Genomic DNA, 72,089 nt, shown 5'->3' with positions numbered 1-72,089 from the left:
TTTCCCATATATCCACTGTTTTGTTTCCAAAATTCCACATATTAATGAAATTATATGGTATTTGTCTTTCTCTGACTGAATTATTGCACTTAACATAATGCATTCTAGCTTCATCCATGTCATTGCAAATGGCAAGATGTCATTTTTTTTGATAGCTGAGTAATATTCTACTCTGTGTAGGTGTATCTCTTTATCCATTCTTCAGTGTATGTATCCTTGGGTTCTTCCCACATTTTGGCTATTGTTGATATGCTACTGGCTAGTGTTGATAATGCTGCTATAAACATTGGGATGCATGTACCCCTTCAAATCTGTATTTTTGTAGCCTGTAGTAGTGCAATTGCTGGACTGTAGGGAAGTTGTATTTGTAACTTTTTGAGGAACCTCCGTACTGTTCTCCAGAGTGGCTGCACCAGTTTACATTCCCACCAACAGTGCAGGAGGGTTCCTCTATCTCCGCATCCTTACCAATAACTGTTGTTTCTTGAGTTGTTCATTTTAGCCATTCTGACAGGTATGAGGTGATATCCCATTGCAGTTCTGATTTGTATTTCCCTGATGATGAGTGATGTTGTGCATCTTTTCATGAGTCTGTTAGCCATCTGGATGTCTTCTTTGGAAAAATGTCTATTCATATCTTCTGCCCATTTCTTAACTGAATTATTTTTTTGGTATTGAGTTTAATAAATTCTTTACAGATTTTGCATGCTAATCCTTTATCCGATTTGTCATTTGCAAATATCTTCTCCCATTCAATTGGCTGTCTTTTAGTTTTGTTGATTGTTTCCTTTACGGTGCAGAAGCTTTTTATCTTGATGAGGTCCCAATAGTTCATTTTTGCTTTTTGTTTCCTTTGCCTCTGGCAACATGTCTTGTAAGAAGTTGTTACAGCCAAAGTCAAAGAGGTTGCTGCCTGTGTTCTCCTCTAGGATTTTAATGGTTTCCTATCTCACACTTAGGTCTTTCATCCATTTTGAAATTGCTTTTGTATATGGTGTAAGAAAGTGGTCCAGCTTCATTATTATGTATGTTGCTGTCCAGTTTTCCCAATGCCATTTATTGAAGAGACTGTCTTTTCTCCATTAGATATTCTTTCCTGCTTTGTTAAAGATTAGTTGACCATATAGTTGTGGGCCCATTTCTGGGTTTTCTATTCCTTTCCATTGTGTCTGTTTTTGTACCAGTACCAAATTGCCTTGATGACTACAGCTTTGTAATATATCCTCTTATTTCTCCCGTGTAAGCCCCCCACCTAGCCTCACCACCGTTTTTCTCTTCTAATTCTTCCCACTGGCTCAGTATCTCTCCCAGGATAACTCCCATTCTTTGTAACATGGTGTACTGATTTCCTAGGGCTACCACAGCAAAGTACCCCTAATTGAGTGGTTTGAACAACATAAATTAATTTTCTCACAATTTGGAAGCCAGACAGACACTCAAGATATTGGTAAAGTGGCCATGCTATCCTCTGAAACCTATAAAAGAATACTCCTTTGCCCCCTTCCTAGATCTGGTGACTCTTCAGCAATCATTGGCGATCTTTGGCTTGTAGATGCATCACTCCAATCCCCCATCATCACATGGTATTCTTGCTGTGTCTCTGTATTCGCATAGCTGTCTTTTTATAAGGATAAGATATATTGGTTTAGGAACCCACCTTACTCTACTCCGTATGATTTCTTCTTAACTAATTACATCTGCAATAATCCTCCTTCCATATAAGGTCACATTCTGAGGTACTGGAAGTTAAGACTTCAGCACAAATATAGTTATAGATATATAGATATTTTAGAGGAGGTAGATAAAATTCAACCTATAAAACATGGCTCTTCAGAATCTGCCTCAATTTATGTCTCCATCCCTATTTCTTACCACTTTCCATACTACCCTCTCTGGCCCTGGGAAAAAAAAAATTAATGAGTTGATTATACAGTGTCTTCTCTGTCTCACAGCCTTCCATGGGCTGTGCACTCTGGCAGGAACACTCCCAGTGCCCTCCCCACTTGTTTTCTAGCTAAGGTTTACTTACTCTTAAAATCTCAACTTAGTCATCACCTATTATAAGAAGCTTCAACTGAAGCTTACTTCACACCCATTAGAATGACTATTATCCAAAAAAGAAAAAGAAAGTAAGCATTGGTGAGGGTGTTCATGAGAAGAAATTGGAACCCTTGTTCAGTGCTATGCAGCCACTGTGGAGGACAGTGAGACAGTTTCTCAAAAAAATTAAACATAGAATTATCTTATGATCAATGATTCCACTTTAGGTGTATGCCAAAAATAACTGAAAGCAGGGACTCAAACAGACGTTTGTACAACAACATGCACGATAGAATTATGTACAATTGCCAAAAGGTGGAAATAATACAGGTGTCTATTGATGGGTGAAGGGATAAACAAAATGTGGTATGTATACATAGTGGAATAGTATTCAGACTTTTAAAGGAATGGAATTCCGATACATGCTACAACATGGGTGAGCCTTGAAACATTATGCTAAGTGAAGTAAGACAGACACAAAAGGATAGATCCTATATGATTCCACTTATAAGACGTACTTGGAATATTTAAATTCATAGAGGAAAAAAAGTAGAATAGAGGCTACCAAGGACTGGGGTTGGGGCGTAAAAAGAAGAGCTATTGCTCAATATGTACATAGTTTTACTTTGTAACAATGAAAAAGTTCTTCAAATGCATAGTAGTGACGGTTGAGAACAATGCCCGTACACTTGGTACCACTGAATCATAGACTTAAAATGGTTAAAATAAATTGTATGCTGGGGCGCTTAGGTGGCTCAGCCAGTTGAGCATCTGAGTCTTGATTTTGGCTCAGGTCATGATCCCAGGGTTGTGCGATCAAGCTCCGTGTTGGGGTCCACACTGAGCATGGAGCCTGCTTGATATTCCCTTTGTGTTTCTGTCTCTCTGTCTCTCTCTCTCTCTCTCTCCCCACTCTGCCCTTCTCCCCTGCTTGTGCTCTCTCTCTCTAAAATAATAAAAATAAAAAATAATTTAAAAATAAGTTGTATTTTATATATATATATACATATACATACATATATATATATATACACATATACATACATATATACACACACACATATATATATATTTACCACAATAAAAAAATAAAACTACATAATGCATAAGGGGCATTAAGGAATCTACTCCTGAAATCATTGTTGCGCTATATGCTAACTAACTTGGATGTAAATTAAAAAAAATAATAAGTTAAAAAAATTTTTTTAATAAAAAACAAAAAAACTACCTGTATTTAACATGCTACCAAAGAACAAAACAAAATAGAAGCAGGTGAATGGATCCTACCTTTACATCCAAAGGTAACTGCACAATTTTTTTTAATTTAACCAACACATAGATAATGCATCTATATGCTGGTCACTGCCTTCAGCACTATGTAAATATTAACTCATTTAATCGTTATGATACCTTATGACCTAGGTAATACTGTTATACTTATTTTATAGGTGATTACACTGAAATAGGAAGCAATTTTCCGGAGGTCAGTAGTTTCCATGTGGCAGAGCAGGATTAGAGAGGAGGTATCTGGCTCTAGACTCTGGACTCTTTTTAACTCTCATAGCTGAGATCATGCTCATCACTTCTACAAGCAAGATCTTCAAAGGATCTAGGTTATGTGGACAGTAAAGCCAATGCCACTTTGTTTTTCATGACCACTCTCAAATCAACCCCATCCTATATTTATTCCTATAACATTATTTATTCCTATAATGTTTTTTCATCTTCCTAACTAAAATGAAAGGACCTCTCTGTTATATTCTGAACATTTTCTGAAATTCCCTGTTTATGTGATTTTTTTTTGCCTACATTATTTGCCTTGGTTATCTATTTCTATTAACAAACTACTTTCTAACTTTCTGGACTACAAGGCAGTCATATGGTTTTTCCTCACAAGTCTGTGGATCTGAAACGTGGAAGGGCTTGGTTAGGCGGTTTGTTCCTGGATCTCTGTGGTCTCAACTGGGACAGCTGAGGCTACAAGTACACATTCAAGATGATGGCTTCTTAACACACATGTGTGGCACATGTCTGACACCTTGGTGCTATGTGGCACTCTCTCTCTCTCTCTCCCTTACTCCTTCCCTCTCGTCTTCCTTCCCTTTACATGGCATCTCAGTATTCTAACATAAGAGGACTCCACTGACTTGGGCTACCCAAAGCAAAGTGATCTCAGGGTAGTCACACTTTTTACCTGGTGACTGACTTCCAAGTGGCAGGAAGAGGAAGCTGCATAAAAATTTCAAGGCTTTGGGGCGCCTGGGTGGCTTGGTCGGTTAAGCGTCCGACTTCGGCTCAGGTCACAATCTCGTGGCCCGTGAGTTCGAGCCCCACGTCAGGCTCTGTGCTGACCGCTCAGAGCCTGGAGCCTGTTTCAGATTCTGTGTCTCCCTCTCTCTCTGCCCCTCCCCTGTTCATGCTCTGTCTCTCTGTGTCTCAAAAATAAATAAACATTAAAAAAAAAATTTAAAAATTTCAAGGCTTTGCTTATAACTGGCACAGCATGATTTCCACCGAATTCTACTTGTAAAAACAATCACCAATGTTCAATAGGTGAAGACATAAGCCCCACCTCTTGATGGAGTAATTACAAAGTTACACTGCATAAAAGCCTGTGGAATAAGAGATATTGTGACCACATTGGTATAGTGGAAATCCTTATTATCTATCAGTATGTCTAGGTGGAATCAGATAGATACATAGATACATGATTTTATGTATATTTTTTTAATGTTTACTTTGTTTTTGAGAGAGAGAGAACATGAGCATGAGCAGGAGAGGGGCAAAGAGAGAGGGAGACACAGAATCCGAAGCAGGCTCCAGGTTCTGAGCTGGCAGTACAGAGCCTGATGCGAGGCTCGAACTCACGAACTGTGAGATCATGACCTGAGCCAAAGTCAGACGCTTAACTGACTGAGCCACCCAGGCACCCCAGTTTTATGTTTGTTTTAGATAATACTCTACCACAGTCAGCCATGTAAGTAGTAGAAACCCAACTTGAATTAACGGTACAAATAGTGGGGTGCCTGGGTGGCTCAGTGCGTTAGGCATCTGAGTGTTGATTTTGGCCCACGTCATGATCTTAGGGTTCATGGGATCAAGCTGTTCATTGGGCTCTGTGCTGACAGTGTGGAGCCTGCTTGGGATTCTCTCTTTCCCTCTCTCTCTGCCTGTTCCCAGCTCTCTCTCAAAAATAAATAAACATTTAAAAAAGAAAATAAAGATAAAAATAGTATGTAGCAATTCAGTTACCAAATTACAGAACATGAAGGGGAAGATCTTGCTTGTTTCAAGTAAATCCAGAAAATCTGATATCTTAGAACTCTCTTTCCTTCTCTGTTTTTCTCTCTCTTGGCTTCAGTATTTCTCCAGAACTGGAGAGAAGTATTAAGACTATTGGAAGCACATAACTAAAGCTTAAGGAAAGATACTAGAGACGGAGGTGAATAATTGGATATTATCTACATACAAATAGATAATTGTTGAAGGTATGGAAGTGGGTGGGGTCTTTAAAGATGATAACAGGGCTAGATGGGAGAAAAAACAACCTCAGATCACAAAGTGAGAACTTGAGTTTTAGAATGCAATTTTGTTTGTTTTGTGGTGGATGCATGAGTGTGTATGTATTTGTATCTCTCTAGTCAGGGAAATGTTTAATAAGCCTTTTAGCTACAGTAACTAGCAATTACGAGTGGCAACTATTAATAAACACTCTCTGCTTTACCTATGTCAAAGTAAAGCTGTAACCCTAAAAACAAATGAAGTAACACATTGTTTAGTAGGAAAAGATGGTGGAATTGGAGATAGGGACATCTCTCTAATTCTACATTTTGCACAGATGGGAAAGCTGGCCTGGGACAAGTTTTCTAACTCCTTCAGGTTATTTCTTAAAGATATAAAACAAAGAGATTGAACTATAGGAGTGTCAGAGGCCCTTCTAATTCCAAAAGTCTGTACACTACGAAAATGTTTTTCCCAAGTACATAAAATGTTACACAACACAAGATTTTATGAGTTTTAAAGGTTGATTTATTCAGAGTGTCTGTGTGTGTTGATTAATTTCACCAGATAAATGTCAACCATCCCATTTTATTTGCAGCGATGGACCCAAGTATCAGCATTGCCACTGTACTCTGACCAGGTCCACGGGACCACAGCCTAACGGAAACCCACATTACGCGTGGACAGGGAAACTAAAGGTGTGTCCCTCTTCATGCAGCGTCCATGGTCATGACAAGCTTAGGTTAGTGAAAGTTCTGTAAATGTAGTTGCTTCTTAACTGCATTAGAAACACTTGCTATTTAAAAGAACCCCAGGGTCACTCTTTTCCTAAACAGCAAGTGCCTTTTGTAATATGAATCCAAATGGCTTAATTAATGTTTTGCAAACTCAGATTTGATATCTCCAGCATTCTTAACACTCAGCCTATCCTTACTGCATAGTCAAATATTTCTATTTTATTTCCTCCAGAGAATAATTTGATATGCAGATTGATATCTGCCAAACAGATCAGCCAGACATATTTTTTTTCAAGTGAAATTTTTACCTCAATTGTCTAAACTGGTGTTTCTACTTTTCAAGTTCATTAGATAATTGCTTCAATGTCAGCTGGACTTTGACAGCCATGTTTTTTCCTACTTCTTTTCCTGCTTTTTTTCCAGTCAGTCATGTTACTGGTTTCTGCCTGGTTTACTTATTCTTTAATAATTTCCTTTCTTTTAGCTACATTTACATGTGCATGTTTTATTGATTATAAATGAAATGAATTCTTGCTATGAAATATTCAAAATTCCCCACCATGCATGAAGTAAAATAAAAATTATTTCATTCGCTCACTCCTCAAGCCTTAAGACAGTCCTGCTTCATAGTTTGGCATGCATTCTTTCAAACTTTAATTCTGAGTTTTAAAATTCAATATATCATATTAATCATGGTATAAAATGCATGTATAGCCACATTATTTTCCAATATGATGTAACATTCATGATTTTCACATAATTTATTAAATTAATAACCCAATTTTAAATATATTACCTGTTTCTAATTTTTTTTTTCTTATTTCAGACAATGTTGTCTGGAATATACTTATCCGTTGACCAACCAAGCATTTTCTTAATATATCTCTTAGAATTAAAATTCTTGATTTGAATAATATGCACATTTAATATTAGTCTTTATTGCTCTATTTTCCTCTAGGAAACTACACTCAGAAAAAAAGTGCATGAGGTGAGGATGTTTGCTTGACCATACCCTTGGCTAAACCTGACCTTACAAATCTTATGATAAATACATCTTTTTCTTTCTTTCTTTTTTCCTCCCCCAGCCCTCCTTTCTTAATAGCATGTCTAAATATTTTTTTCATATTTTTGTAGCTATTTATAATCTGTTGAATATGTAATAACTCATCTTGATGCATTGTAACTTCTAAACATCATACTTTTTTTTTTCAATTCAAAGGTATTGGGATCACATCTGTTTTTAATTATTTTTTAAGTTTATCTATTTATTTTGAGAGATCAGACACAGCATGAGCAGTGGAAGGGTAGAGAGAGGGAGAGAGAGAGAGAATCCCAAGCAGGCTCCACGCTATCAGCACAGAGCCCAACTGTGGGGCTTGAACCCACAAAACTGCGAGATCATGACCTGAGAAGAAAGCTTAACCAAACTGAGCCACCCAGGGGTCCCTGGGATCAAATCTTTTGAAGGCATCTCATAATAAAAAAGAATCAAGTTCAGGGTCCTGGGTTTCACATTTAAGGCTCTCTTATGATGGGTTCTACTCAATTTTCCAAAGTCACCTTCTCCTTTTTCTTACTTTTCCAGCTTTATAGTCATACCCTACCCCCCATATTTATCAAATACTATGCTCATCAGTGCCATTAGATATTCACTTATTTATACTTCAAAGCTCATCTCACCCAGAACACTTTCCTGCCTGTCCCCAGCCCAAGCTGAGCTCCTCCATCACTGCCTCTCACAGTATTTAGAGATGACATCATTCCCTTTAGGATCCAAATTTGTAGCACTTGCTTTCCCACTCTTGTTACCTCCCAAAGCAAGTAATTCCTTCTGAGTTAGTATGACATTTAGTTCATTTTCATATTATTTCCATTCATACAATGGAGTTTAGAACACATTAAGGAGTCAAGCATCTGTTGAATGGTCTACCCATTTCTAATCCTCTGCATTCACCTACCCCCTCAAACACTAACTCATTCAGTTCTGAGCTATCTGTAGCAGCCAGTATTTTCAGATGCCAGCAGGCCTCTCTCTCTTTTCCCTTTCATGGATTACACAGTCTCAGGTCACAAGAATGATCATATGACACAGGTCTAATGAAAACAAGTGAATAAACGAATGAATGAATGTTCTATCTTTCTGACCACCATAATTATTTTGGGAATGCTTACATGAACCAAACATAGTCTTGGTTCCCTGGGACTTTTCTGCCTAGAAACACCATCTCTTTCCTTGGTTGTCATGGTACCAGAAGAATGTAAATCAGGCTGGCAGTTGCATTCTCCAGGTCTCCATGGATGGAACCCATTTAAAAGAGTCAAAACTTAGAGAAAGAACAAGTGTGAAAATGAGCATATTGGACAGATCATTTGAGCCCTAGATCAAGACATGCTTGCCCTCCAGTTTCCTCTGTATTTCCATTTATAATGATCTTAGGAACTGGTTTAATACGTTTGAATTGCTCTACATGCTATGGAACTTTTCCTAATAAGAAACGCCATTCCTTTATACTTCTTCGCCTGCTGCCAATCTGAAATATTCTTTTTGGCTTTTCCTTCTTAATTTATGAATTTCTGAAACCTAGATTAAGATCCCCCACTCTTAGCATGAAACTTCCCTAAGCGTGCCTACTCACTGTTTCTCTAAGTGCTTGGGGAGGGGGATGTTTCCGTGAAGCACTGTACATTTGATTGGAAGAGAGACTAGAATGGAAGACAGTATAGATGAGCAAGAAAAGTTTAGGAAATGTTCAGGGAAAAAAGACAAATGGTTACAAAAATTACAGCACATTTCTTCTTAGGGTATTATCTATGTATTTAATAATGATGAAGACTATATAATAACAAAATAAATGCTTATGATACATTTTAGCAAAACAGGACACAGCGTTGCATTTATACCATAACTGTAATATCAAATAATGAGTATTGACTTAAAGCTAGCAAGAAAAATAGAAAAACAATCTCTTGGTTTTAGTGTGGTAGGATTACAGTGAGGGTTTTTGGGTTTTTTTTCTTCTGTATTTACATTACTTTTTCAGTTTAAATAAATAAAAAGGTTTCCTCCCTACTTTCCAATTTTTCTATAATATGTGTGTCTGCACATGCATGTGCCTGTGCATAAGTGTGAGCATGTATCACAGGTGAGAGTGGGAGGCAGAAGATATGGGCCCACTGTCTCAGCTCCTGTCCTTATCCTGGCATCTTACCAGGATTCTATCATCTACAGTCTTGGTTTCACCATCTGTAAAATGATGGTGAATGAAATTGATCTGAGACTCCAAATGTAAAAGCCTGCTTTTCTTAATCTAAATAAATTATGTGCATTGAGTGTTCACTTACTAAACTTTCAGGATTACTTTACTTTCCCAAAGAACATATCTGTTTCCATGTTCTTGATACGCATGAACCACCCATTCCGCCCTAACCCTTTTTCATAGAGAAACATATTTCCGCCAAAACAGGGCAAATATAGTGAATTCTGATTAGATTGTGCTTCAGTGTTTAGGAGACAATTTAGAATAGTTGAGAATATGGTGAACTGGAGCATGTGACTTTGGTTAAAGGAGAAAGCAAGTACTGATCTCTGGCTGATAAACTGCCAAACCAGAATGTTGGCTCAGAGATGTTTCATCTTCCAATTTCTCAGGAATAATTGCAAAAATCTGATTTTTTTTCTTTTTTTACTTTTTAGATGTTATATATTAACTCAAATTACAATATAAAGTATTTATCTGAAGAAAACGAAAACAGTAATTTGAAGAGATAAATGCACCCCTGTGTTCACTGCAGTGTTATTTACAACAGCCAAAATATGGGAGCAACTCAAGTGTCACCAAAAGATGAACAGATAAAGAAAATGTGGTATATATGCAAAGGAATATTACTAGGCCATAAAAAAGAATGAGATCTTGCCAACTGCAGTAACATGGATGGACCTAGAGGGTATTATTCTGACTGAAATATGTCAGAGAAAGACAAATTCTATATGGTTTCACTTATGTGTGGAATCTAAGAAATCAAATGAGCAAACAAAACAGAAACAGATTCATAGATACAGTAAACAAACTGTTGATTCCTGGGAGTAGGGGAGGGGGGTGGATGATGAACAAAATAGGTAAAGGGAATTATGACTTCCAGTTACAAAATAAATAATTCATGGGATGTAATATACAGTATGGGGAATATAGTCCATAAAATTGTAATAACTTTGTATGGTGACAGATGGTAACTATACCTATCATGGGGATCATTTTGTAATCTATAAAAAAATATTGAATTACTATGATGTACACCTGAAACTGACAGGATACTGTATGTCAATTACACTTCAATAAAAAGCAATTACAATACAAAACAACCTTTGGAAGTCTTAGAAAACACATCTTTGGGATAAATTTTTTCCTTGGACCATAAATTTACAGTCTCTCGGTTAGAGGAAACATCAATATTCTTTTAGTTCTGTGATTGGTTTTAAATTAATTAGTCTTTATTTCTTTGAGATCTATTAGAAGTATAGGCGCATTGGTCACAGTTTATTACCCAGCATCCATTCATTTTCTTTTTGTAAAAAACTCCTAGATGGGAAACAAACACCTTTCTTCCACTCTGAGTCTATCTGTTCCATTAAAGTGGAGGCCATCTATAGCTCTAAGGGTAACTTAGGGAAATCAAACGTTGTATTCCTGTAGCAAGACTATTTCAGGCATAGATACTTGGTGCAAGCCAAGTCAGAGACAAAGCAATCTGGGACTTTTTCTGGGAATTTTTCTTGAGCTATTGGGAAAAGACACCTACTCCTCTCTTTGCTAGACAGGAACTAAAAAAAAAAGACCAAAAAAAAACAACAACAAAAAAAAAACAGTAGTTCCAGATGATATTGAAACCATAGGGGAACAAAAACTCTAAGAGAAGAGATTCCAAACAGAAGATGCAGAGACAGCACAATTGGGTGGGAAATAATGGATCCTCATTTCATTATTCGTGGTTCTATATCCAGCATTGTCTGAAGCTAGTGACCCTGGATTTTCTATCACGGGATCCATTAAATCCTTTTAACCTAAGCTGATTTACATCTGGGTTTCCGCTAATGGAAACGAAAGTCCAACCTGCTACAGAGAGGGGATGAGGTGGGATGGGAGAACTCCATAGTCCCAAATTACCTCATTGCATACAGTGAAAGTAAAACCAAAACAAAGAAAAACAAAACATACTGTTTCTTCACCCTCTAAGAGGCTAGATGTCTTTACTGAAGCATGGCGAGGCATAATGTCACCATGTCCCAGCACCGTTTCCAGATGTTACTCTTTTGAATAAACATTGTCAGCACCTTCTCTTTGTACAGTGGAAAAAGGAATGTTATTTTTCTTTCATCCCTGTTTCCATATTCCCCTGCGGAACCATTTCAATTTAGTGAAGTAGAGAGGGACCCAGCAGTTTGCATCTTCTGTTATGAATGTGGTGCTTGAAATGCCAGAGTCAATGACATGAGACGCAGGGCTTCATTACTCGTCAGCTCACCCAGACTCAGGCTTCCCAGGACCCAGTGATAGTTTGCTGCCAGAAAGATACATTTGAATTTCAATATGCCAAGTCTCTCTTGCTGTATTTTCCATGTTGCAGGCTACAAATGGGTTTTGGAAATCTTTTGAACATCCCAGTGACTCGGCTCTTTACCTTCTATCCCTGCCTAACACTAAATTGGATACATTTATTTCCAAGTTGTAATAAATGAAGGAATAAGTGGTCTAAAGAAGAGCGTGCACCCACAATGACAAAACTTTCAGTAAATAAGAACCTTTCAACAAGACCATTCACACTTCAGATGAGGCAACACGGAGAAGGTGAGGAGTAGAGAACATTTGGCTTCTGAAGGCCAAATTGCAGTCTCTACCTTTTCCTAAATAAGGAAATTTGGTGGCACTGACAAAATTTTTCCACCCTTAGCATCCTCATAAAATCAGAATAACAATGCCTATCTTCGTAAAATTGTGATCTGTATATTTCATTAAATTGGGAACTATTATTAATCACAACTATTCTGCAATGAAGAATGAGGATTAAGAAAGGGAAAATTTATTCATTCATTCAACAAGCATTTACAACGGACCTAAACAGGTGAAAAAATATAGCATCAGGAGTCAGAAAGCCTGGGTTCAAATTCTTGTCCTAGTCATTACTAACCAAATGACCTAGGGCTTAATTTCCTGTGCATCTCTTCTTTTTCTACAGGGAATCTACCCCATACGGTTAGAGCATAGATTCATCAGACTGAAACCATTACGTTTTCAGGACTGTAGCAGCACATAGTAAGCACTTAACAAGGGTTTATGTTATTACCGTTACTGATATTGATGCTGTTTTGGAGCTGGGCACTTTGCATTGTCTCAGACACAGTCATGAAGAAGATAGCAGAATGGGGCTGCTTTGAGTTGTGGTTCTGAATTTATATTGGACAACCCGATTTTTCCACTCTTTAACTCTGGGTCTTTGGGAAAATCACTTTGATTTTCCATGTCTTGGCCTTCTCACTTCTAAAACTGGAATATTAATGGTACCTGATTTATGGGGCAGATATGAGGACCACAAAAGAGTTATTCCACATAAACCACTAAGTAGAACGCCTAAGATACAATACATAATACTCGATTATTCCTAACTTTTATTACCATTATTAACAACAATGGCTTTTTTCAAGGTCACACAGGAAATCAGAGTCGGAAATGGGAAGTTTGTTCATATCACTACATAAAAAGCTGTTGATCAGCTAGACTTCAAACTGGTGTCTGACTCCAAAATCCACATTGTTGCCATTACACCGCATCATATCTTTTTAAGAAGATGAACAGCAGAGGAAAGCCAAAGGCAATTTTAGATTTATTTTACTGTCATTTCAAACACATCAGTGTAGGGTGCCATATCACTTTCGAAATGTGTATATTTTTAAAAAGATACAAAAACATAGCTATTATAACCAGTGACTGCTTACAAAGTAAATTGTGCTAACCCCTCTGCTCCCCATTTGCAAACATATTTGGATTACATCTGGAACAAAATCATTAGTGGCAGGAAGACAGATGTTGTTCAAAGTTCGGGTGTTGCACGTAGACGTCGAATATTGATGTTGATGTTATTTACTCATTTGATTCTTCACTCTTTTCCAAAAAGATGGATTTTGAGCTTTTTCAAGATTTATTTCTTCTTTCTTGGTTCCCAAGGTGACAAATCAAAGTTCACCCCAGGAACTTGTAAAGTATATCATGGTGGGAGAAATCCATCAGACGTGGAATAATATTAATAACTAGTATTGTGCAGTTGTCAATCAGCATAAAGCCGTTTCTCAGAAATAATTTAAGGATCTTCTTCAAACCAAAGCAGTATGTATACGGCAATGAAAGAATAATGCACAGTGCTGTTACCAGATTGATCAATATAGCAAATTTTACTTTAGATTTTAATTTTAAATATAATTTATTAAAGTTAAATTAAAATTTTACCAGGCTCATTTGAAGAAATATACTTAAGGGAAAGAATACACGCAATAAAATAGTCTATTAAAGAAAGCACATATGGGGCGCTTGGGTGGCTCAGTCAGTTAAGCGTCCAACTTTGGCTCAGGTCATGATCTTGCAGTTCATGGGTTCAAGCCCCACACTGGGCTCTGTGCTGACAGCTCAGAGCCTGGAGCCTACTTTGGATTCTGTGTCTCCCTCTCTCTCTGTCCTTCCCCCGCTCATGCTCTGTCTCTCTCTGTCTCTCAAAAATGAGTAAATGTTAAAAAAAACTTTTTTATTTAAATAAATAAATAAAAGCACATAATGTGCCATGGATGATACAAACAAATAAGAGATTTGATGAGGGTGGGAACGGAAGAATACGAGGCAATGCCCCTGAGCTACATATATTTAGGCTGCTATAAAATGTCATATTTATTTAATGAAATACATTAGAATTTGTTTTACCCTGAGATAGTTGACTACTGAAAGTGAAAAAAGGTTTTCCTCTCAACAGGAATATAATAGGTATATTGCCTGGTAGAGCCCATTTCCAGAATACTATACATACATTTATTTGTGGACACTAAACAGTGAATGTGCTCTCCATGTCTCCTCTGTTTCTATGGAGAACAACTAACTCCAACTCATATAAAATAAAATGCTTTGACATCCATGGAGGAAAGAATATGGGTAATTTCAGTAGAATGTTTATGTAACCCAAAATTCATGTTGAAATCCTATCTTCCAACACAATAATATCAGGAGGTGAGACTCTGGGGGCATAAATAAGTCATAAAGTTGGAGCCTTCATGAATAGAAGAGTGCCCTTATAAAAGAGACTTCTTGTGCTCTTTCCACGTGAGGGTATGGCTAGAAGACAACCGTCTGGAAACTAGGAAGATGGCTCTCACCAGACACTGAATCTGCCAGCACCTTGATCTTAGACTTCCCAAACTCTGGAGCTGTGAGAAATAAATATTTGTTGTTTAAACCACTAAGTCTATGGCATTCTGTTATATGGTATACGCTATGGTATAGCGGCCCAAACTAAGACATAGCCAAACAAAAGTATATTTTTCCCATTATGCATTACATGTTTTCCTTTGTACATTTTTTTCCCCATGCGTCACTCATTGTGGAGCACATTTTCCAACACTCATTTCTGCATATCTAATGTGTGCCAATCTTAACGTTCTAGCCTAAACTGCACTGTGCTGTGCCCATGGAGCTTTGTCTGAGTTCCCCTTTGGAGTCAGAACTTCCTTCCTTGCTCTCAAAGCACTTTGTTTACTCTTGTATTTTTAAGATTTAGTAAATTGGATACGAATTTTTTGCTTACATGCTTATCTTCCAAATTCATCTATAACTTTCCTCAAGAAAAGAGCCCATGACTTATGCATCTTGCTCAATACAGCATGCATCACATAGTAAATATGCAACAAAACCTCACTGAGAGAAAGAATACACACCATTTTTCCCCCTTTTTATTAAGACTCTTACATCATCTGGTCAAGTACCAAACACGTAACAGGAGCTAAACGAATGTTAGGTAAACATTGATATCTGAATGTTGACCAAAGTCAATTTCCAAGGTCTCACAAACCTTATGGTTAGGGTAAGCCATTTTATTTTAGTTTATTATGATTCAATTCACAAAAATAGCCTTTTGAAATCTTTTTTGTCTTTGACCTTCTCACATCTATGTCCAGGAGGCCTTTGTTCCCCCAGAAATATTTGTTATTCAGGGAAAATAATGCCCCAGGGTGACTACTTGTATAATAAATGAGAACCCAACATGGTCTTTCCCAGCCCCAATCTAGTACCGAGTGTTTTCTCCTATAGCTCATTTGCTCAAAACACAAAATAATTGTATTAACTGGGGACTTTTGGGGGATGATATACTTTTTTTTATTTAAAAGAAATGTTAATTTGCTATTAAATCTCTTGTTGAAAGACTAATAGCTTAATGAACACAATAAACATGTGCAAATTAGTTTTTTTTCAATGCATTACTTAGTTTCAGACTGAAAGGGGGTGATACATCATCGTCATCTCTGCAGGAATTAATGAGGCATTAGGCCATCTCCTGTCATGGAGGCCAGACTTATGAACGATATGCCAAATTGCACATGCGAACCTTGTCCTGCTCTCCCTTTCCACCCACCACATACATCTTTTCTGGGCCTCTTGCTTCTGTAGCCTGAGCTTTGGTATTTGAAATACAAATGTGGGTTCACCATCAGTTTGGAAGTGAAAAGTGGTCTATTGCAAGTGACAAATGTTGTTTACCGTTACTAGAAAAGAGGGTGGAACAATGAGTGCATATATTAACATCACAGGGGATGGGTTTGGTAGTCATTCAATTGCCATCTTGCCCTGTGAAGACACATAACCTCTCTCCATTTCCCTCAATCACCCACTCACTCTTAGACATCTACATTAAAATAAAGAGCCCAAGGCAAGGCAAGCTATCTTAACTATAATAAGTGGCAAGGTGTTCTCAACTCAACAGCTTTTGTCACCAGCTCTCAATCTCTCCTCATCACAAGCATGGCTTTTTCTGCCTGCACCATTTGATATATTTGCCTTATCCTGCAGTTCCCAAATCAGCGGTTTCAAACCTCCATGAACAAGCAGCATTTAGAAGCCATCAGTTTCATTCTATGACATAAACTATCTTGTACCTGCTTTTATTTTTATAATTAGCAGGCATGACATTTAATTCTGTTTCAAGAATCTTTGATAAACTTTTGGTGTATCTTGAGATAGCTGAAGATGTCATGGCCTACTTAAAAATCATGGATGGAGATCACTAGAATAGACATTAGATTAGGTGTAGAAATAACATCTGTGTGGGACATGGAAACATTACAATATTTTTAACTAATTTCTTTTACACTTAAAAAAGCATTGTTTAGCTCTGCATTATTTCTTTAAGATGTGTGTGTGTAAGTGTGTATATATTATATAAGATGTGTAGGTGTATATCTATACACACACACATATATATACATATCATATATATTTATGTATATATATGTGTATATATAAGATGTGTGTGTATGTGTGTGTACCTGTGTTTATTTTTTCCCCCAGAACATAATTTTCTCTACTTGCTTGATTAGATTCACAAAACTTTGGGCTCTAATCTATCTATGCCTCTCACTAGCCACCAAATTTGCCTGTTGTCTTCTAAGCACATTTCAATTCATGATTCAAGCTTAATGCATATTGATTCCTCTTTTACAACCTAGCCTCCATAACAGCAATTCCTTCTCAGGACACTTTGGCTAATTCACCTTCATATTCAGTGTAAGTCTCTTCTATTCAGTTGTACTGTTTCCTAACAGCAGATTTGGGACAAGTACATTCGTGTCCATTATAAATGACACAGTTGAGGAATCTCATGCTCCACATCCACCTGACAGTTTTTTCTTTTTGTTTTTAAACAGACATGTACTTCATTAGTTAACATTCTTTTGATTGTAAGAAAAGAAACTGATTGCCTCATCATTAGAATAAAAAGGGACTAATTTATTAGAAGGAAAATGGGATAGTTCATAACATGGAAGATGAGTTGAAATATCAAGCCTTAGGAATGAGGAGTCAGAACATATTCCAGGACCCCAGCAACTGTAGCTCCTAGATCATCTGTTAGAACACTGCCAATGCTATGACTACCTTTCTGAGATACACACAACCCGTGTCTTAAGAATTTTACTTGCATACAAGTCATTCCAGGACACCTTGATCAATAAGCTGTTGCCAGGGAGGTATGATCACTCAGTAGAAACTAAGCTTCTGAGATCCAGTTCCTTGGTATTGAGGGCTATCCAGCAGAAAAATAGGAGTAGGACAGTCTACTACAGCCATCCCCACTGGGGAAGCATGTATGGAATGTTTCTTTTCAGTAGCCATATAAGGTTCACACTTCAGATAACCTTCCCCACACTTATCCCTACCATCATGGCCACGTTTTTTTCAATGCTGCCTTTAATGTATAATAATAGCAGATTTTTCTAAAGTTGGAAAGAATGAGCTAAATTGACTTGAAAAGTCCAATTTTTATGGAGTTACCCCGCTCTCCCCAATTAACATAAAAAGATAGGAAACACTAACATGTATCAAATAATTTTCAAGGTGTTGCGTCCAGTCTTACAAGCATGAGACTCTGAAGATGAAGGGATGATCATTTTATTTTTATTTTTTTTTTTTTGTTTTGTTTTTTTTTTTTTTTTTTTTTTTTTATTTTTTAATATATGAAATTTACTGTCAAATTGGTTTCCATACAACACCCAGTGCGGGATGATCATTTTAGAATATCCTCTTAGTGTCAGCCATTCTGGGGGTGATCAGAAAAGTATCTTCAAAAAAAAAATATCTTCACTTGCATGGTAAATATAGCTGATTAGATGGTAACAATGACAACATCTAAATATTGATACCCCATGTTTCATGATAAATTTTATTGTAGTGCTTCCATCCTAATTATAAAGGTAATATATATTCAATGCAGAAATGTTAAGAGACCAAAATGCAGAAAATATAAAAAAATTTACTCATGACCCACTCTGTTCACACATTGGTATTGCCACTATGTTCTTCATACTTTGTGCACTGTTTCATAACCTATCTTATTATCATTTTTACTATTTAAAGTAGTACATCCAACACAATGATAATGTTCTAAAATGTTTATTATTATTATTTATTATTATTATTATTATTATTATTATTATACCAATGGTATATATGAATCATAAAGTAATTAGAAAATACAAAGAAGCAGAAAGAAAAGTCACCAAGAATCCTACTACCCAGTGATAGCTTCTTTAAAACAATGTGGTATACATTATTATAAAAGGTTTATTATAAAATAGCTTTAATGTCTACAGACCATTGCACTAGGTGAATGTGTTTTCATCTACTTAATAAGTCTCTCTCAGTTAGTATTTAGGTTATTTTCAATTTTCTTATCAATAACACCACTACAATTATCTGTTTTATGCATATTTTGTATGTATCCTTTTTCTAAGAGTTTTTCCAGTTAAATTCCTAAAAGGTAGAATTGTTTGTTAATGATACATGCATTTTTAAAAGTTTATTTACTTATTTTGAAAGAGAGAGCATAAGCAGAGAAGGAACAGAGAGAGAGAGAGAGAGAGAGAGAGAGAGAGAGAGGATCCCAAGACAGTGCAGCATGGAGCCTGATGCAGGGCTGAACCTATGAACCCTGAGCCAAAATCAAGAGTCAGGCGCTCAACTGACTGAGCCACCCAGGAGACCCGATATATGCATTTTTAAGCCACCTCTTGGTTCATGTTCTCATATTTGTTTTCAGTCTTCTTTCAGATTTATTACATCATTTGATTCTCTTAACTGCACTGTGAGGGAGGCAAGTGAGACATCATTATCCTCTTTCGCAAGTGGGAAAGCTGAGATTCAGAGAGTTCTGCCCAGATCATACAACCCTTAAGTGGCAAAGCCTGGCATCTATTCCAGGTCCTTTGTCTCCGATTCATATTTACACACAGATGTGCTGCTGACAGAGTAAAGATCCAGTTCCAATCCTCAAAAAAAAACATGGCATAATAAGATAGCTATATTTATTGTCTACCTATTCTGTACCAGACACTCTGTTAGATTATTTTAGATGCATGATCTCAATCCTTACAGTAAATTGGTGTTATTGGTTTTATTATCTCCTTTACAGATAACAGAACAGAGCATTAGTGAGTTCAAGTAACTCCTTCAAAGACACAGATCAAGGAGGTGAAGGGCAGATTCCAACTCAAATAGTGAAATCCATGCTTTTCCCTATGTACACGCTATGGACCATAATTACTAGACTCCAACCAAAATTTATTTCCCTCAGTTAAAGGCAACGTCTGAATTAGCCTTTTGTCCACTAAGTTTGGGAGAGAGAGATAAAGAGACAGAGGCACACACACATGCATGTGTGTGTGTAAAGAATCAGGGATAATTTTTTCAAGGTCAGGCACAGGATCAGCCAAGGTTAAAGAAGCAAGTCTAAATCTGCAATATCTTCCAAGTGCTTGCATCAAAGAGCAAGAGAAAAGGAAATGGAGTTGAGGAGCAAATGTATGAGGCATAGAAAGTGTTGGGCTGGTAAGTGGTCACCAACCAACTTCCTACTGGGGAGGGGGGTATCATTTGTAGTACAGTTGAGCCTTGAACAACACGGGGGTTAAGGACAGTGACCCATGCAACATGCGGACACATGCACTGACTCACTGAAAAATCTGCACATAAATTTTGACTCCCCCAAAACTTAACTACTCACAGCCTACTGTTGAGTTTCAGAAGCCTCACCAGTAACATAAACAGTTAACACATATTTTGTACATTATATATATTATATACTTTATTCTTATAATAAAGTAAGCTAGAAAAAATGTTATTAAGAAAATTATAAGGAAGAGAAAACACATTTACAGTACTGTACTGCAAAAATACCCATGTATAGATGGACCTGTGTAGTTCAAACCCATGTTGTTCAAGGGTCAACTGTACTTACCAATCTCCTTGGTATAAGTACTCCCACACAAATTCTGATTTCAACCTACCAGCTGGGCTTACACCGCCATCAAGAGTGATTTTGTTAAACTTTCACGATTGAAATTCTACTGGGTCTCAGAGACACAATTCTTAGAATATGAAATTCATTACAATGAAAAATTAAACAATTCTTAAACCTTTATATCAGGAGGTCTGCTAAGCATTAGAAATACAAAGTTAAATCACACATGGCCCTGACCTTAAAAAAAAAAAAAAAGGCAAAAAACCCCCCTCACACTGGTATTGAGAAAGACATGTAAACACTTTAACGTGATATATGAGTAATAACAGAAGCCTATCCTAGGAACAGTGGTGATATATTAGCATATTAAAGTGATCAGCTCTACTCCAATATGCCATCTGAATCTTCTTCACTTACCATCTATAAATTTTGCCCTTTTTTGACATTACACTATCCACAGTATCTTGAAAAACACTGTAAATAATCTGCACTGAGTAAGTGATCTACATATTCAAAGGTATCTTATATTACAAGTGATGGGGTTCCCTCTGTCTCTCCACTTCTACCAACAAACATGCAACATAATGACATTCTCAGGAGCTCTTCTAACTGCATTAAGTTTATAGATGAAGACTGGAACTATTTTCGGAAACTTAAAAAAATTACCAAGGGAGGTACTTTCATCATTTATTCACATGCAGGCTCTTTATTTTTTATTTATTAATGAGGTTTAGAAAATGGTACTTGTAGAGCATCAAGTGGCTTTCTTATAAAAATAAAATATGACCAATTCAGGCTTCAGTGGTTCTGCCTCAACCTAGTGCTCACCTTTGGAATATACATTTCTCCTCCTGGGAATCACAAAATAGAATTACCATTTCTATGCTTCTGGGTACCAATGGACTAAGCAACCAAGATACGTTCACAAGACTAGATAATTAGACAGAGTCCTAAGTATTTAATGTATTTGAAAAAAAATCATTGGTTGTATTTCTCATTCATTGAGGCTATTCAAGGACTCAATAATAATCTGATAGGGATATTTTAGAGAGGCTTGAAGCAGTGGGTATTAAGGGGTTGGGTTAAACTAGATCAGTATTTCCCAAACTATTCTGAAAACTGGAAAAATATTAAGAGGTATGGCACAGAAAAAAAAATCAAGTAAATTTAGTTAACACCATATTCTAGAATGCCCTCATAGAGATTCACAATATGTATAAATACAACAAAGGATCTGAAAATTATACAGTTAAGAAACAAGTTCAACTTTGATTCACTCAGGATTTCCCATGCTGTTTCATTGCAGGAACTTTTTAATAGTGCAGGGCACTATTGCTTTATGGCATATCTCCACATCACACAAAGCACCAAATTTGGACAACCGTAACTAGAATGTTGTTTAGATGTACCCTAAAGCAAATGCTCTGTCGTCAACAGTTTCACATCCTGTTAAGACAGTGGTTTAACCACTTTAAAGTCACCTCTTGCCAGAGAATTTGTTACAAAGGCTGGTCTCCCCTTTCTCCCCACTTTGTACTTAGCCCAGGTCACTGTGGCAATGTCAGTGCAACCACCTCTTCGGAGGAACAACTTTTGACCCACTGATCGTGCATAGCGTTTTCAGGATACATATCATTAATTTGAATTATTATCTGATTAATATATTTCTCTCACATGTAGGCTAAAAATGCCATGAGGAAGTAAGAGTTTATTTTTTCCTACGAGTTGCATTTACCATTGCTACTATGATGCCTGCTGCATAGTGTGCCTTAAATGCATCTGTCAAATGCTTAAAGAATAAAGATCCTCCTAGAAGTTTAAGGATCCTTCCCCTCTGAATGTATAAGTTCAATCTTGTGCAAAAAAAAATTTTTAATGACTTAGATGAAGGCTATAAGATGTGCTTATCAGTTTCGTAATTGGCACAAAGTTTGGAAAGTGGGTATAGAATGATCAATGAGGGAACAAAACAAGTCTCATCAGGCTGAGTCAATGGACTGAATCCTTAAATCTGGCCTTTGATAGGGATAAATGGTAGGTCTGCGAAAAATCCCACTGAACAATTACAGTGTGGGGAAGACTGGGCTTAAGAACACGAGGAATCTTCATATGAAATAAAGTGTGCACACACAAACACGCAGGAATATCACCTAGTTCAGTAGGCACAAGTGAGACATTGCTGACACAGATGTGTGTTGCCTCAGACCGCATTCCAAGGGATAACACAAGATTTGGGAATACAGGTTATAGTATAATTCTTCACAGCACAGGGTCTCGCAAGGTGGACTCTCAGACTTTAAATCTTAGGTCTGTCATTTAGCAGCTACAAAACTTGGAGGAAGTTACTAGAACTTTTTGTGGCTTGGTTTCCTTATCTATAAAATGAGAACCTCAACATTGCTATGAGGATGAAAAGAGTTAATAAAGGAACAGTTAGCTCTCTATAAATCTTAGTGATTAATATTAGTCATAATGTTAAGATGGGTATTATTACCATTGCGGTAATTCTGCTTTGAATTTTGCATAAGGAGTTTCAAACAAAGAGGGAAGTCAACATAGTATATTTGTCAGCAAACTACACTGCTTCAGGTAGATCTGGATTGGATCCCATCTACACTGCTCCTACATTAGCAGTCTGGGATATTGATACCCGTTCATGGCCACACGAGGGCTATATATTATACTAACACTACTACAGAGCATCTTCCATTCTGAAAGTCTGCAAGTCACATCAAACTGCCACATTCTTAAGGTAAGAGGGGCAGCTATGCTTAAGAACATTAAATCTTAAAGGATATTTCTTTGATATTGAGGCAGTGGCTTGACAAAATTCAATGTCAAGCCAGGGTTTGCCCTTCTACACAGGGTAGAGAGAGTCAGCTTCAAAGGAAGACAGAAATCAGTGTGCAGAACCTGGCAATGCCCTGTATATGAGTTGGCTGAATCATAATAATAAACAATATAACAACAATATTGGTCATTCTCTTAAGAGAACAAGCGAAGCATTTCACCTGCATTACCTTATTTTTTTTTATCAGGGATGAAATGCACAAGATTTGTCATGAGATACGTAACATGATTTTCAAGAGGAGGACCCTGAGATTTAAAGGGAGGAAGCTGTCAAACCCCAAAATGCTTGGACATAGCACAGCCAGGATTTGATCACAGCCAGTAGATTTCAAAGCCCATGTTTTCAACCTCATACCACACCACATCTTGCTCTTACATTGCCTGAGCATTCATGTCCATCGTTCTTTCTCCAATCCTCCTCCTCCTCCCCACCAAACAAATGTCCCACGTGACTTATTCTAAGTTACTTCTGCTCTATAGACCTTCCCAGAGCATATATGTAACACCAATACAGCTTTTAGGTTTGCTGTGAGTTACAGTTATTTGAGACACTAGCTCCGTCAATACTCTCTGCCCCAATCAAATGACCAACATTTATATATTCTCTGTGTAGTTCCTACAGACCAAACACATAGACAGAGTACTAGTACACAGAACAGTACACAGAAATAATATCATTACTACTTATATAAATAATAAGTAATATTTATTGAGGGATTACCACGTGTCAAATCCTATTCTAAGCACCTTTCAGGCACTAACTCATTTAACTTTACAAGAAACCAATGTGGTGGGTATAATTATCATATCCATTATGCAGAACATTTAAGTACCTTAGATACTTAATTACATGAACATGCCTTTTCTTATCATCGTGAACTGCTATGATTTCAGTCTAAGTTTTGCTCACCTCTCGCCTTCTGCTGCTTCTAAATCATCACTTTCAAGGCTCCTATAATTACCTTATAAAAGCTGACGTTTGCATCCGTCTGTTCCCCTGGTGGTGCCATTTTCTACAGGAAAGCGTCCAAACTATAGTTTTTCAATTCAGCCCTTCCGAATCTGGCCTTTCTTACAACTGTATTTTCATCCCTCCCTCATTCTCCATATGCCCTAAATCACCTGGCAGTTCTTATCTCTGAGGCAGTTCAAATTATGTCCCCTATCCTAAAATGTCCTTTCCAGAGCTTGTGTGAAGAAAAATAAAGCAAACATTCCATTGAAGCCCTGATCACACCCAGTCCAACCTACCATCATCTCCTGCCTGATGAGTGTAATAGTCTCCTGCCTGTCTCTGCTTCTACTCTTTTTTTCTTTTTTTAAAGTTTATTTATTTTTGAGAGAGAGAAAGAGAGAGTGTGAGCAGGTGAGGGGAAGAGAGAGAGGGAGACCCAGAATCTGAAGCATGCTCTAGACTCTGAGCTGTCACCACAGAGCCTGATATGTGGCTGGAGCTCACGAACCACGAGATCATGACCTGAACTGAAGTTGGACACTTAACCAAATGAGCCATCCAGGCGCCCCGATTTCTGCTTCTACTCTTGACCCTGCCCTCCACAAAGGGTCCCCAACAGCAGCCTAAGTGAACTTTTGTAAAAAGGAAGTCAAATCATGTACTGCCCAGCTCAAATTCTGTGACTGGCTTCTCATCCTATTCAGAATATCTAACCTTGACCTCTGACATCTACATGGTCTGGTTCATGCCTTCTGTTTGACTTCCCCTTCCACATGGTTCTTCTCATTCCTTCACTTCAGTCATGTTGGACTTTTTCCTTGTTTCAAGACTATGAGCTCACTTATTGTTCACCAATCATGGCCTAAGCAGTCTGGTATTTATTCCCTGTGATATTGTGATTTATAATAAGAAATATATATTTGGTCCTCATCTCCTACTCTGACACAGAACTCCTAAAACCCTTAAATATCCTAAATGATGAAAGTGAGCAAGGTATTTTCTTATCTTAATGAGGCAACTTTTGGAAAGCACCTAAGTGTGGGGGACTGGTTGCCACTGGAGCCAACTTTCAGTCTAACCTGTCAAACTCCTGGGGAAGAGAGAGGGGCTGGAGGTTGAATCAATTGCCAAAGGCCAGTGATTTAATCAATTGTGCCTATGTAATGAAGCCTCCATTAAAAACAAAACTAACAAAAAATTGGAAAGACTAGGTTTGGAAAGCTTCCACATTGGTCAACGTGGGGAAAGTGGTCCCCCTGAAGAGGGAGTGGAGAGCTTCCGTGCCCTTCCGGTATGCATCTCCCCCATATGGCTATTCCTGAGTTATATCCCTTTATCATAAACTGGTAAAATGTTCCTCTGGGCTCTGTGAGCCACTCTAGCAAATTAACTGAACCCAAGGGAGGGTCATGGGAACCTCTGATTTACAGCCAGTGAGTAAGAAGCACAGGTGATAACTGGCTTTGCAACTGGTGTTTGAAGTGGGAGGTGGGGGGGGGGGGGCATTCTTGTAGGACTGACCTCTGAACCTGTGAGGTCTGACACTATCTCTTGGTAGGCAGTGGTGTCAGAATTGTGTTGAACTGTGGGACCCCAGCTGGTGCTGGACCATCACTTGCTCGTATAGAGAACAATCTTCCCCATGGTGAAACTGGTACCAGAACCCTTTAATTCCACAACCTTGATTCTCAGAGGGTCTCTCCCTGACTTTACTTACGTCTCTCCTCAAATGCCACCTTTCCAGACTTTCCTTGGCCTTATTTTGAGTGTTCCTTGTTCTTCCTTACATTCACTTAACTTCTTTTTTTTCTTTTAAGTGTATTTTTATTTCTTTTGAGAAACATACAGAGAGCAAGTGGGGAGGGGCAGAAAGATAGGGAGACGGAACCCCAAGCAGGCTGCATGCTGTCAGACAGAGCCCGATGTGGGGCTCAAAGTCACGAAACGTGAGATCGTGACCTGAACCGAAATCAAGAGTCAGACACTTAACTGACCGCCACCCAGGAGCCCCAAATTCACTTAACTTCTTACCTCTGTTTCTTTTTCTTCATAGCATTTTGCCACATGAGGTGTCAGTGTGTATTAATCTGTGTACTTTACAATCTGCTTGCCCACTAAAAAAAAAAAAAAAAAATCTAGGGGCGCCTGGGTGGCTCAGTCGGTTAAGCGTCCGACTTCAGCTCAGGTCATGATCTCACAGTTCATGAGTTCGAGCCCCACGTCGGGCTCTAATGCTGACAGCTCAGAGCCTGGAGCCTGCTTCACATTCTGTGTCTCCCTCTCTCTGCCCCTTCCCTGCTCATGCTGTGTCTCTCTCTGTCTCAAAAATAAATAAACATTAAAAAAAAAAATTAAAAAAAAAAATCTAAGCACCATTAGGTTCAGGTATTTGGAATCTTCTGTTGTCTATTCTCAGCAAGTAATGCTAGGCACAAAAATAAATATTTGTTAAAAGAGTGAATGCTGTTCTGTGGTATTTTCCCCCCTTACCCTAAGAAGTTCTTTATCACTTCCCCCCATGCCCCAACGGTAGACAGGGTCGGCTAATGCATACTCCTCAGTTCATGAAAAATTTTTATGAAATGTCCTTACAAGGACCTATTCTTGCTTATTTATTTCATTCCCTTGTATCCCCATTTCCTCCCCACATCATAGGCAATTAGTCTAATATATTTAGCCAGTACGCTTTTGTTTATGTGAGTTCTTGTATGTATGCTGTCATTCTGTGGTTAGTATATATTTTCATGTATATAAATGAAAGTCTGTTGTATTTCTTGTTCTGTTTCTTCTGTGGCTATTGAACATCCAGGATGCTGTGACTCATGACTCCACTATCCCATGATGTACGGCTGCCACATTTCACCTGCCCTGATGCTCCAAGGTGGGGCTCTTAACAATCCTTCCCCCTGACTCTGTAATGAATGTATCTGTAGATACACATAGGAAAATCCCTTTTGAATATACAGCCAGCAAAGACTTGAGGAGCAAGACTAGTCCAACACTTAATTTGACCAAGTGTGACTGGAATGTTCTCCAGAATGTCTACACCCATCGATTGTACAAGCAGCGGTGCATGCTGGCTTCCTATCCTCATATCCCTGGCAGCACCTGCCATTACTGCACTTTCCAATGTTTTTCAGGGCACTTTCGACATGATGGCATCTATTCACACAGTTCTCCATGCTATCACGTCACTATTTCTGTCATTCTTTTTGGCCTGTGCTTCCAAAGGGTGGAGTTTCATAGGTATTTTTGTACTCCCCTCTAGATGAGGGCCTCTCACAACACGCAAACTTGATAAAAACGTGTTGAATAAAAACTAAGCTCATCACTTCACACCGGCCTCATGTAGAATGTTTATTTACTTTAAAAAGTCCGTGTGCCAACTGCTGTGGTAGGTGCTACAGACATATTTTCCACAGTTCTTTGGGAAGTATTTCCATTCCTGTTTACCCAGGAGGAAGCTGAGGCTGAACAAGTTTAAATAACTTCTCTGATGTTCTTCAAGAGATATGCATCCAACACAGGGTTTCAATCGGGGTCTGGGCAACTCCAAAGTCAAAGTCCCTCTTTGTTCTGTTTATTCCAGTTGACCCATGTGGTAATGAGATAAATAAATAGCTGAAACTTGTTTCTATACCGTTCTATGAGTACTCCATGCCTCCTCAGCAGAGAACATGGTATTTTCAGTGTGCCACAAACCATAGCTCAGAAACACTGTAAGACCATGATATCCCACATTCAGGACATGTTTAAAGCTACCACCACTTGCAGTGATCTTTGGCACTGGGAATATATATATAAAGATAATATATATATATATATATATATATATATATATATATATATATTACATATAGTTATTATATTATAATTATGTATTACATTACATATATTTATGATATATATAAATATATATAACATATATAATATATAAATTTTTTTTTCTGGAGAGTTTTTTTAAATTTATTTTTGAGAGAGACAACGACTGAGTGGGGGAGGGAGAGGAGACACAGAATCTGAAGCAGGCTCCAGGCTCCAAGCTGTCAGCACAGAGCCCGACGCGGGGCTCGAACCCACCAACCATGAGATCATGACCTGAGCCAAAGTCGGATGCTTAACAGACTGAGCCACCCAGGCGCCCCTTTCTGGAGAGTTCTTAAGGGCTATCAGCTCAACTAGCTACTAATCTAGACACAAAATCCTTGCTTATCTCCATGATATTAGAGGATTTGTGAAATGCCTGGTTGAAATGTATTATATCCATGTACAAGTGTTAATTTCTTACTTTGTGCTAGACGCTGTGCTAAATTCTGACACATGATGATGAATAGGCCAAACATAGTCTGTTACTTTGGAACTCCATGAAGGAGATGAGCATGTGGAAAAGACAGAGGCAAAAGAAATAGAGAAGGAAGAAGTGACAGGGCAAAATGAGAAAACATTACAGGAACACTTACCCTGGCCCTGGGGCAAGGGGCACTTTTGGAAAGAAATGAAGCACATAAACAGGAGTAGGGCAAGGGCACAGGGAGAAGGAGTGTGTTCAGAGAGGAGGGAACAGACTGTGCAAAAGCCTCAAAGGGAAACCATGCCTTGTACATTCAAGGAAATGAGAGAAGTTGAACATTCTTGAGTACAGATCGCAAGGGGGAGGATAAGCTATTTAAAAATTCTCAGAGAACTGAGCAGGGGCCAGGTTATGCAGACCTATTATAAGGTACCTGGAGTTCATGTATGAGGACAATAGAGAGCTGCTGGATGGTTAGCAAAGCAGAGGGATGACATGATCAGATTTCTTTTCTGGAAGATTCTCCTGGCTGTAGAAAGATCAGAGATTATAGATGGGGGATTGGGGAATGGGAACGGATAGCAGAGATTTAAAAAAAGAAAAAGAAAAAAAAAAAAAAAACCCTTAGGAGACATTTGCAGCAATCCAGGCAAGTGGTAATGATTTTGTGCATAACAGCATAGACATTAAAGATGGAGATAATGACAGATTCAAATATTTTCAAAGTAGGATAGACCTAGGACAGATTAGATGTGGGAGGGGTGTGAAAGATGACACCTAGGTCTCAATATTAATTCCCGGATATACTATAGAATGTAGGGTCCAGGCTCCTTGTCTTGCTAATGAGCATTCTGCAAAAGGCATTTATTTCATTGAAGATATAGAAAAACAAAGAACAGCATGAACCTAGGACTAGAAGGTGACAAAATTAAATTTCCTTGTATCCTAGCTTTCCTTTTAATGTTTTAGCGCACCTGAGTCCCCAATGCCTGAACTTCTTGGTATTTGGTCCTGGTTCCCATCCCTTTCCTACTCAAGCCAACAGAGCAAATGGTGAGTGAAGGTGGTCAACCCACAGCTGACGGCTGACCATTTAGAGGGTTAGAGGAGAGTCTCTGTTTCCTTGGTGTTAGATCCCTCCAGCTGGGGCTTCCACTAACAGCGCCTTGTGACTGACCTCTCAGCTCCTCAGTCAGTCTCCGAACAGGAGGAACAGATTATCTGAATGGTGAATTTGAAAGGAGAAACAATATATATGGCAGAGATATGCCCCTAATACAAAACTAACACAAAGTAGCTTCAGTGCTCCTTCGTAACAACGTCTCCAAAATGCCACATAGGACTTCTCTAGATGAGAAAGCTCAGATTAGCTCACACCAAGCTAAACAAGGGTCTTTTTCAAAGTTTATTTCTAAACATGTCATTACCACTGCCTCATTTCACCCTCTTTTAAACCCTCTTCCTCTTATTCCATTACAGTTTTCTGAAGCTCCTCCCTTTCTCTCTCCATTCCCCATCTCTCCCCCTCATCATTTTGCCTCACTGGTTCCTTCTTTTAACACAGAGGTCTAATTTCTCTGTTTCAATCTAAAGGATATCAATTATTTGTGATGATTTAAATACAGCCTTGTTCTTTACCTCTGTCTCTCTCCTGTTCTCTCAGAAGAGATCAGAACAATTTAAAATCTATTAATTAAACAAGTCTCACTTTGTCATTCTAAATTAGTTTGAAATCAGCGTTAATTTCTAAATAACCATCTAGTTTTGTAAATATGATTAATTGGGGAATAGCATCCAAAATTCAAGGTCTTCCTTCACCTGTAATTACACATCTTTTATAAGTAATTTTTATTGCCTACATATTTAAATCTGCTAACCCTGCCCTGTAGCCAAATCAGCCTGTAGGGAATCCAAGATTTTCTGGAATGTTTCCTGGAATTTTCTTACATCTTTGGGTTATTGTACACCCTTTCCTACTTACCAGAAGTAACTCAAAACACACTTCTTCCAAGAAGCTGCCCTTGATCAATGCTGCCTTGAAAATTTTGTATACTGCGTCCCTCCACACATATATACATTCTATACAAACACTTCGTGCTCGAACTCACAAACCGCGAGATCATGACCTGAGCGTCCGCTCAACCGACTGAGCCACCCAGGCACCCCTTCACTCAACATTTTAGACTTTTCTCGAAAACCCTTCTAATCTTGAACTTGTAAAATAAAGGTATGGGTTTTTCTCATAGAAGACGTGGATCAGGAATCATTAAACAGTGTGGGAAGGATCACCTCTCCCCACAGTGCTGAGCAATACACACGCATTTGCTCTGGTCAAGCCTATGCTGGTTTTACTACAGGTCGTGTTATGCTCTTGGTTTTGGTGGCTCTGATGGAATGTTTACTCTCCTAAGAACAGCATTTAGGAACCATTAGTTATCGCAATTTCCTTTGGTCCCATCTTTAAGAAACGGTGCAGAATTGTAATTAAATATAATAAATCATTTTACATGTGCGTCTTGTTAAATCATAACCACCTTATTTTTGTTCCAAGAATGGTTTCTACTCCCATTAGTGTCTATACTTCTACAGGCACTATGTTTGTTACTTCTTTTGCATCTTCCAATACAACTTATTTGGCATCTGGTATTCAGTAAGTGATCAATAAGTGCTTGTTAACTAAGTTGGCAGGACACTGGGTATATGGCATCTGCCCTTGCAAAGGAGAGACATTCCCAGCCCAGGAAGTGTGAGAACAAGGAGTCCACAGAGAGGAGCCAGTTGGAACTGTGGCAACTCACATGCTGTCATATTGCCTCAGAGTCCTGGGCCCTGTGCTTAGGAGATGAGACAGAAGAGGATCCAGCCTCTGATCAAGGACAAATGATTACAGGGAATCCTCAGAGCAGCGGGCAGAAGAGAGGTGATGCTAGGCAGGACCTCCTGAGAAATCTCAGCCATTGGAAGACGCCCTTCCTGTCTGGGCATGCCACCTTTGTCCAGTGCAACTGCCGTGGGGAATTCCACTGTGAGAAGATACAACTTTGGGGCAACAGCTATCATAGATGACAAGTTCTGTTCTGAGTCCCCATGGCTTCCAACTCATCATCTGTAATTAAAGTGGGGACTGATGAAACTTTCCATCATTGGAATTTCTACTACCCTATGACGTAATCCCTGGAGCCTTAGATGACAGGCTGAGAAACAAGATCCCGAATTCTCAGACCATTTGTCCTGGAGAGCCTATAAATAACCAGTTCCCATTACCTTACACCATTCTACTACACTACAGCGAGCTGCCCACCTCCATACTCCATCTTAGGTTATTTCTTCTGCCTAATGAGCCCCTCGTCACTCCATTTCTAACCTTTTAAGATCCAGCTAACAGCAAAGCAAAACAAAAACCCTCTTATTTGAAACCAGGCAGCAGAATATAATAGTTTCCAGTGTGAATATAAGAGACAGACCTCTGGGATTCATATCCCAGCTCTCTTATGCACTGGACCTCTCCTTGCTTCAGTTTTCTAGAGGCAGGATGTCATGTGCATACTAATTTACCTACCTCAACGATGCTGTAAGAAATAAATGATTATATTTGTGTGTCTAGAGGTGCACTTATGTATGTTTATGTCTAGATACACATATATGATAACACAATACACACTATATGTATTGTATGTTAATAATTTATATATCATATATACATTGTATCATATTATATTACATTATATGATATACATTCTATTACAATATAATACATATATTTAGGACACTGCCTAGCACTTAGTAAATGCTGAGTGTTTGTTATCGTCATCATCCTTTTAATTTCTTACTTCTATAAATCTCCATAGTTCTCTGTCTCTCTCCCCTTTTCTGTTTCCCTGTGTCTTTCTGTCTCTCACATGCACTACCTCTCCTATACCTGATACTGCAGTGTAGCCCTGAAGTCTGTGGGAATGATAAACACCACCCAAGTAGTATTAGTATTAAAGCCCTGCTCTCAGTGCGGGTCCTCAAGCAGGTGCCTCACATGTGCACACAGAGTCTCCAGGAGACACACTCACCCCCATATGCAACCCACTGTAGCTTCTTGTTCTTGTTCAGACTCTTGAGCTGTTTCTACTGCTACCTGCATGGGGAGAAATCTCGCTTTCTGCTGCTATTTTCTACCAGACGAGTGGCGATATTCTTGCCATGGCAGTGTCTCCATGTGCTGCCACACCTATCAGCCCTTGTGTTGCTGACAGAATGCTGGTTCTATACGGCAATGGGTGGAGAAGAGATATTGAAGGACAGGGGTAGGATGATACATGCCTTCTTCCCAAGTTCTGTATCAAATTTTGGCTCCTGATGTCTTACTCTGTCCAGGTTGCTACAACAAAACAACAGACTGGGTGGCTTATAAACAACAGCAATTTTTTTTAATAGTTCTGGAGGCTGGAAGTCCAAGATCATGGCACCCTCCTCAGGGTGGCAGAATTCTCATTGTGTCCTCACACAGCAGACGGGGCTAGGAGCTCTGTGGAGTCCCTCTTATAAAAGCATCGATCTCATTCATGAGAGCTCTATTCTCCTGACTTAAACACCTCCCAAAGTTCCCATCTCCTGATAGCATCTCTAATCATACATTACCATCTCAGCATATGAATTCTGTGGGGGACACAAACATTCAAACTACAGCACCTGGTATCCAAAGCTTTAATGCTTTGTGCTTAGGGTGGCTCAGATACATGGGGACATCCATTTTCCAAGGTTTTCTTCCCATGGATCTCTTCAGCTCTTTTCTTTTTTTCTTTCTTTTCTTCTTTCTTTCTTTCAGAGAGAGAGAGAAAGAGAGAGAGAGAGAGCGAGCAAGCATGCATGAGGGTGCAAGTAGGGGAGAAGCAGAGAGAGAAGGAAAGAGAGAATCTTAAGCAGGTTCCATACTCAGTGCTGACTAAACCAACCAGGCACCCCTTCAGCTCTTTTCTTAATTGACTTGTTCTTTCTTCTCTCCTAACTAACAAATAATAGACCTTGGACACATGAGTAGTAGCTACAGGTAGGTGTAGGGGTGTGTGTGTGTGTGTATGTGTGTGTGTGTGTGTGTGTGTGTGTGTGTGTGTGTGTGTGAATGCTGACCATTTATTATCAACATCATATGTACTTTTGAATATATAACAAAGACAAGGAAATAATAAATCAATAAAACTAGCATTGAAACACACAAAACAGGAGCGCCTAATGGCTCAGTCATTTAAGTGTCTGATTCTTGATTTCAGTTCAGGTTATGATCCCTTGGTTCGTGAGACTGAGTCCCACATCGGGCTCTGTACTAACAGCATGGACCCTGCTTAAGATTCTCTGTCTCCCTCTTTCTCTGCCCCTTTCCTGCTCATGCTCTCTTTTGCTCTGGAAATAAATGAATAAACTTTAAAAAACCCACATATTTAACTCTTTAAGGAATGAGTCAAGAATAAGAATATTTCAAAGTTTTTATGTGTGTGTCTACATGTTCAGCTCATGCCAGCACAATGATTCATAATTTCAAAGCAGCTCACGTATTAAGTTGTGCTCCTCATTACAAATATGGGAAGTAAGCAAATTTATATTATTTTCTCTTTCATGAGGAACTGGTGGTTAAGTTTCCACACAGAAACTCCTCATGGTAGGCACCTCTCTGAAACGATTAAGTGGAAGGGCTTGGACAGGAACTTGCTATCTGATACAAAGTTGAAAATTTACCATCAAACATAGTAGCTCCAAAGATAGCAATGGCTCTCATTCTTATAATCCTAAAATAATTTCCCATCTGTTTTATAATTTTATTTGTAACTCATAAAACTTGAATTTACATGATACAATCTTGACATAAAATTGCATTCAAGGAAATATAGTACAGTGATAATAGATAATTATACAATTTAAAATATTTATTTCCTGGAGGACCTCAAAGAAGATCAAAGAGAATATTCTTTTCTCTAGCCTGCTTGGGTCTTATCTTTCTTACCCCTTTTCCTTCTATTTTTTTAACCCCTGTCCTGGGTAAATTTTAATTCACTCTGATCCAAATTCGTCATCATACCAGGAAATAATGCCAGGATTAATACAAAAAAGGGGGCTGACAAAGACAAAATTCACCTAAGGGGGTAGAAATATGTAAGAAAATGGGTGAGGAAAGAAATTTTTCTTTTGGAGTTAGGGAAAGGAAGATGGTATTTGCACTGCAATCCCTTGCTTAAGCAGTACCAGATATCCCAACAACTTTGTTGTGAGCCAGGTGTATCTGGCATTATTACTGCTTCATTTTACCGAAGAGGAAACCAAGCTTGAATGTAAGAAGTGTAGGAGGTTTGCCTGCTGCAAAAATATAAAGACCTGGGTATATGCAAATATAGATTTATAGGGACACACCCTATTACACTTCATTTCTCAACTGATCCTCTAGCCCTTGCATTTGATGTTCAACCAGCTAAGGTCCAGAACATGTAGAGGAGGAAACAGATCCTCTACTTACTTTTCTACCTTGTGATGTACATGGAGTCCTGAACTTACAGCTTCGTCTTGTGATTGTGCCAGCCTCCGATTCCTGGTATTAATCAAAGGGAGGTTAAAAGACAGGCTACAGTGGATGGAGAGGAATAGCTACACTCAGGTCACAGCCCCGGAAGTGCAACCCCAGAGGTGAGATTCTGCTTTGTAATTAATGAACAGAGGGATGAGGATAATCAGAGGAAAGCCAATGCATGGAAAATACCCTGGGACCTCTTCCAGCTGCCATCAGGAACTCCAACCTCAAGCTTGACCACAGACTGAACTGTAATTATTCTCATGACTTGTCAGTTGTCCCTGTTTCTTCTGGTTCAGATTTATCATTCCTAAAATTCTAGAATTCTAAAGCTAAATAAAATAAGACCTGGCACCTGACTCCAACAGGCATCTGACAGAGGAGTTTGCTTCTGGATACCAGAAGATGTTGCAGCCTCCTGTTCATATATACCCCCCTAGAACTACTGTCCTCTGATATCGTCTTCCCCCACTCCTACTATGCTCCAGCCACAGTGGCCTCCTAACCATCTCTTGAGCATGTTTTCTCAGAGTTTTTTCATTAGCTCTTCGCTATGCTTGGAATATTTTCTCCTTAGATCTTTATCCAACATCTTTGCCATCATTTAGTATTTTTAAAAATTCATTTATTTATTTTGAAGGGGGAGGGGGAGGGGGAGGGGGAGGGGGAGGGAGAGGAGAATCCCCCAGAGCACAACATGGGGCTTGAACTCAGGAGGCTCAAATTCACAAACTGTGAGATCATGACCTGAGCTGAAGTCAGGAGTCAGATGCTCAAATGAATAAGCCACCTAGGCACCCCCATCATTTGGTATTTTTTTATATCATTTCTCTTACAGATCTTACTCTCCACCTTGACTTAAAGGACACTGAGTTAGACTGAGCCCTCTAAGAAGAAAATACCAAGACAGAATTAAACATGCAACACAAATTATCAGGGAGAATGCTAGTGAGAGAAAATGGGGGGATTATCCTCCCTGGAAAGGCTGGAAGAGCCACAGTAATGCAGTCCTGACTCTGAATGAAGGGGAGGGGAAGAAGGGAGGTTGGGTAAAAGCATCAGAAGCAGTGTTACAACTGAAAGGGAAGTCTGGCATGGCCATCAGAGAGTCCTTGGCATGGCCATTGGAGAGTTGTATGTTAGAGAATTCAAACATCTCCCACACCTTTGAATCCCTGCTTCAAATCCCTGCCTTGGAATCACTGACTGGGAATAGGCCTCTGGAAAGTGGGGTCCTAATGCAAATAGGCTGATGGATATCGGAGGGCAGCAATGCCCACCATTTGGAGATCTGAGTAGTGCATTCTCAGGGCCACCATATACCTCCTCCCTACATTTTCCATCTTCATCATATTCCTCTATTTATCTTCTTCCTAAAACTGTCTGCAATTATATTCCTTATTACTTATTCTGTTACCATTTGTCTCCCTCACTAGGCTAAAAATTCCATGGAAGCAGAAATACTGTTTATCCTCATGCCCAAAATTATGTATCAGACACGTATAGTAGGTAGTCAGTAAGTATTTTTGACTTGAGTGACTGAGTCAAGGACTGATAAATAGATCCTCACTGAACCTGTAAGCACAAAATAAGCTCCTAACTGGCCTTCTGTGAGTTACTTCTAGAAATCGTCTACTCCCCTATTATGACATCGTACACAGTCTCATCCTGTAACAGCTATGTTTGCTCCTTTCCAACTTCCAATCCAGCATGAACTCTAAAACTCTTTAATTAGCCCTGTTCACATATTCTAGCTAAATTTAAACTTCATCTAATACCAGCCAGCGAGGCCAGCCTAATGGTAAACTTTGGAAGAATTGTAACATTTATAAAATGCTTACTTCTATTTTATTTATTTTTTTTTTTATTTTATTTATTTTTTTTTTTCAACGTTTTTAATTTATTTTTGGGACAGAGAGAGACAGAGCATGAATGGGGGAGGGGCAGAGAGAGAGGGAGACACAGAATCGGAAACAGGCTCCAGGCTCTGAGCCATCAGCCCAGAGCCTGACGCGGGGCTCGAACTCACGGACCGCGAGATCGTGACCTGGCTGAAGTCGGACGCTTAACCGACTGCGCCACCCAGGCGCCCCATAAAATGCTTACTTCTAAATGAACAGCATTATAGACCACTCATTCTCAGTACTTATGTGTATAGTGGACACTTTCCAGCCCGGTTAATGATCCAGTTCTTTCCTTTTGTTCTGAAAGTTCACATCCATCTAAACCTTTCTGGCTATTTTAAAGACTGACATTACTGACATTGCTCACCATCTAGACATTAACAGGGTCCTCTTTGTCTCTGTAGGTTTCTGAGCCATTTTGGCTGTGCGGACCGCATGTATCACTTACACTTCTTTCTCTCCAGTCCGTATTAATTCTTTCTTTCCCATAAGATAAAAACTCTGTGAAGCAAGAGACTGGAGCCAGCATTAATTTCTACATTTGCGGAATGCTGAATTGGTGTAAAGTGAACGCCAATGATCCCAAGGATACATTGTGCAACTACTACCTGCAGATGCTTGGATTTCATCACGATCTGCCTTCTTCTGTTACATGATAGAGATGTGGCCACAGAGATGACTAATGGTGGGCGTGTGGAGACTTACTCTTAAAAAGTGTCATTGAAGCTATTTCACTCTCCAGTGTTTGACTTATTTATGGACTTATTTATTTATTTTAAAAAATATAATGAGATCAATAAAATATGATCATCAGTGGCCCTTGTGTTTGCTGCAGCCATATAATTCCCCCCCCCATTCAGTCACGTCACTCCCTTCAACGACTCTCAGTGTCTCTGCCCTTAGAATAAATTCTGAGCCCATTATATGCCTTCCTCTTAGAGCTCCCTTCTACCTCTCTGAGCTCCCTTATCTTAATTTATTTTTCAGCACAATGCACACTAAATTTCTATTTCATCTCCAGCCCTTCCTTCTGGATAAGGGGTAAGGAAAGGAACCCAACCCCACCCTCATCCCTAATCAGATGTCCTTCTGTCAGGGCTTCAGGTTTTAGCTCAGAAGTCACCATCTTGGGGAAGCAGTCTCTGATCACCCCTCCACTCAGGGTATACTATTTGCCCCTCTTCTGGGCTCCTGTAAAAACCTTTACTTTCCCATCATTGAACATTTCACACCATGTTACAATTAATTGAGTGTAGCGCACAAAAGGTCAAGAATCCCATCTGCTTTGTTATACTCTTGGGAACTTGAAGTAGATATTTGTGGAAGAAAGAAGGAGGGAGGGAGGGAGGGAAGAAGGGCAAAAAAACAAAAACAAAAACAAAAACAAAAAACAAAAAAACAAAAAACAAAAAGACAAAAACCAGAACAAAGCCACAGGACCAAAATACAATTGTTTCTGCTATGTCCCCACGACACCAAACTGAGACTTAATCACAGTTTTGGTGCTCCCAGAAATGGATCTTCAATCAGGAATTTCCTCCTCACCTGATAGAGCCCCGCCATCCCCTAAAAGAAAGTGACTGCAATAGCCAACTGTGGGTTGGCTGTGGGTTTTTTGTTGTTGTTGTTCATTTGTTTGTTGTTGAAGTACAGCTGGCACACAGTATTAAATTAGTTTCACCTTTTTCCTAGTATAACTTCCTTCTTCCTGCTCCCTTCTGCCATCAAGCTCTTTAATTTTGCACAGTTCCTCAGGGGTGCTTTCTATCTGCTACATTGGATGCTGCCCCACTGGAATTTATTTTCACTCATATAAACTCTTAAAAATGTTAATGTGTCTCATTCTATCTTTTATATTTTTATTTAATTTTTATTTTTATTTTTTATGAATATAATTTATCGTCAAATTGGCTTCCATACAACACCCAGTGCTCATCCCAACAAATGCCCTCCTCAATGCCCATCACCCATTTTCCCTCTCTCCCCGCCCTCCCCATCCACCCTCAGTTTTTTCTCTGTATTTAAGAGTCTCCTGTGGTTTGCCTCCCTCTCTTTCTGTTTCTAACTATTTTCCCCCTTCCTTTCCCCCATGATCTTCTGTTAAGTTTCTCAAGTTCCACGTATGAGTGAAAATATATGATATCTGTCTTTCTCTGACTGACTTATTTCACTCAGCATAATACCTTCCAGTCTATCCACGTTGCTGCAAATGGCATGATTTCATTCTTTCTCATTGCCAAGTAGTATTCCATTGTATATTTAAACCACATCTTCTTTATCCATTCTTCAGTTGATGGACATGTAGGCTCTTTCCATAATTTGGCTATTGTTGAAAGTGCTGCTATAAACATTGGGGTACAAGTGCCCCTATGCATCAGCACTTCTGTATCCCTTGGGTAAATTCCTAGCAGTGCTATTGCCAGGTCATAGGGTAGATCTATTTTTAATTTTTTGAGGAATCTTCACACTGTTTTCCAGAGTGGCTGCACCAGTTTGCATTCCCACCAACAGTGCAAGAGCGTGCCAATTTCTCCACATCCTTACCAGCATCTGTAGTTTCCTGATTTGTTCATTTTAGCCACTCTGACCAGTGTGAGATGGTATCTCAGTGCGGCTTTGATTTGTATTTCCCTGATGATGAGTGACGCTGAATATCGTCTCATGTGTCAGTTGGCCATCTGGATGTCTTCCTTGGAAAAGTGTCTATTCATGTCTTCTGCCCATTTATTCACTGATTATTTGTTTTTTGGATGTTGAGTTTGGTAAGTTCTTTATAGATTTTGGACACTAGCCCTTTATCTGATACGTCATTTGCAAATATCTTTTCCCATTCCATCAGTTGCCTTTCAGTTCTGTTGATTGTCTCTTTATATATGAAAAGCCCACAGCTAATATCATCCTCAATGGGGAAAAACTGAGAGCTTTCCCACTGAGATCAGGAACACGACAGGGATGTCCACTCCCACCACTGTTGTTTAATATAGTATTGGAAGTCCTAGCATCAGCAATCAGACAACAAAATGAAATAAAAAGCATCAAAATTGGCAAAGAAGAGGAAGTTAAACTTTCACTTTTTGCAGATGACGTTAGACTCTAGATGGAAAACCTGAAAGACTCCACCAAAAAGCTGCTAGAATTACACATGAATTCACCAAAGTTTCAGGGCACAAGATCAATGTACAGAAATCAGTTGCATTCCTATACACCAATAATGAAGCAACAGAAAGAGAAATCAAGAAATCAATCCCATTCACAATTGCACCAAGAACCATAAAATGCCTAGGAATAAACCTAACCAAAGATGTAAAAGATCTGTATGCTGAAAACTATAGAAAAGTTATGAAAGAAATTGAAGATGACACAAAGAAATGGAAAAACATTCTATGCTCATAGATTGGAAGAATAAATACTGTTAAAATCTCAATACTACCCAAAGCAACCCACACATTCAATGCAATCCCAATCAAAATTGCACCGGCATTCTTCTCAAAGCTAGAACAAGCAATCCTAAATTTTGTATGGAACCACAAAAGACCCCATATTCGGGGTCAAAGTAATAGTGAAGAAGAAAACCAAAGCAGGAGGCATCACAATCCCGGACTGTATTACAAAGCTGCAATCATCAAGAACAGACCCTTTGATCAATGGAAAGAATAGAGGACCCAGAAATGGACCCACAAACGTATGGCCAACTAATCTTTGACAAAGCAGGAAAGAACATCCAATGGAATAAAGACAGTCTCTTCAGCAAGTGGTGCTGGGAAAACTAGACAACGATATGCAGAAGAATGAACCTGGACCACTTTCTTACACTATACACAAGAAGAAACTCAAAATGGATGAAAGACCTAAATGTAAGACAGGAAGCCATCAAAATCCTCCAGGAGAAAGCAGGAAAAACCTCTGTGACCTCGGCCGCAGCACCTTCTTACTCAACACGTCTCCGGAGGCAAGGGACACAAAAGCAAAAATGAACTACTGGGACCTCATCAAGGTAAAAAGCTTCTGTCTCAGTTTATCTTTTAACAGTTCTGGCGACAGAAGAGAGGAGGAGAGGACACCGAGCCGGGCGCCCCCAGGAACAAGGCCCGACAAGGCGCAGGTACCTGCTGAGCTCCTTGCGCCGCTGCTCCGCTGTGTCTGGACGAGGCGGGAAGGCTCTCTGGCAGCCTGGGTCGCAGCTCCCCAGCTTTCCGGGAGGAGCTCTCAGACTTGACCGCGGCACTGCTTCGTCCACACCGGGGTCCAGAAACCCGCAGGAGTCAGGCTGGGTCCGACCGGGAAACCCGCCGGGTCCGGGAACAGAGCGGTTCCGACTGGGAAACCTGACCCGGCCAGAGTTGCACTGGGTCCGGAAACTGCCCGGAGTTGGACGGGGTCCGACCGGGAAACCTGACCCGCCCAGAGTTACCCTCGGTCCGGAAACCGCCCCGAGTTGGACTGGGTCCGACCGGGAAACCCGCCGGGTCCGGGAACAGAGCGGTTCCGACTGGGAAACCTGACCCGGCCAGAGTTACACTGGGTCCGGAAACTGCCCGGAGTTGGACGGGGTCCCCTTAAGAAACCTCCCCGGGTCCAGGAACAGAGTGGTTCCGATGTGGAAACCAGACCCAGCTGGGGCTGAAATGTGCCCGGGTCGGAGTGGTTCCTCCTTAGAAACCAGACCGAATCCGACCTAAGCTGGGCTGGGTCCAGTGTGAGGCCCAGGTGAATAACATTTTGCTTTAAGGCTGAACAGGGTTAACTTCACCAAAGATAATCTTGAATTATGGAGACCACTACGGAGAACTTTTAACCATTTTAGATAAGCTTATCCATTTAGGAGGTGCCCTGGAGATAAAGGTGTCTTGGCCAGGCACTCGCTGTAAAGGGTAGAGGGAAAACTACTTTTCCGCTAGTTTCTTTTTCTTTTTAACATTTATTCATTTTTGAGAGAGAAAGAGAGAGCAAGGGAGGGGCAGAAAGAGAGGGAGACACAGGATTCAGAGCAGGCCCCAGGCTCTGGGCTGTCAGCACAGAGCCGATCACAGGGCTTGAACTCACGAACTATGAGATCATGACCTGAGCTGAAGTCACAGGCTTAACTGACTGAGTCACCCAGGCACCCAGGCACCCCTTTCTTCCCTTGGTTTCTGGTGCCTTCCATAAGAAATGCTGGAACCATCAACTGGCTCTGGAGCCTGCAGATGGGATCCTGGGAGAACTGGCAGAAGGCAGCAAAATGTAAGAATTGTTACCAAAGTCAGTTCCTCCAGATTTCTATCTGTGGTGCCTGGTCAAGAGAGGAAAGTACAATTTCATGTTGCCCTTTCCTTCCCAAATCAACATTGGCAGGAAAAGAAAAAAAAAAAATGTAATGGTGATTACGAATTGGCTGTCAGGTACCCATTGGTTGTCCATCTTTTCCCTCCTAGGGTTAGCCCTTGCCTCCCTCATTTTTGTATCCTGAGCACTTGGCTTGGCAACTGTCAGGTTGGGGGTCCCCAGAATATGGCTAGACAGAAATGTGGGTTGTACTTCATTTGTAGCTAGGGTCCTACCAACGATTTCCAGATCTCAAAGGAATTCTCTAAATCTTTCTTTTGGTTATCTTTGGGAGTGGCTCTGGATCTTGGGAAGGAAAATTTTTTTCACCCTCTTTGGGGATGCCTTTTGTGTCCATGAGGTTATTTAATACTGCCAAGAATACTGTTTATCCCAGATGAAACCTGACAAGATATTCAAAAGCTTTTGTTGTCGTTGTTTTGTAAGTGGCCTTATGGTCAGAAGTTGGCCGAATTAGAAGCTGGTATTTAGGGGCACCTGGGTGGCTCAGTCGGTTGAGCGCCGACTTCAGCTCAGGTCACGATCTCGAGGTCCGTGAGTTCGAGCCCCGCATCGGGCCCCTGTGCTGACAGCTCAGAGCCCGGAGCCTGTTTCAGATTCTGTGTCTCCCTCTTTCTGACCCTCCCCCATTCATGTTCTGTCTCTCTCTGTCTCAAAAATAAATAAACGTTAAAAAAATTTTTTTTTTAAATAAAAAAAAAGAAGCTGGTATTTAAAGCCTAGTAAGAATTTTTTAAGGCCTTCCCCCAAAGCTAAATGAAACTATGTACCAGAAGCAAATAAAACCATTTTGAAGCCTTTGTGGAAGGATTTACTAAAACATTCCAAAGACACACAGCTGTAAATCTAGAACATAGGAATCCTTTGATTTTCATCTTAGTTGAACATCTTCTCCCTGATCTAAAGAAACAAATAAAAGATAATATAGTAGGATGTGTATATATCAGCCTCTTTGTATCATTCTGGTTACAGTCCATTTCTTTGAGGAATTAAAAACAACTATCCTTGTCCTGCAAACTGAGTCTTTATAACAACAGAAATGTGACTCTAGAAACAACTCAAAGCCCACCTATCTTTTTTTTTTTTTTTTTTTTTTTTTTTTTACCAATCCCCAAACTTCCCCTATTCTTCTCAAAAGGCTTGCAGATATGGTATAAGACCTGGGCTTAGACAACAAAAATTCTCCTTGGTAGAACCTGTATTATTTCTCTGTGCCTTTTGAGATGAAAGTCTTCTACCTGGTCTTCTCCAGGAACCAAGGGAATTCTTATAAGAAGGGAAAAAGGAGGGGAAGGCTATTTTGAAAACTCGACCTATAAAAAATCCTAACAATCTTTTCCACAAATATTAGTAAAAAGCTTCAGCCATCTGAACAGAAAAACTTAACTTCTTCCATCTGCCAGAAACAGTACTTGGATGCAACTGCCCTGTTATAAACTCGTGAATTTTGAATGATTACATATCTCTCCTGGCTGAAATTTTAAAGCAAAAACTATAACATCTCAGTTTGCATCCTGTACTCTCAGAAATACAAAAAACCTAACCCAAATGTTTTTCAAGTTCATGTGGTCTAGGATAATCTTTGGTAAATAAAAGCTAGTTTACGTTTGTTTGTTTAATTGAAATAACCATGAGTTTAGAGTTATCAGCATTAAATATAATACTTTTATTCTCCCCGGGTTTTATTAAAAGTCAAATAAGCTCATGTTCTCTATGTTACAGAATTTATCAGCCAGAAAGATAATTTAAGATGATGGTTAGCTGTTTACTGTCTCATGAAATTTTCATGACTAATCTAAACATAATTAAGAACAATGAATCAAATAGATGTAAGTAAGATATAAGTTTATAAGTGAACTTTTAAACAATTATGCCTTAAGGTATGTCTACTTAAAACCATTTTTAAAATCTTTTTGGTGACTTGAAACCTTAAATTTACCTGAAATAAGTGACCAGTCAGAAGGACAGGTAATAGCCCAGACTTGGGACTAGTATCTGAAGTAGAGAAAAATTTCGTGGGACTGAGACCTTAACCTGGGGACCCTGATGCTGTCTCCAGGTAAACAGTGTCAGAATCAAGTTGGACTATAACACCCAGCAGCCATCAGAAAGTGGCTTGGTGGTTTTGGGGAAAAAACACACACATATTAGAATTGGAGTCAGAATTGTAATGGGTCATTAGGAATCTATGACAATTGAAAGGGAATTATACTTGTCCTTTTGGGGTTGCAGTGGAGGAAAACGACTGCACACTCAGTCCAAATCACCCTTTGGTGTCCCTTAATGCACCCAAAAGAAAGGTCAAGCACTACAGATAAAGAGAAAGACAAGCCCAGCAGTGCATTTTGGTACTGATGAATGCGGGACTGACTTGAGCCACAGGAACATTCTTTATATTCTTTCTGTCCAACTACTCTCTTACAGACAGCTTCTGGTATAAATCAAATCCACCAACCAGGAGAGCACTGGGCTGTGATTCAGGAGTCACATACTTGCTCTGTGGCTTTGGGCTTTTTACATCTCCTCTCTGGGTCTTGATTTTAATAAACACCAGATTAATGAGTTTAAGCAGACACTCTCTATAGCTCTGACACAATGTTGTCTTGGGTTTCCAATGCCCCATTTGTCCTGGGCAAGGGCACCTGTGTCCCTTGTTAGCTGGCTTGCCCCCTCTTCCTCTGCCCGCTTCCCTCCAAGGCAGTGCATTATTTTGGACCCCAAAGTGGTATTAGGCAGCCAGACAATCTCATTTACTCACAACCATTTCCGTCATCAGGACCCACTATATCCAGTGGCAATTTACCACACGTCGTTAATATGTTTGTTATATTTTGTTGGCGGAATATGAAAGTTCATCAGCAAGCCCGCACACAGGGAAAGCATATTGAAATGAGCATCGCAGATCTGTCAGGCTGGAGTTTATGGCCTTTTCTCAGTACTACACTGTAAGTAAAACAAGCTCTGATTGAGTCAGCAGCCTCCTGGGTACTCATTTGCCAAAGTGTGGGAATTTTAATGCTAAGTTTATCCGCCTGCATTAGGCAGGGAGGGTTGGGTGGGGAGGAGGTGGGCAGATTGCTTTCGCTTAGGGGTATTATAGACCAGCCTACAAGTTCCACAGGCACCAAGAGGGAAGCTTTCAGTGGGTTTGGCCTCTTATCTTCTTATCGTCTTATAGATTTTGGAGATGTAGTACCCTGGAGTTTTAATACTCAGTTTGCAAATCCTCCTTTTAAAGCCAGTGCATTGAAATGCAAGAGAAAAGAGAAAGGAAAAAAAAAAAGAAAAAGAAATATTCACTGAGGAATGGCACTGGGAAGAAAAAAAAGATGATGAAGAAGAAAGGGGAAGAGAGAATCATTAAAATCCCAGTTAGTGAACATGATTGATGCAAATATCTTTACACCTTGTCTCCTTTGCAGGCGACTTCCAGGAAGGGTTCAGGCGCCCTCACTGGGGAACTACATTCTCTGAACAGGACTTTGTAGATGCCGATGCTGTCTAAATGGATTACAAAGCTTTGTAAGTCCAAATTAATGCACTGGGAAAATGAATTTTGGAAACAAGATTTCTGTTTCTTCTTTCAGGCAATGCATAGGAAGCACAAAATAGGGGGAACACATTTCTACCCATGGGAAGAGATCTGTTTCTCCGATTTGGGGAGGGTCAGACAGTTTTCAGCAGGTGGTTCACAGAAGTTGTGTGACTCAGAATAAGGTGTTATTAGTATTAACAGATAGTTATCTCATCGCAGCAATGGCAGTCACTACCATTTCTTCCTCCTCAGCAGGAAGGCTTATCTGTTGCTTTTTCCTTGAGCGGACATTTGGTATTCTAGGAGCCAGAATCTAGTTTTCATTCCAGTGGTGTGCAGCTGTGGGTCACCTGGCTAATGCAGGGGCCATTCCACATTCCAGAGGCATGGAGCCGTGGTCATTTGGCATTCCAGAGGCGTTCTGAAGCTACAGGTCATTCATTATGCCAAGGTTACTTTCTCGGCCTGCAGAGCTGAGAGCCTTATTCTTTGCTAGTTGAGATTGGAAACCGCCAAGGAAGATGTAACTCCACTGGTGTCAGAAGGACAAAGATGGAAAGAAAGAGAGAGAAAATAAAAATTAACTGCAAAGAATTCTCAACTAGTTCTTAGAGAGGATGATGGGGACAATTAATGGTACACATGGAGTCAAAGATGAGTTTTTTGGGGAGGAAAAAGAAAAGTATAAATACAAATCTGATTGTAATTAACTGTTCTGTCTTAATTGAATGAGAAGCAAGATATAACATAGTAACAAGACATACCGGTGCTACAATCGGTCAAAGTTGGGTTCAAATCCTGCCTCTGCTCCCTATTGATTGTGTAATTTTGATTTATTTAGTCTCTTTAAACATTATTTTCATCATCTGTAAAATGGAGACAATGAGACAACCTGCCAGCGTGCCTAGTTGGCTCAGTCAGTGAAGGGTCGAGCTCTTGATCACCGCTCATGTCGTGATTCTCCTGGTTCATGAGATCAAGCTCTGTGTCAGGCTCTGTGCTGACAGAGCTGAGCCTGCTTAGGATTCTCTCTTTCCCTCTCTCTCTGCCCCTCCCCTACTTGTGCTCTCTCTCTCTCTCTCTCTCTCAAAATAAATAAATAAACATTAAAAAAAAAGACAAACTGCCATTTTAAGATAACACTCTTTTTAAAAATTTTTTAATGTTTACTTATTTTTGAGAGAGACAGAGCGTGAGCAGGGGAGGGCAGAGAGAGGGGGAGACACAGAATCCGAAGCAGGCTCCAGGCTCCAAGCTGTCAGCACAGAGTTTGATGCAGGGCTCGAACTCACAGACCACTAGATCATGACCTGAGCCAACGTCAGATGCTTAACCAACTGAGCCACTCAGGCGCCCCTAAGATAATACTCTTAAAAGTGTTTAGCACTGTCCCTGCCTCAAAGAAAAGACCCTACAAAAATTACTGTTGCTGTTGTTGTTGTTATTATTATTATTATTATTATTATTATTATTATTACTTATTGGGACACTCTTGAGTTTTAAAGATGAAGATGATGATAACTTTCCTTAATATTAATACCTATTCACTCTTTCCATTATCTTCTATCATATGTCAGCCACTGTGTCACAGAAGTCATTGTGCTACCTCTGGACTAGATTAAGACTAGGCTGTGTCTAATGACCACAGATTCAATTCAATAGGGTCCCAGCAAATATCTGCTGGGTACAGTGCTCTTCTCTAATCCCAATAGTTGACCTAAAGATCAAGGGGATTTTTTTTTTTTTTTTTTGCCACTGAGGAATCTATGACCTATAGTAAGATAACCATGGACAATGAGAAAGGGGGGAAAACATATGGAATTCACAGAATGATAAGAACTGTTTGTCTTAATGTACACATAGATTGGACACGTCTCAGGCAGTCCAAAACACATGTATGATGGTGACAAGATGGTTGTACCATTCCCAGCATTGAATCTTTGTAAATTAAAATCTAACAGGACAGGTGGTTGAAGCCACATAAGGGAGAACCTTGATTTTCATGCTTAGGAGTATGCACTTTATTCCATAAGGAGTAATGACAAAAAGGAAAACAAAATTTGCTTTGCTTTACTTTTTGTTGTTTTTGTTCCTACAGGTGAATGATATAATTTATCCTTACGGATCTCCCAACAGAATTGCCAAATATTGGAGCAAAATATATGTATGTTTCATATCAAGATCATCAACAGAGGACAAGTTGAATTATGGGGCAAAGGAGGCAAGCCAGACTGGGGATGGGGGGGGGGGGCAATGGTAGTAGAAGGGGACAGTGTCATGACTACAGGGAATTTATATGTGACCTGATTCACTGGTGGAAGCCAGGACCTTAGGGATGGGCTACCCACAGGGAAGCCCTAACTGTGCCTCAGCCAGTAAGCTCAGATGGTAAGAGGAGGTTTCTGTGTGCATGGGGTGGCCTTGCAGGCTGCAGAGCCTACCTCAGAGGGTCACAGAGGGTGGCCTATGCATGCACTGGGGTGCTTGTTAAAAGTGGATTCTGTAATCCTCACCAGGAACAGATCTCCTTGGAGCAATCCCCCGTGGCCTCCAAGAAATAAAGGTCAAAGTTTCTAGCATACAGTTCTCAAAAGAAATAGCAAATCAAGTTGAAAAAGCACTCTTAGAAAACATCTTGTGATTCTTGCAAACATTTGTTGGATCTCTCCTGGTTCTAAAATCTGAGAATACAAGTTTCAGAGAAAACACAATTTCCCTGCCAGGGTGGACCCTGTATGTTGTAAAATCTTGGGGCCCCCTTAAGTAATGAATACAGAAATAATGAATAGAAATGTACACTAGAAAGTAAATCTTTACCTTAGAAAAGAATTGTAACAACTAACAATACTGAAATACTGATGTACATTTCACAAAAGCCAGAAAAACATAATTTTTCTTTATAACCAACATGCCATACCTCTATAATGTCATCTACATTTTATCTGTATACTTTGATGTTTTCATATGATGATGCGTTTGTATTATTTTCTATTGACAGGTTAGGAAATTCACTTTTTCCCCATCTGGTGCTATTTTTTTTTCTTAATTGACACTTCAAAAAAATTCCCATTATTCTTCCCAATTCGTTATTGAAAATTAGTAGGTAAATACTTAGCAGTGATGTCACTTTGAGAAAACTGGTATCAAATTTCTTTAATACATGAGCATTGAGATTTCAGAGAATTTCAAGTCTTCTCATGCAGTAATGTAACTTAAATATTCTTTGTGTTGATAATATTCATGAACCAGTTTGTGATCAAGGTCCATATTGCATTGGCATAGTGTGACTTTTATGCTAACTTTGTTGATGTTTATAGTTTATGCCAAATCAACAAGCTCTGAATGAAAATACACAAAGACTCGATTGAGCCAGATAGTTTTGACCAAAGAAAATGATGGAAAAAGGCAGTCTAATAGAGCCAAGAATGTAGTTCAAAAAGAGTACAGTGAACAAGCTGGACAATGGATAATGAGACCAGAACTATGTCTTGCAGTGAGAAAGGCAGGTCTGGAATGAGTGTTAAACACTGGCAAGTGGCTGGATTTATATTATCATATTTGCAAATTTTGGAAACAGATACCTGCTGATTTGTCACTAAACTTACAAAAAAGCAGTGACTCAAAATGCTAAGATCATCAGTACTAGTCGCAGACAAATGCCCATTTCAGTCTTAGCTCTGCCCCTTACTAACCTGTGAAATCTTGCTAACAGTAACTTAACTAGTCACAGAAGGGATGACAAACCACAAAAACATTCCCCACCAAACCCCACCAAACATATACCCAATTAAAATTCCTTTAAGCTGGATACAAAAAGGCCCACACCAACCACTGTAACACCAGGAGAGTAAGAGTAAAGAGAGACGATAGTCTTGATCAGTTATGTAGTGCAATACTCTCCTTTGAAAATTCTGAAAAAGAAAAAAGAAAACACATATAACCTCGTGCTCACATTGCTGACGCAACTCCCGGAGTCCTAATGCAGAAACTTCATTTGCCTGCTGGTACATCTGCCTCTGTTCCCTGTGGTTTCCATGGAGCCCACAGTCTAGTTAGGGGAGACAGACAATAAACACATGAACAAAATAGTAAACAGACAATTTCAGATACTCTTCTATGAAGAAAGTAAAATACTATGTATGATAAAGAGTTACCCCAGGCAGGGCAAGAAGCAGCCCTTCGAGAGAGGGGCCAGAGAATATCTGGCTGAGGAAGCCAGCTTTGGGCTGAGATGTGCATCCAGAGAAACCCACACTGGCAAATCTGCAGACTGGAACTGTGAGGCCAAGAGAGGGGAGTGACTAGTCCATGCTTCCCCATCAAATTAGTGACAGGGTTAGGACTATAGCTGAGACATTCTGGACTACATTAGAATCCCTTGCTACCTACCACTTGAGGACCCCATGTGAAGTTTCACTGTAGATATTCTTGACCTATGGAAACTGAGACAACCCTCCACTGAGCCTTCACTCAGCTCCTGGTAAAGGGAGTTATTTATTTTTAGAATCACCAAAAAGTCAAAGGTGAGCAGGTGAGCACTCCATTCAGTAGTCAAACTGCCATTTCACAGTTTTGAGATAATCACAATGATTATAATATCTCATTTCAGGACCATAAAATTGTTAAGAAAAAAAAAGCTATGAAAACTCAGAGAGATCAATCAGGTAATTATTCTTTAGATTATGGTAGTTACATGTCTGTATCAGAATATATCCATCTATCTATCTATCTATCTATGCTTATATACATACAGAGAGAGAGACAGAGACACACACAGAGAGAGAGAGAGAGAGAGGGAGGGAGGATACCCATACATTATAGACTTATTTACTTGCTATTTTGCTATTTATATTATATGCCAAAAATATACACAAGACCTACAGATTTTAAAAGATGCCCTAGAAATAAATGAAAGTCCAGAATTTTCTACCACTTTCTACCAGTGGATTGCTGGGTATGCACTTTGAGAAAACTGCCTCTCTTTGAAGATTTCTGATCTAGTCTATCACTTCCAGTTTGAGCGCTGAGAAACTGAGGCCAGAGAAGAAAACTGAGAAAATCATTCTGATGACCCAGTATGAAAAATAAGCTGAAGTACTTTAAAATAAACTCAATTTCATATCTAAAGTCTTTTAAATCGTCCCTGTTATTTGTTAACATTATCATTTTCCCTATGCTTTCACTTGGTTTTTGCAAGGCCTTTCCTTACTCCCCAGGGACTTATGCTTTGCTCCTGATCTCCTCTCAACGGTGAGCAATCCGGGATCAGGAAACCTCTGACACCAGACCCCAGCAAAGAGTAAACTCCCTCAAGTCCACAGGCTCAACCTGAACTCAAGCCGTTCTCCTCAAGGATTCCCAGAACAGACACAGGCTCCCAGCCTGCTTAGGAATGCGGCACCGCGCTTCTCAATAGCATTTTATGACACATTTCTCAAATCAAATTTAAAAGCATAACTGAGTGGAATTAAATTAATGCCGTCTGGTAATGTCAGCAGCACCAGAGTTGCAACAGGCTGGCTTAACTCTTAAACCTTCTAGAGCTCCATGATACATATTCAGTCTCCAGTATTATTGAGAGAATCTGTGTGTGCGTGGGCGCCTGTGCGTGGTGGGGCGGGGGCTGGGACGTGGCTGAGCAGTCTTCAAGAGCATAAAAGGAGTTACGGGTACTTAATGATCGCGCACGCCGCGTGACCTTGATGTTTTTGAGTTGACATTGGCCTTTCCCTTCCTGTTCCACAGAGTATGCTTAACTTCCTCATATCGTTTGATCATGATAATCACCCTGGGAGGAAACCATTCATGTTTTTATCTCCTTCCTTTATTATGTCTTACTTGAACCCGAGTGCCGGGACTCCAAATTCAGCATTCTTTCCACTCATTGAATTTAATAATAATGACAACATGGCGTGCCTTTGCAAGGTTCTCTTAACGTCTCTGTTGCTAAAGCCATTAAACCATTTGTCATTTTCATCTTAATTGACTCAATGGCATCATTTTACTTACCACTTTCTTGTTGTCGAAAGATGTTGCCCACACTTAGTTTCAAGATGCATGGCCTTTAGTTTTGTTCCTACATCACCGAACACTACCAGTGTCTTTTTCTGAGGACTCTTTCTCTTTTCTAAATGTTAGGTGTTCCAGGGCTCCTTTTTCTCTATGGCTAAACTACCCCTGGTGATCTCACCCAGTCCATGTTTTATTTATTTATTTTTTTAAGTAAGCTCTACTCCTGATGTGGGGGCTTGAACTCACAACCCAAGATCAAGAGTCGCTTGCTGTGCCTACTGATCCAGCCAGGCACCCCAGTCCATGGTTTTAAATGTCATTTACAATAATGGCTTTTGAATCTACATTTTCTGCCAAGCTGTCTCTCCTCAGCTCCAGTGCCTACATCCAACACCAGGCACCTCCTCTTGGATATCTAAGGGGCCTATCAAATATCACTGATATCCCAATCTTGACCCAGACAGACTTGCTCCCACAGTCTTATTCATGTCTGCAAACACAAACCCCATCCTTCCAGTGGCTCAGTCCCAATGCCTGTGTTATTGTCAAGCCCTGTCTTGTGTCCTCCACACTTCCTCTGTCTGCAAATCCTGTCTACTCTGTCTTCAAAGCATGCCTAGAACCCAACCGCTGCATCTTGCACTACTCCCACCCTACCCAGGATACCACCATTTTTTGATACAGGATCCAGAGCATTCCTTTTAAAAGGTAAATTCGATCATATCGTGCCAGTGGATGCCCCTCTCGCTTACAGTGAGAAGCAAAGGCCATGTGGTGACTTATAGACTCTTAGTTCTGTCTTTTTCCTCAACATGAGTAACTTTCTAACACTATGCTATTTTTTGTTTATAGTCTACCTCCTCTCCACAGATTATAATATCTAGCAGAAGAGGCACCATCTAAGCCTGTGTCCCCAGTTCTTCCAATAGTGTCTTACTCACAGAGAGTGTGCAAAACAGATTTGTGATTGTACGAATACATACTTCACTTGCATGTCATGAATGATCCTTCCCAAAGTCCTTTCACATACATTATCCTGTGTCGAGTCTCAGCATGATTCTAGGAAGTAAACAGGGTAGACATTTTCCCGTTTAAAAAAAGGGGTACAACTGAGATGCAGTGAATTAATTGATTTGGCTAAATTCACTCCAGTACTAACGGAAGAATCCAAGAGTAAACTCTCAACTTTCACATTCCTAAGCTGCTCCTCTTTACTATCTAATAGATTCTGTCTCAGGGAGTGTGAGCGTACATGACGCTGTGGAGTCAGCATACAAATTTAGCTTGCAAACTTTGGTGTCTGACTGCTTGGGCTCAGTTTCTGGTTCTACCTATTCCTACATTGGTTAAATTATTTAACCGTCTGTTTTCCCTTCAATGAAAGGGTTATAACCATAATGTCTTCCACAATGGGTCAGAATGTGTTAAATGACATAATACATGTGAAATTGTTGCACAAAGTAAACATTCAAAAAGATGTAATTGATGGCATGTGAAAAGTGTTTGCAGCAAGAGAAATATGAGTTGACAGATAATCAGATAGATTCATGTGCAGATACGACCCACATGAATTTGGAAATTCCACACTATTTGAAGGGATGCATGGATGCCAGAAGCTTAGTGTACTGTTCTTGATTGTTGAAACAACCAGAGTTCAGTCTAGGAAAACTGAATGCCAAGCTGCAGAGTTCAGACTAAGCATACTGTGGAAATCTAAGAGGCCAGAGTACCTCACACAAGACCAAAGAAGCATCCCGGAGCATGTGGAACCTGACATGACTTAAATCTTCCTGGTCCTGACATTGTCTAACACAATAGCCTCCATGTACGTGGCGCATATGAATGTGCATTGAATAAAAATAAACATTTGGGTGAATGAAAACTGGGGATGATAGAAGAGAACACAGTGCATGGAGAAAAGGATGAGGAAGACAGAGAGCAGAGGAAGTATATTAGTTACCTACTGCTACATAACAAATAGCTCCCAAACTTAGCTGCTTAAAAGAACAAGCATTTATTATCTCTGGAGGGTAACTGACATGACAGATGACTTTCAACAGATATTTATATTAGAACTAGTTACAGATATCATGCCAATACTCAGAAACGTGGGTGTCTTTATTTGTTTTAGTAATAGTAGTCCAGGCAATGTAGAAATATTGACATATGTTATCTAAATTTATCATCACAACAATCCTAGCTGTCATTCTATCTTTTTAATCCATTTATTCACTTATTTATTAAGCAACCATTTATTAATTTTCTACAATATGCCAGACTCTGTGAATTTAGAAGCAAACTATACAGATAAAAATTCTTGCTTACATGGAGCTTATAACAAAGAAGGAGAAGACAGATATTGGTTGGCAGACTGGTCCACTTACATGGAGGACAAGAAAAAAAAATTAAAGAAAGAGGCCGACCACTCCAGATTCATAGGTGGCAGTGATCATAAGCAAGGGAAGTTACTTATAAAGTTGTTTGAGGCGGCCACAGACAGGTAGATTTCTGAACCCATCTGTCAAAATATTACAAGTTTATATAGAAACCTTAAGTGGAGTCAGTTATTTGTACTCTCTGGATGGTCTCCATGACACCTTATTCTCTCAAGGCTATGCTCATGGAACAGCTCCCATTGTGGGAACCATAGGAAGAGTGTACTTCCCGAGATGGGGGGTGGGAAGAAGAGGGGAGGATAGGGTGAGGAGATGGGGGGTGAAGAGCCTGATTGCCTGGGTCCAGCTTGTGGGTCAACCTGTGGTCACATCCTCTTATTTACCTCCTCCAACAACAGACATTCAATATATAAATAAGTATACAGTAAAATGCATAGTGTGTCAGAGGATGATGTGTGCTCTCAGGACAATAAAGCAGGAAAGGTGGAAGGAGGTATTGTCCAGCATTGCACAGGCAGCAAAGAGTAGAGACAAATGCCATTTTGTGTCTGACCCCATAGGGTGTGCCAGTGACCGCACACTCAATCATAAGAACTTCAGGTCTTCCTTAGGGTGCCTTGTCAGTTAGGATCACTCAACCACATAGTTAGAGAAAACCCTAACTCACATGGGAAATTGCTTCACAAACTAGGAGACCCAGAGGCTTCAGAAGTGGAATGCCAGAAACTGTCTTACCACTGGGACCAAGGCAGCGTTCCCTCTAGTACTCCAACATCTAATAGAAGAAAATAAACATCTTTTTGATAAAGAAACCTTTCCCAGAAGACCTGAATAGACCTCCCCTCATTATGTAGAACATGATCACATGATCTCCACTAGACACATTCCTGGCAAGCAATCTGAACCCTTGGTATTCTGGATTGACATAAGTCTCCCCCCCACCCACCCCCACCTACCCCTCCTCTCCTTACCTGTGGTTTCACTTTCCGTGGTTTTGGTTGCCTGTGGTCAACCCTGGTCTGGAAGCAGATGATCCTCCTTCTGACATATAGGTTAATAGTAGCCTAACACTAGGTCACATGTCTCGGTCGTTCACCTCACTTCATCTCATCAGGTAGGCGTTTGATCATCTCACATCATCACAAGAAGAAAAGTGAGTACAATACAAGGAGATATCTTGAGAGAGAGAGACCACATTCATATAACTTGTAGTACGTTCTATTGTCATAATTTTTCCATTTCATTGTTATTGGTGTTAATCCCTTTGTCTACTTGATAAACTTTATCATAGGTATGAAACTCTAATCTAATAATGCTAATCAGTCACATTTTATGAAGAGCAGGAGATTTAGTAAGATGCCTGTGTTCAGTGAAAGAAATACGTGACATTCCAGTTGAAAGTGGGTGTGTTCTCCATTTACAGAGGTAGAAAGAATGGGAAAGAGTGTGTCTACAAACAAGATAATCGAGTTAGTCAAGTAGATGATTCTAAGAGGGCAACACACACAGACATATGCACGCACACACACATACTCCTATAATCTTTTCTCATGAAAAAAATATATTATTGTTTATTGTTCTTTGAGCAATTATTGCTTGCCAGGCACTAGCTAAATAATTTATGAGCATTGTCTCATTTAATTTCACAACATCCCATGAGTTAGGTACTACTATAAAATAGTTTTCTGTTTGAATTATCTAGGATAGATTTTTCAAACTTCCACTTCATTTTACATATATGCACTTTCTCTTCCTCATTAAATGGATGCCATTTCAGTAAATGACTATCGTCTTCAGGTTACTTCTCCTAAATTTAAACACAGTACTTCTTCAGTCATTTTCCTTGCACCAATGAACCATTCTATAGTGCTTTGAGCTGATCAGATCAAAATTGTGCAGGAAAATTTAGCACCAGCCAGTTCCTAAATGCTGAGTTGGCTCTGGTTATTTCTTGACCGCCCTGCATTTGCTTACCAGTCTCAACACCAGAACTTGGTGCCCATCAATCACTTGGAACACATCCCTCTCAGCAATTCCTCAACAGGAGCCTTGACTGAGGAATTGTATTGACAATTGCAAGCTAGTATTTCACATTGGATTCCTCTTCAAAGCACTTTACTCAGATGATGTGCATAACTGATATGCAACAGAAAAACAAGGTCAGAAAGAGATTCACAAAGAAAGAGTGATTTGGCAGGTTTCCCATGAGAACTCCAGGGGAAGGTCCAGGGCTCAGCCAAGAGCACCAGGTATGGAGTCAGGAGAGGGGGAGACTTAGTGTGTCTCTGCCAACACCACGCTGTGTGTTTTTGGGCAATTCTTTCTGAATCTCCCAGCATCGATGTTCCCAGCTGTAAACATGGTGGGAGAGAACCAAGTTAGGGCTGGAAGGTACTGGCATAGGTGCCTGTAGCAGACATCAGGAATCAATCATGGCACTTTTTCCCACTGAGCCTGCGATAGGCCCCCGTGTTCTTCTCAGCACACACTCCAGGCAGCCTAGAACAATTAGAGTCGGCACATCATTTAGAATATATCTGTCATTCCTGGATGAAGTAATTTCTGACATTCATTTTGGATCTAATATTTTAGAAGTATATTGCTGCTGTAGAAAGAATCATGAAGTCGGGATCAGAAGGCCAGACTTAAATTCTGGTTCTGACGTTTATTACTTCTGTGACCTTAAGCAAATCAACTCATATCTTTGATTTGTTTTGTTTTTTTTTTTAATCTGCAAAATGGGAATAAAATATCAATGTCCTATGGTCAGAGTGAAGATCAAATGAGATATATGAGAACACACCCAAAAGCATATAGCATATCCTGGCAAATTGTAGACATTCAATCACCCATTAAAATAAATATTTTAAAGGTGACACCTAGTGAGACTAATGCATATGTGAGGAAATTGCTAAGCATGCTGAAAGCCAAAAGGAAAGTGAAAGAGGAAGGGAAGGTCATTCCTCTTTGGATATTTCAGCTCTTCCCTTTACCCACCACTGCTGCTGGATTCTGCAGTCCTTATCCTGGGTTTATTATCAGCAGCACACCTGTATCTCATATCCTCAACCCAATCAAGAGACTGGGTCTTCTTCCTCTTCAGCTCTAGATATCTGACTCACAAATCCATTTCTAAAGAACATGTCCAGGAACTACCAGTATTGTTTGATTCCTCTCTACTTTGGTCCCTTCATGTGATCCTTCTCCATACCCAAAGGGATAGATATTCCACCAGTATATTAACTCAGTGGGGTGCTATGGCTTGATTCATCTATACTCAACCTTAACCGGGTGTGTTGTGGGGAGAGGGTAACCTGAGGTCAGGAAATGAATAATGCTAGGAGTTTTTCTCCTCCCATCACCAGCACAGCCTGAGGCGTCTAGGGCCTTAGTCTCTGTTTCTCAAGTTTGTAATCATTCTGCTCTTGAAAGATAGTTGTCCATACAGGATAATTATGGTGGGGGTATTAAAATACGAGGGCTCAAGCAGCTGTCAGTTGGTCACTACCAGATTTACTCATGGCAGTCACACGTACTCCTCCATTCCTTCTTCCTACAGGTAGGGCATGGTGCTCGTTACTGGAATAGATTTGGGATGGTCCTCAATCCACACACCTTCCCATACTGGTGGCAGGTGCTCCACATTAGGCGAAACAGAGAAATTTTCCTGATGACAGCACCCCAGTCCTCCTCCTCTCTCCTCTTGCCCCATTCTATAGGATCTTCTCTAGTTCTAGATGATTATGGGGGTGGGGGTGGGGAGGAATACTCATTATGTACGCATATTACTGTATTTCTTAGGTCTGAATCAATTTATGCCTTTGTATCCTATAAATGTAGTCTCATGAAAAGCAGAGGTGTAACAGATTGGTTCAGGGATCAAGGGAAGAAATTTGATGAGTCCCTAGGTAGGTAAAAAGCATTATTAATTCTCACTTTTTAATATTTTCCAATCACATTTTTACTAGAACATATTTAATCCTGATATGATCAAGGACAACAACTATTCTATGTATCATGTGATTTAGAAGTTCCTAAAGGCATCTGGGAGAAATGGAGCCTGAAGAGGATATGGGGAAGTCAAGAAATGGTGTGAGGCTTTGTATACTTTGTAGGATGAAGCAGCCATATTATTTTTAAAATGATTATTTATTTTTGACAGAGAGAGAGAGAGAGAGAGAAAGAGAGAGGCAGAGAGATAGGAAGACAGAGAATCTCAAGCAGGTCCCACGCTGTCAGCACAGATCCTGACATATGGCTCAAACCCACTAACAGTGAGATCATGACCTGAGCTGAAATCAAGAGTTGGACGCTTAACCAGCTGAACTACCCAGGTGCCCCAAAGGGGCTTTTATAACCAAGAACATCTAATACTCAGTTTGGGGTGGATTATTTGCATTATTACGATGCAAAACTTCTGTTAGCTTCCCAAATTTTTTACTAAAATATTCTGTACATAAAAGTAGATGTGTGTGTGTGTGTGTGTGTGTGTGTGCGTGTGTGTGTGTGTGTGAATGAAAGATGGGCAAAGATAAATGTCCAGGTTGACATAGCTCAGAGCAATCTCCAGATAGGGGTACCATGCACATATGTAATACTAAGATAACTCATAAAGGGAGAAGCCATGAGTTCAAACCACAGAAGTATAGCTCTACCCAGACATTTTCAGAAACTTCATGAGAGTTTTTTTTTTTTAACTTCTAAAGAGTACAAAAATTGAAACCCAAACCAATCTTCTCTATATCTAAAGGATCAGGAAGGCTCAGTGAACATTTGGGTTGGATACTCCCTATAACCCAGATCAAATGCCTTCTTCTCTACAGGGTCTTCTTCAAACACCATCCGAGAAAATTAATTACTTCTCAAGGCTCTTACCTCACTTTGCTGACACAAACCTTGTCATTATGCATTTTGATGTCTGTGCCTGTCTCTCACACTAATCTGTTACTCTATGCTATGCTATGCTTATTTGTTAAGATTTCTTCAGAACTTACTCCCTTGTTTTGTGCAATGAATTAAAACTACTTTATAACACTTTTTCCTTGCTTCCTAATAAAAGACTACATATCTCTGCATTGGATCAGGACTGGGAAAATAAGAAAATAAGTTCAGGACTGGAAAACCAAGCTAGAGTGACATAAACTGTGACACGATGTGCAGAAATCTCCAAAGTCTGCAGAAAAAAAAAGTAAAAGGTGAACCCAAACTTGGCAAACCCTAAAGATGAACCTAGAGAGTTTACTGGCAGGAAGCTATGCTCTCCATAACAGCTCTCTGCACCCAAATGGTAGTATCTTCCCTTTCCTCTTTTCTACCCCTTTCCCCCTCTTACCCCTGTCCTACTGGATCTTGGACAAAAGTTAAAAACTCTATCCCTAGTAGCCCAGAGTTAGGTAAGACCCACTTCTATGGTGATGAGGTAGTCAGTGTGTGGTCCCAGTGCCACTGCAGTGGGAAGACAGTGTTTCTTTGGAGACCCAAGTTGGGCCTTGAAGGTATTTCTCCTCAATAATTTTGTCTGATAAACTATGGCTAAAATCAAGTATATGTCATTCCCTCCATAGGTTCAGTAGGTTTTGGTGGATTGGAGGAGGGAGCCCAAAACAAAATGCAGAATACTAGTTCCATATTTGAAAACAGCTGCTAAGTTTTAAATAACCAACTTAAAAACAAACTTTTGGGATCAACTCTATTGATCCTTTGGGTTGCTGCTTTTCAGAAACAGGGCCTACATCATAAAATAGCCCCTTACTCCGATGCCTAACACCTAGGGGGTTTCCATACCTCCCTCTGTATTCATTGGACATAATTTTACATTATTTTAAACATTAGTATGTTTATGGAACACTCTGTGGCCCGCCCTATTCTAATTTGGCCACGGGAAGATGTTCAAATTGATTGTTCAAAATCAATTTAAGGGACCATTAGTCATCCAGAGGCTAATTGCTGTTATTATCTTATTATTCATCATAATCCCAATAACATAAGAATAATGCAAAATTGAAAAGGTAAATCCAATTTGCTATGCAGTCATCAGAAAAGATCGTAGCGATTTCTAAACACAGCCCTCGGGAAGGAGTTTCAGTGCTCTTTGCTCTAGCCAATCTGGCAAACAAACATCTACTAGGCCCTTCCTATGTATAAGGCTCCAAATTTGCTACTGAGATGGGGGCCATGGGCTAGGGGAAGAAAGGATACCAGTGTTGTGGGAGGATTCAACAATAAAAAGCCTCTGGCCCTTCATTTGATGCAGCTTTCTGTCTACAAAGAGTGATGTGCTTATTCACTGTTATGAAAAGACAGACATTAATAAGTACAAAACAATTCACTAGTTATTATGGGTGCACACTGTAGGGAATAATTAGTTGTGTTTTTCAGGGTTCTAGGAAGACTTCACAGAAGAGGTTACTTTAAAGCCAGGTCTTGAGGGGTGCCTGGGTGGCTCAGTTGGTTAAGCATCCGACTTCAGCTCAGGTCATGATCTCACTGCTCATGAGTTTGAGCCCTGCATCGGGCTCTCTCTGTGCTGACAGCTCAGAGCCTGGACCCTGCTTTGGATTCTGTGTCTCCCTCTCTCTCTGCACCACCCCCCCCTCACATTCAGTCTCTGTCTCTTAAAAATAAATAAAACAATTAAAAATAAAGAAAGCCAGGTCTTGAATGATAGTTAGTATTCCATTATTCCGACAAAGAAAAAAGTCATTCTTGGCAAAGGGAATTACATGGGTAAAAACAAAATTGCAACTGATTCGGGGAGCAGGGAAGCTCCTGTGTGGTCTGAGCAAAGAAGGGGTAGACCAGAAGAAGGCGAGAAGGGACAATTTATGGTAGGAGGTGAGACTAAAAAGGAACTTTGCAGGTAGGCTGTGAGGAGCCAGGACGGCAGGATGGGCAACTTGGGCTTTGCCTTGAGAGCACCAAGAAAACTACTAAGGCCTCATAGTGGGGAGACATTACTGGTTCTCACATTTGTATCAGGAAGAGAACTTTGATACTGATTATAAAATTTGGTTTGGAGGTGGAAAGGTCTGAAAGCTATAAAGCAAGTAAATTTGAGTCACTGCAAAAATGTGGGTGGGATGAAAAAGAATGAAGCTGTGCTATTAGATGCCATGTTGCCACACACACTCTTTGACATGGTTCCACACAGTGGAATATTATACAGTACTTAAAATGAATAAATTATAGCTAAACTCAATATAGATAGATTTTAAATATAACATATTGAATCCGAATAAAAGCAAGTTGCAGAAGACCACCTATAATATAATACCATTTTATAAAAACTAGAAAATAAGCAAACTAAATAAAAGCCCTGGAGTATATACACATGTGGTAAATCTCTATTTTGAAAAGCATAAGAAAATGATAAATGAACCATTCAGGAGAGAAGTTACCTCTGGGGAAGAGGCAGGGAAAAGGGATCTGAATGAGACACATTCAGGTTCTTAGATGGTGCTATAGATACTACCAGAGTCTTAGGTTAGGCAGTAGATTAAGAAGTATCTCTTTTATCATTTTACATCGTAAGTTACATATACATTTCATCCTTTTGCATGCTTCAAATATTACATTAATTAAAAACCCTGTTTTCCTGCAAATATTAATTTTAGAAAATCGATTCCTTCCTAAACAATAAGCAAGCGTTTGCACAAAATAACCTTCTCTTCCTTGACCTCTTCTAATCTCAATATTGTAAATTATTCAAGAGAAGTGCTTGTTTTTCTGTTGTTGTCATTTTTTTTTGATCAGCATAATCTGGAGACACAAAGTATTTAAAATTTTTTTTTTTTTACATTTTATTTATTTTTGAGAAACAGAGTGAGACAAAGCGTGAGTGGGGGAGGGGCAGAGAGAGAAGGAGACAGAATCTGAAGCAGGCTCCAGGCTCTGAGCAAGCAGTCAGCACAGAGCCTGATGCGGGGCTTGAACCCACAAACTGTGAGATCATGACCTGGGCCGAAGTCGGAGGCTCAACCGACTGAGCCACCCAGGTGCCCCTGGAGACACAAAGTATTTAAGATGGCTACCATCTCATCTCTGGCCCTTTAAATGAAGACAATTCTTCCAAACATCTTTGGAGAATCACACAGAGAATACAACTATGGTCAAGAAAGTGTTCCTGTGTCCCACTTACATGCTCAACCCCTTGCTCCCCATTCCCAGTAGTTCAGGCTTCTGATTCCTAGACCCTGACTTTTCACATATATGCTCCTATAACATGTACAGTAAAAGGTGCTGAAGGGCTTGTTTGTGCCAGGCAAGCATATGAAGTATCTTATAAGATATAACTTATCACATTCTTGGAACAATCCTGTGAGATGTTATAATCTTGAATTTGCAGGTAAGAATTCTAGTGCTAATATGAGCTGCTGAAGTAGACAAGTGTTGAATGGTGGGGCCTGGCTTTGAAGCCAGGTAATCTGAGTCCTGAGCCAATGTTTGTAACCACTTCAATAAATGTCTCTGTCTGATTAGCATTGCAGTATGCCTTCCCTTGGGTTTTGGTGGCCCTTGTCATTTTCTGGTAGAACATGCTATCCACCAGCTTATTTACAAGTCTAGATTTTCATGGGAAGGAAAGAAGGTTCAGATAATATCATCCAAAAAATAAATAAAGACAATATTGTAAACTGACCTATTCCAGATTTTCACATTTACAGGGCACACCAATGATGGCATATAATAGCAGAGAGATTGAGAAAGGTAAGTAAGATATGATGGGGACCATAGGATGAGGTGAGCCTGGGGACACAGAAGTGGAAGAGTCCATATAATATCACTCACATGAACACTGAAATCTTGGGTCTCTGCTGGAGCTGACATTCATCTCTGAAGAGGTAAATTATGATGAGTCTTGGCCATATAGGATGGAAGAATCCAAGTTCTGGGGAGTCTGAGCATCACGAAATAGACTCAGTGATGGCTCCTTGTATTAGGTGATTAGCAAAGAAAACCAGGTTCATTAAGAACAAACAAAAGTCACTGATTAGGCCAAGTGAGCTGGAGTTCATGGTTTAGTCCAATCCTGTGACCAAGAGTGTGGACTCCAGGGATGGACAGCCTAGTTTATAAACTGAACTCATAAGTCCCTAATCAATGCCTACTTCACTAGCATAAGTGTTAAATGAAATAATGTAATTTAAAGCTTCGTGGAGTGAGTGGCACATGGTAAGTATTTAGTATTTAGTAGGTTAAAGAAAAAGAAAAAAATGGATATTTGAACTCAGAAAAGATTCCAGACTTTGGAAAATATCATTATTTTAAAGCCCATTTGCTTGGGATAGAGTTTGAGGTCCAGACTCAATAGCTTTGCTTGTTTGGAACTTATCCTGTCTTCTCTGGCTCTGATGGGGCAAAACCACTCGTTGAAAGCTCATCAAGATCCTTACTCCTAAATGGCGCTGACTAAGGCAAGAACAAATAGTCAGAATTTTAAAGTCTCACCAAAAATAACACAATGAAGGTTGGAAAAAAACCAATTGGAAAGGCTCCTCTCAATCTTGAGTTATGACGGCTGTTTTTGTTGTCTTGGTTGTTTATTTAATGTCTTCCGGTTGACAAATTTGGTGGAAATACCTCCTGGAGCTTGGTTGATTAACATTTCAAAGTTTATAGGAGGGGATTATGTTTCCCTTTAACTACACTGATTACCTTTGGTTCAATGTTTTTAGGCAACTAAGGGTAAATATTTATAGCAGGAATTATAATTATTATTATTCTTGCAAGAATCTTATTACTTGAGTCCACATTCACTGTATTCTGAAAGAGTCAGGACATCTAAAGATTCTAGATAACAGAAATAATGCTGGTCAGAGAAGATCCACTTACTCACTCAACTGATATTCAACAAATATGTACTATATTACAATGTCTGCTGTGCTGGTGACACAGTGGTGTCATAGACAATAATCCCTGCCTGCAGAGATTCTGCACTCTAATTAGGAGAGAAAGATAGTAAGTTACCTATTAGATAGACGATAATCCACACAATGAAGACGAATCAGACAGAGACAGGGAATGAGAAGTTACCTGAGTGGGAGTTAGTGTTTGCAGTTTCTAACAGCGTGGTCAGAGTGGTCACTGAAGAGGTGAAATTTGATCAAAGGCCTTTAAGAGGTGAGGGAATGAGATATGTAGAGATCTACTAGAAGAATTTTATAAAGAGAAGAGCTAGTGTGAAGGCCGTTGCATGGGAGTAGATGTTGGGAATACCGAGGAACAGAAAGGAGGCCAAGGGGTTGGAGTGCAGTGAACAGGAAAGGCAGCAGTAGTAGGGAATGAAGTTAAAGAGGTAAGCCAGAGACCCTAGCCTGTATAGGGCCTTGCAGACTACATGAAAAACTTTGGTTTTCTTTGGGCGGGATAGAGAGCTATTGAACAGAAGAGTGATGTTCTGGCTTCTATGTTAAAAATAGATCTTTATGAGGCAAGGACAAAAGACAATGGAATGGTTCAAATGAGAGATGCTGATGGCTACGAGGAAGGTAGTAGCAGAAGGGGTGGTAGGAAGTGGGCAGATTCGGAGTCTACTTTGAAGTAAAAGCTGCCAGCTTTTGGTGAATTGGTCATGGGCCAGGTTTCAACTGCCTTGTTTAATCTGAATTCCCAGCACACATTTCCAAGAACAGGGGTCAGAGTCTCTGAGTAGGGCATTTCCTACCATGCCACTGGATGGTATATGAACTGGTCATTCCATCCAGAGCAACTGTGGCAGCCAGGCTTGGGGGTGGGGTGTGCGAGGGGTTCCATGCTGGAAGTCAAGGCTACCTGGGGCTGTCCTTTTAGCAGGAGGGTGTGGACAGGGAGTATTTTTCATAGAAGGATCTGGGAGCACTCTCCTAGAATGAAATGTGTTGTCATAATTACTGACATGCTTTGCTACTAACTTACAAGGCTTTTCATCTGCCTCACTTTACAGTTGGAATATGATAATTAGAGTGATTACATAATGAACTCAAGTTTACATGGCTAAGCAACAACTTAAAATAAGACTAGATCCCAACAAAGCTCTCTGCCTCTTTTCTTTTTTTTTTTCTTTCTTCACTGCACTCCAATATTCATCTTTAAAGCCGAGTGTTTTCCCCCATTGTGTTTCTTTCCCAAATTACAAAATCTCCAAGTGAGAATATCTGTTCTTGACATCTGGTCCATGCATAGTACAGTGCAATAGTTTTGAATGTGGCTCTGGTGTTTTCCTGCTGGGGTTAAGACCAAAGATCTTATTAATTGTGCATTCTTGGGCAGGTTGCTTCATTGCTTTGAGCTCTTAGCTTAGGATGAATATTTGTGCACATTTCACACAGCTATCGTTCAACATAAACAAAATAATGCATGTGAAATATTCAACACAGTACCCAGACCCACATTAAGTACTAAAAAAAAAAATTAACTTAATAATGTTTAGTAGTAGCAGGACTAGCAGTAGTATATTTTGAATGAGTAGATGAATGGACATACAAATGGATGGAGAACTATCCTATGATATCCTTTTACAAAAAGCTGCTTTCCTTTGATGAGGATTTCTTGTACTTTGATGTATTTTGGCAGCCTAGCTGAAAGGGTGGAGCTTCCAGTTGTAAACTATACCCTTCTGGGTTATCTGAATAGAATGGCTGAAGCAGAGAAAATGGTCAGTAATGTTAAGAACAGAGTCCTTCTAACAGAAATGACTCCAGCTGCAAGATCATCAGCCCCATAAATTATTTACGCTATTGTTGATCTAGACTCTGCCGCTACAATTTTAAAATTAATTTAGTCTAATTACCCCCACTTAATAAGATAACTTGTCAGTTATCACCACTCCCATAATCTCCTGCATTTCCGTCTCTTTTTAGCCTAAATTATCCTCTTCTAAGCTTGTTTTTAATGTATTGCAAAAAAAAAAAATCCTTGGAGGTATAATTAACTTTTTCATTCAGAATCCTAATTTCCTCTCCAGCTCTGTTGCTGCAGTATTTAAACTATTTATTATGCAAACTTGCAGAACTTAAACTATGAATTATGTACAAATCTCTGGATGCAAGCTCTGCCCTAATCATGGCATCTTGCTGCCTTTCTAGTTCGAGGTAAGCAAAATGTGGGCAAAATGAATGTTGCAATTTACAAATGGGCTTATATTTGTGACTAGGCTTTTGAAGGGTTATTCTCTATGCCAGTTATTATTTTTAAAATCATCTTTAAGTCTATAATTCCTTAACTCTTTTTTATCTACTTTATTTGTTGTTGTTGCAAATGATGGAGATTTTGGTGCAGATGTTCTTATGCAAGTCTAATGAGTACCAATAGTTTTTCATTCATTCATTCACTCACTCACTCACTTATTCTTTCATCCATTGAATATTCATAGAAGAACAACTCAGTGGCAACTGAACTAGGCATAGAATTGAAACAGTAAGTGCAATGTGCTCAGTCTCAACTCCCAAGGACTGCTTATATTTTAGCAGAAGATAGACGCTTAGATGCTTAAAATTCAGCTTGGTAAGTGCTAGGATAATGAGACATAAAGCAATGTGGAAAGACAGGATGGGCATCTAAACAGACTGAGGGTGGTGGGGACAAGGAAGTGTCCCAGAGCATTTGATGTTAATATTGAGAAAAAGCTGTAGGAACCAGCTGGGGAAAATGAAGGTGGGATGCATTATGAAGGGTGTGATGGTGTGATGGTGTGCGTGTGTGTGTATCTAGAAGAGTGAGCAGAAGGCATGCATGTGTACAAGGTAGAAGGTCAGATAGAACACGGTCTATTCAAGGATTGGAAAAGAAAAAAAACTGTATGGCTAAAATTTGGATAGCGAGGAGAGGTAAGAAACGGGGCTGTAAAATACACAACTAATAGCCATATGTTTACATCTCTTACGTATTAGAAAATTAATTTAACCCAACCTGTCTTTCTAGAGGCAATGTGGTAAAAGATCAGTAGACTGAATGCTAGAATCAACTTACAAGTTGGTAATTTTTTTATTATCTTGTGACATACATATAAATCAAGTAGATTATATGTGTATATATCCAGCAGCAGAAAACCTGAAAACAAAGACAAAACCTCTGAATCTTCTTATGTGTGTCCTATGCAAGTTACAGAACTTCTCTGAGCTTTAGCTTCCTTTTCCATCTAAGAATATAGTAATGGTACTGATATCCTGTGAAGTCAGTTGACAAAGCTATTACATTTTGATCTTAAAGTTCATATGGGACATCGAACTCCCCAAATACAGGGTTATTGCTATCTTCTATCAATTTGCTTCTGAAGTGAAAGAAGGCAAAGCATAGAATAAATAATAGATTATCCTAAGAATGTTCACATGCTGAAGCGCTCTTCTGAATGGTTTACATCTTATCAGATCATTTAAACTTTACAACAAACTGTGAGGCAGGCATTCTTTTTGACCACTTAAAGATGAAGAACGGAGGCATGGGGAGTTTCAAGTAATTTATTTAGAATTAGTGATGTATAGGTAACTCGAACTCAGGCTGTCTGGGTCTGTGGCACTCCCGCTTAACCACCACAGAATACATCTCATTGGAGCGGAAATAAACATGCAAATGATGGTACTCTATGCTGAACGGACAGTGACTGCATTTTCTTCCAGCTCTATTGAGACAGTTGACATATACTACTGTGTAAGTTTAAAGTGTACAAAGTAATGATTTGAGTTTAAGGTGAACATTGTGATGATTTGGTATACATATGTTGTGAAATGATTACCATAGTAGGGTTAATTAATGTTTCCATCACCTCACATAATTACCATATCTTTTTTTATGGTAAGAATATTTAAGATCCACCCTCTTAGCAACTTTCAAGTGTATAATGCAGTATTGTTAACTATAACCACAATGCTGTACATTAGATCTTGAGAACTTACTCCTCTTATAACTGGAAATTTGTACCCTTTGATCAACATCTCCCCATTACCCCATCCCTAACCTCCTGAAGATCACCATGGTACTCTCTGTTTCTAGGAGATAGACTTTTTTAGATTTCACATATAAGTGATGACTCAGTATTTGTCTGTCTGACTTATTTCACTTAGTATAATACCCTCAAGTTATTGTCACAAATGGCAGGATTTCCCACTTTCTCAATGGATTTCCCATCCATTTCTCATAGATGAATAATACTCCATTGCATATACATGTCACAATTTCTCTATCCATTCATCTGTTGATAGAAACTTAGGTTGTATCCATGTCTTGGCTATTATGAATAATGTTATAATGAACATGGGAGTGCAGATATCTCCCGTGTGAGATTTGGCTTTCATTTCCTTTGGAGATATATATATATATATATACCCAGAAGTGGGACTACTGGATCATATGGTACCTCTATTTTTCATTTTTGAGAAACTTTCATACTGTTTTCCATAGTGTCTGTACTGATTTACATTCCCACCAAAAGTGCATGTGGGTTTCCTTGTTTTCACATCCTGGACAATATTTGTTATCTCTTATTTTGTTTTTGTTTTTGATAACAACCATCCCAGCAGGAGTGAGGTGGTATCTCATGGTTTTGACTTGAATTTCCTTGACAATTAGTGAAGTTGAGCATTTTTTTTCATGTACCTGATGGCCATGTATATCTTCTTTGGAAAAAATGCCTATTTAATTCCTCTGTCCATTTTAAATTGGTTTGTTCGTTTCTTTTGCTATTGATTTGTAGGAGTTCCTTATATATGTAGAATATCAATCTTTTATCAGATATTTATCAATATTTTCTCCCATTTTGTGGGTTGCCTTTTCACTTTGTTGACTATTGCTTTTGCTGTGCAGAAACCTTCTTAGTTTGGTGTAATATCACTCATTAATTTTTGCTTTTTCTGCTTGTGCTGTTGGTGTCAACTCCCCCCCCCCCCAAAAAAAAACTGCCAAGACTAATGCCAAGGAATTTTTTCCCTATTTTTCTTCTAAGGGTTTTATGGTTTCAGGTCTAATATTTAAGTGTTTAATCCATTTTGAGTTAACTTTTATGAGTGGTATAAGATAGAGATCCAATTTCATTCTCTGCATGTGATTCCAGTTTTCCTACCACCATTTATTTGAAAAGATTATCCTTTCTCTATTGAGTATTCTTGGTTTCCTTGTCAAATATTAGTTGGTCATATGTGTGAGGGTTTATTTCTTGCTTCTCAATGTTGCTCCATTGGCTTATGTGTCTATTGTCATGCCAGTAGCAAAATGTTTTTATTCCCAAAGGTTTGTAATGAAGTTTGAATTCAGGGAGTGTGATACCTCCAGCTTTGTTCTGTATCAGGATTGCATTGGCCACTCAGGGACTTTTGCGGTTCTGTGTCAATTTTAGTCCACTTTTGTTATAAAAGTGGAGCTAGAGCTGGAATCTGTAGTTTCTTCCTGGTCTGCAGATTGGGGCTGGTTTTCTGCACATGCCCACTAGATGTCTGCCAATGCTCACTCTTGCTGCCATTGGAATTGCATAAGAAGAGCTGCCATAGTTGGTGGAGGGGTGTAGGTGAAGTGCACGGAGGGCTGCGGTTGCCCTGTCGGGGGGATCTGTGGGTGAGGTGTCCCCAGTGGCTTGTGAACAGGCTTCTTGATAGAATCCACAGTGCAGTTATTATAATCCACATCCGTTTAATGGCCTCCCCCAGAGTCTTAACTGCTACTCTTCTAGCTTCTTCCTGCCTCCCAGTCATGCAGCTCATAACTCAGTACTCTGGATGGGATGAGAGAAAAATGGGCCTTTTTGGCAAAATCCCACATAGCTGGGGAAGCTGGATGCTCACTTACATACCCTCACTTTGCCCTGCAGAAGAAATCACAGGCTCAGAAGGTTTCACTTGACACTTAACTGTTCTACCTTTGAGGAGGGGTGAAGTGAGTAAAGTCAAAATGTTCCTTACAATTTCCAATGCACCCAAGCTTGTGTTTGTTTCTTTGTTTGTTTACTATTTTTAAATTTTCCCAGCAATGATGTATTACTGCAAATTGTTCTTTTAAAACTTGGACTTCCACAAAGGCTCACTTGTCTATGTCGGTGTTCTCTAGGGGCTCCAGGACCCCAGTTGAGAGGGATCAGTACCATGCAGTGTCCACAGTTGGACCAAGGTCTGTATGCCTAATACCCGATGCTCAGTTGGGTAAGACTTCTTCTTGGGTCCGTTGGTGTATGTGTATGGTACTGGATCTCACAGCTCTTACCAAGGTACTTTTGTCTTTGATGGATACCAAGTTGTTGTTGAGGGTAGGACAGACTAGGGATATCTTATTAGCCATGTTGCTGATGTCATTGTATGTTCCAGTCATTTTACATTCTCGTGCTTTTTCATTTCGGAAGAGAGAGCCCAAATGGACCTTAATGGTGTAGTAACCCACTGTATGACACAGATGAAAGGTTTTTGAATATTTTTTGAGAGGAAAATATATGGATGAAGGTATTAAAGATAAAAAGGAGAACCCCAGTGAGGCAAAACCCAGATTAACCGAAAGTCGTGTGACATGTGTCTTAATTTTTAATTACTTAGTGATTTCTCTCATGTGACCTTTGGAAACTTTGTTCCTTTGCTAGAAACTTAGTTTGTGCCATTGAAAACCAAATGGGTTACTAGAACTGACCACTCAGGTAACTTTCAGAATGGAATACTTTGCTCTAAAATCTCCGAATGAGTAGTCCAACTGTAAAGGTACATTCTTTCCTTCTTAAAGCCATATCTTTGAGCTATAACTTGATATTGAAGAAAACATTTCTTGGCAACTTGCCTAATAACATTGAAGGCAATTAAAACGAAAGCATTTTTTTTCTTGAAATCACATTTTATTGCACCAGCTGTGGAGTTTATTTGTTTGTTCAAGTTCGCCCAGTTGGAGTTAATATCTCTTTCCTTTATATCCCTATTGCACTTTCTCAGTCCCTTTGTTATAACACTTATAACATTTTAGCTAATATTAAGATTGCTTGTGTACGTGCCTGTCTCTCCCAATGAGTTAGAGCCCCCTAAAGGCAGTGACTGCTCTTATGATCTCTTTCTCCCCCACTATGCCTAGCGTTGTGCCCAGCATGTCATAAGGACTCAGTGAATATTCATTGACTTGAATGAACTCACATTTCTGAAACTTGACTCGATTTAAATTTTGGAAATTATTTCAATTGCTTCTCTCTTAGCAGATTCTTTATAATAGCAGAAATCAGCTTACATTTTATAAAAAGCTTTGCCACTGAATTTACTTTTGCTTAGTTGTTAAAATCTATATAAAAAATACAACAAAATTTCAAAATGAAATCCAAAGGTAATGGCCATAATTAGACTAATCTAATTATGCAGCAGTAACAACAATAAAAAAAGTAGATTATACTGCAAATTGCATTAAAAAAGCTTGTATGCAAATCTCAAGTTTACCAATTGCTAAATGAAATAGTTTTATAATATCTTCAAATGGGTCTATATGATTACATACTGATCAGTTTCTACAATGGGATCAATTACATTAGTTACAAATCATAACCTGGAAAGAAACACATACTTAAAATGAGAAGATATGATTTCTGGTCTCTGTTTCATTTCTGCTGAGTGATCATGAACAAGCAAGTCAACATATACTACCAGTTTCCTGGTGGGTAAATATAAATGGTTACATCTACCCAAATGATTACATAGTATTTAAAAGTACCCACTCTACAATTAGGTTTTACGGGTGCAAATTCCCAGTTCTACCACTAATTAGATACACCTTTACGGTTGGACTACTCATTCTGAAATTTTATAGTAAAATATAATACCATATTTTATTTTTCTCATCTATAAGGTGTCCATAATAATAGTGCCTTTCTAAAGAGTTAGTGTAAAGTCTAAATGTGAAAACTTTATATGCAGTCTACCAAGTAATAATTAATATTGGAATACTGCAGTCCATGTATAACTATATATATATATATATATATATATATTTTTTTTTTTTTTTAAATTATACCTTACTGGATCATGATGAGGATCAAACAGGATAA

General features: G+C 39.4%; 1 long non-coding RNA gene across 2 annotated transcripts; it reads left to right on the top strand.

Moving 5' to 3' along the window:
• The first annotated feature begins 41,422 nt into the window (after positions 1 to 41,422).
• LOC122205028 lies at positions 41,423 to 48,307 on the top strand. 2 transcript variants are annotated; one of them, XR_006195877.1, is made up of 4 exons: positions 41,423 to 41,566; positions 45,036 to 45,129; positions 45,607 to 45,706; positions 47,818 to 48,307. It is a non-coding gene; the product is annotated as an uncharacterized LOC122205028 (long non-coding RNA). The 2 variants fall into 2 exon arrangements; XR_006195876.1 differs by having other exon boundaries at positions 41,513 to 41,566; positions 44,961 to 45,129.
• The last annotated feature ends 23,782 nt before the right edge of the window (positions 48,308 to 72,089 follow it).

This window comes from Panthera leo, chromosome D4 (genome assembly GCF_018350215.1).
Source record: "Panthera leo isolate Ple1 chromosome D4, P.leo_Ple1_pat1.1, whole genome shotgun sequence".
NCBI lineage: Eukaryota > Metazoa > Chordata > Mammalia > Carnivora > Felidae > Panthera > Panthera leo.
Note: the sequence above shows the minus strand (reverse complement) of the source record. Positions and strands in the feature narration are given on the sequence as shown.